This window comes from Larus michahellis, chromosome 12 (genome assembly GCF_964199755.1).
Source record: "Larus michahellis chromosome 12, bLarMic1.1, whole genome shotgun sequence".
Lineage (NCBI taxonomy): Eukaryota > Metazoa > Chordata > Aves > Charadriiformes > Laridae > Larus > Larus michahellis.
In genome coordinates this window covers 11,741,590-11,798,856 of record NC_133907.1, presented here as the reverse complement: position 1 = coordinate 11,798,856, position 57,267 = coordinate 11,741,590, and the positions used below count along the sequence as shown (strand labels likewise).

The 57,267-nt window shown below is 57.2% G+C and overlaps 5 protein-coding genes across 16 annotated transcripts; 2 read left to right on the top strand and 3 right to left on the bottom strand.

The window, feature by feature from the left end:
• Window positions 1–5,724: 5,724 nt before the first annotated feature.
• BLCAP (BLCAP apoptosis inducing factor) lies at window positions 5,725–12,404 on the bottom strand. 3 transcript variants are annotated; one of them, XM_074605308.1, is made up of 2 exons: window positions 12,266–12,404; window positions 5,725–6,211 (listed from the first exon to the last, which is right to left on the bottom strand). In XM_074605308.1, exon 2 carries the CDS (start codon window positions 6,121–6,123, stop codon window positions 5,860–5,862), a length of 264 nt encoding a protein of 87 aa, XP_074461409.1. In that variant the 5' UTR covers window positions 6,124–6,211; window positions 12,266–12,404; the 3' UTR covers window positions 5,725–5,859. The 3 variants fall into 3 exon arrangements, with proteins under 3 accessions (XP_074461409.1, XP_074461406.1, XP_074461408.1); XM_074605305.1 differs by lacking the exon at window positions 12,266–12,404 and adding an exon at window positions 12,121–12,259; XM_074605307.1 differs by lacking the exon at window positions 12,266–12,404 and adding an exon at window positions 8,870–9,008.
• Window positions 12,405–16,048: 3,644 nt separating this feature from the next.
• Window positions 16,049–21,492, bottom strand: PIGT (phosphatidylinositol glycan anchor biosynthesis class T). The gene is made up of 12 exons (XM_074604763.1): window positions 21,243–21,492; window positions 20,729–20,906; window positions 19,781–19,908; window positions 19,193–19,293; window positions 18,949–19,035; window positions 18,599–18,686; window positions 18,420–18,517; window positions 17,956–18,121; window positions 17,656–17,856; window positions 16,943–17,108; window positions 16,725–16,808; window positions 16,049–16,589 (listed from the first exon to the last, which is right to left on the bottom strand). Exons 1-12 carry the CDS (start codon window positions 21,490–21,492, stop codon window positions 16,337–16,339), a joined length of 1,800 nt encoding a protein of 599 aa, XP_074460864.1. The 3' UTR covers window positions 16,049–16,336.
• A 1,337-nt stretch (window positions 21,493–22,829) lies between these two features.
• Window positions 22,830–30,526, bottom strand: LOC141750138 (uncharacterized). Its single transcript, XM_074604764.1, has 4 exons — window positions 29,742–30,526; window positions 24,822–24,977; window positions 24,207–24,350; window positions 22,830–23,423 (listed from the first exon to the last, which is right to left on the bottom strand). The coding sequence occupies exons 1-4, from the start codon at window positions 30,340–30,342 to the stop codon at window positions 23,215–23,217; spliced, it is 1,110 nt and encodes a 369-aa protein (XP_074460865.1). The 5' UTR covers window positions 30,343–30,526; the 3' UTR covers window positions 22,830–23,214.
• LOC141750139 (uncharacterized) lies at window positions 26,000–39,848 on the top strand. 7 transcript variants are annotated; one of them, XM_074604771.1, is made up of 9 exons: window positions 29,186–29,557; window positions 30,386–30,586; window positions 35,784–36,108; window positions 36,552–36,756; window positions 37,267–37,510; window positions 38,523–38,705; window positions 38,976–39,041; window positions 39,171–39,256; window positions 39,430–39,848. In XM_074604771.1, exons 6-9 carry the CDS (start codon window positions 38,670–38,672, stop codon window positions 39,731–39,733), a joined length of 492 nt encoding a protein of 163 aa, XP_074460872.1. In that variant the 5' UTR covers window positions 29,186–29,557; window positions 30,386–30,586; window positions 35,784–36,108; window positions 36,552–36,756; window positions 37,267–37,510; window positions 38,523–38,669; the 3' UTR covers window positions 39,734–39,848. The 7 variants fall into 7 exon arrangements, with proteins under 7 accessions (XP_074460867.1, XP_074460868.1, XP_074460872.1 ...); XM_074604769.1 differs by having other exon boundaries at window positions 38,172–38,705; XM_074604767.1 differs by having other exon boundaries at window positions 29,183–29,557; window positions 37,267–38,705.
• A 3,759-nt stretch (window positions 39,849–43,607) lies between these two features.
• On the top strand, window positions 43,608–55,662 carry LOC141750390 (uncharacterized). 4 transcript variants are annotated; one of them, XR_012589655.1, is made up of 15 exons: window positions 43,608–43,855; window positions 44,309–44,365; window positions 44,836–44,912; window positions 45,483–45,648; window positions 47,132–47,238; window positions 47,738–47,869; window positions 48,796–48,940; window positions 49,194–49,340; window positions 49,895–50,125; window positions 50,361–50,554; window positions 51,414–51,541; window positions 51,612–51,908; window positions 53,751–53,903; window positions 54,331–54,444; window positions 54,861–55,662. XR_012589655.1 is itself a non-coding variant. In XM_074605391.1 (15 exons), exons 1-15 carry the CDS (start codon window positions 43,757–43,759, stop codon window positions 54,873–54,875), a joined length of 1,935 nt encoding a protein of 644 aa, XP_074461492.1. In that variant the 5' UTR covers window positions 43,608–43,756; the 3' UTR covers window positions 54,876–55,662. The 4 variants fall into 4 exon arrangements, 2 of the variants coding, with proteins under 2 accessions (XP_074461492.1, XP_074461491.1); XR_012589654.1 differs by having other exon boundaries at window positions 53,748–53,903; XM_074605391.1 differs by having other exon boundaries at window positions 51,739–51,908.
• The last annotated feature ends 1,605 nt before the right edge of the window (window positions 55,663–57,267 follow it).

The window sequence follows — 57,267 nt, the reverse complement described above, 5'->3', positions numbered from 1 at the left end:
TGGCCCTGGTGTGCACATCGATCCGGGCAAAGCCATGGCCAGTGGAGCCACCCCAAGCCCAGCAGGAGACCTGACTGCCAACCCCTGTCGGTGGGCTGGGGGGGACAGGACGGGGGAGAGCCCTCCCTCCAGCAGAATCTGCTTCATCAGCAACTAGCAGAAGCAGGCCTGCTTCATTAGGATAATTAGTGGGTGCTGATTGGGATCCCTCACTCGGTGATTAAGTAATTGATATATAGCACAGCATTGTGGGGAGCAGACCCTCTAGAAGAAGGGTGGCTGCCATTGATGCTGCTCCTTCACCATGGTCTAGGGTGGCTTTAGTGCCCTGAGCACCCTGATGTGGCTTCTCCCTCCTCCTCGGGCCGGTAAGTGACTCAGTCTTATCACCTTCAATGTTTAATGCTTTATGTTTTGTTTCTCTTTAAAGCAATTAAGCGATTGAGGGATTACCTCTCATCGGCAAGTCCCTTGGTCCGTGTGCGATGTGTGGGCTGGGAGCGTGTTGGGAGGCGAGCTGGGGCTGAGGTGCCTCCAGCCCTCGGCTTTGCCCTTCGGCATCGCCGCTCAGCAGAGGGGTGGCCACAGGGAGGATGTGAGGAGGAGGGAGGGGGAGGCAGGGTGCTGTGGGGAGGCAGGGTGCTGCAGTCCAGCCCAAGCCCTGGGACAGCACGGGTGTCTGCAGTGGGTTGTGCCCAGGGGATGAGGGGGATGGCTTCGGTACATCCAAACCCTTCCTATGGCACTGCTCGCTTCCTCCTCTCTCCGTCCCCTTCACTCCGTGTCCAGTCCTCAGCCTTGGTGGCAGATGAAGCATCTTAAAAAGATGGTCGGGGCAGCCGGCAGGACCTGCAGCCCAGCCTGGCCACACTCGGTGGCTGTTTTGCTGTGGAGTCACCCCCCTTGGTGACACCCCTCTTGACTCTCAGATCCTTCCTAGAGGTCAGCCCTGTGAAATAGGGTGGGAAGGGGGTGATGTTAGCCTGGAGGGCAGAGGTGTGAGATGGGAATTGCTGCCAGGATCCGCTCTTGATGCGTGTCCCCAGCCTGAGCCGGGCAGATGCTCCTGGGGATTACACCACGTGCCTCCTCTAATGGATTTAATCTTGCTGTTTGCTTCACGCTCGTGTTGCGCCCTGTAAGCCCGGGAGAGGATTTAGGGGTGGGGGCTGTGGCTGCCCACGCAGCAGGTCTGGCAAGGGATCCTGTGCTGGGCAGTTCATGCTGGCAGTGAAAATGGCAAGGAAAAGTTGTCGTTTGGCCTGAACACCGCCTTCCCTTTCCCCAAAGCTCAGCAGTAGCACCCCCAAAGTGCATCGAGTCCTGGCTCTTGACCCGTGCTCCCAGAGGATAAATGCTTATGAGTTTGCCGCGGGAGCCCTGAACTGTGCTGAGCATCCCCTGGAGCAAACCCTGGTCTGCGCTGCGGGTCTGGGGTCTCTCCCACAGCCCAGCGCCAGCAGAAGGGCTCTGGGGCAGGAGCAGGGTGGTGTTTGTTAAAGGGCTGGCTCTCTGTGGGGCTGTGCCCCAGTGCCAGCCGCTCGGGTCTCTGGCTGTGCCATTGCAGCCCCTATCGTGCCCGCTGGCAGCGAGGGGTGATGGGGAGGCTGCTGGCACGCGTCCACTCGGGAGGACAAAGCCCTGTGGGCTCTGCCACTCCGATCCCCAGCAGGTCCGGGTGGCACCTGAACCATCCATCCTCCCTTGCCCGGAGGATTTGCCTTTGCTCGGAGGAGTAGCAAAACCCTCTTGCCAAGGGTTAATCTCCAGGGTCCCAAGGGAAGGGCTAAAGTCCTTACCTGATGTGTAGCTTACTTCCCGTAGTCACTGAGGGCTAGGAAACTGCTGCGGTGCAAGGAGCAAGAGAGAGGCAGGACCAAAGGGCATGGCGCTCTGTGGCCCTGAGTGATGTTTGTGGCTTCCCTCTCTCAGGGGTTTTGGCTGGACCAGCCCCAGGGTAACAAGGGGATGAGGTTGGAAGCGCTTCCAGCCCAAACTGCTCCTCAGCAGGATCCGCCTCTCTCCTCTGTTAATAAAGCCATGCTGTGGGCTCGTCACAGGGTAAGCTGGGAGAGCATCCAGGTAGGAGGCACTAATCGCCCAGCAAGATCTAAGGACGGACAGGCAGACGCTGGGAGAGTGGGCTGGTGGCCACGGTGGTCCCAGAGAGCTGGTCCCCTACCTGCACCCTGCGCTGTGCTAGGGAGATGGACTGCCAAGCACCAGCCCCTGAGGTGAGATGCACCAACACGGATGTCAGGCAGATCTAGGGTTCAAAAAGCCACACCAGCCTGGCAGTCATGGCCAAAGGTTCCCCATGGGAAGCATTGTGGTGTCCCAGTTGCTCATACTGGGGATGCTGCCTCTCCCTGACCAGTGGCGAGGAGGGGAGCGAGAAGCCGGAGGACTGCCTGAGCTCAGCTGCATCTCTGTTCCTAGGGATCTGAGCCTGGGTTTGGTGGTGGTTTTTTTCTTTCCTGACCCTGCTGCATCACTGATCCGTTATGTGACCTAGAAAAGAAAATCATCTCTCCTTCAAATGGAAAGACAAAGGAACAGCTTAAGGCTCCTGCTCCCTGTATCTAGGGAGCATGGGGCAGATGGACGCTTTATAATGCAGCAAGGTGATGAGGCTCGCTCTGCGCCAAAGCCCTCGCGGGCAGTGTCCAGGCTTGACAGAACCTGGCACAACACAGCAGTTGTGTTTTAAACCCCACTCGCTGCTTTCAGAGTCGCTAGTGTAGCTAGCCCCCTCCCCTGGAGTGGCTGCCCACCAGTACGGTCCTTGTGCAGAGACCCCATGGCGCTTCCAGGATGCCAGAGGACAGAGACACCCCACTGCTCTTCTGGCAGAGAAACTCCTTGAGACGAGGGCCAAACCTCTCCTCTGAGCTTTCTTCCTTGTAGCCAGCAAACGTCTGCCCGAGAGCACAGGTGCCGCGCCTGGACGGGCTCAGTCCAATTTGCGGTGCACAAGCAGGGAAGCTGTGATGATGCTTTTCAAAAGCCATCGGGTTCGACCTGTTCTGCAGTCGCAGGCTGGTTTTTCACGGTCTCTTTAGAAGAGAAGGACAAGCAGGGCATTAGCATGGGATGTGAGACCTGGTTGGGTTCCTCACTCTTGCCTGAGGCTTTCTGTCTGACCATGATGAAGTGACTTTAATTTTCTATCTTTAAAATGAAGATGGTATCTCAGTGCCCTAAAGAGGGGAAGATGGTACAGTGAGAGCTTGTGCATATCAAAGGGTGCTCTTTATCTACATTTGGGGTGGGAGGGCTGCAAAAAGTAGGTTTCTTACCCATCAGTGTTGAGATCTCTCCTGTTGCTGCACTGGCAGCCTCCCTCTTTTTGAAGTACTTTCCCCCCACCCCCCCCTCCAAGTTGGGTCTCACAGAAGGGAAAGCCCACAGCTGTGGTGTGTCTTGAACTCTGTGTACAAAGCCAGGGCTTGCTCTCATCCAAAGGACTGTCTGGCTTCGTGGCGAGGATTTATTTAAATCGCTGTAGAGTGCAACTTGGCTAGTTAGCAACCAAAACGTTCTCTTAAAAGGACTGCATTAGCTTAAATAAATTTAAACTTAAAAGTTACTTAGAGCACAGACAACAGTCTTGCCATAGCTTGCAAATGAGATGCTCCCCCCTCTTGTTTCAATTTGTTCTTTATGCTGTAGCTGGTATGACAGCTACTGGGACTTCCCTCGGCCTGACAGGTGACAGAGCTGTCAGATCTATTCTTGGTGATGTGGCACACGCTTTTTTTTTTTTTTAAATGTGTAAACACTGATACGCCCTGAACCCTTTCCAACTTGGACTTGGGTCTTTAAGGCTTCGGAGCAGGGGTAGAGGAAGCTGGTTTCAGCTCCGGCAGCACAGCTCCGCGCACCCTTTAACCCTCCGAGGTGCTCCTGGGTGCCATTGAGGCTGATAGTCCTGTCTGGCTGCAGCAGGTGCCCCTCTTTTCCCCCCAGTACTAGTTGGGGTCATGGCCAAAGCTGGGGAAAGGACACAACTGAGTCCCGCCTGGACGGCTCATGGCAGCTGGGTTGCAGCCCAGGCTCTGCCCACAGCAGGGGACACGTCAGGAAGACGCAGTGTTGTGGGACGGGCTTACACCACGTAGGCACCTGGCAGATAACACTTGTACTGCCGGTGTTGGGGATTAGCAGCTTTCAGGACACAGCCCTGTGGTTTAATTTCATAAGCAGTAAGGAAAGAGGGAAATCTGTCACATAAGTGCAGAGATACAACCAGAGGCGGCCTCCTGTGTTGTGTGTACAAAGAGTCTGTTTAAGACTCTCCAGTGTGGTTGTCGGTCTGCCCACGGTCAGGTTGAACAGTTAAGGAGATGAGGCAGTACTGGGAGCTACAGGGCAAACAGGCTCTGCCTCTCGCTGGAGACTCTCCGGAGTTACTGTGCTGGGAACAGAACAATACAGACACATGATTGCTGGGCTAAGGCATCCGCAATGAGCAGCCAATGCATCATGCTGGGCAGGAGGCCATAGACCAAAGTTTATAAAGCTTTATTAAACGTTTTGAACAGCTGTGCAATGAACAAACAATACTCTGGAAGTTTCACAACCTCATAGCTTGAACTTCCTCGGGACAGCAACAGCCACTTCTGCTGCTCTCCACTACCAGGCTGAAGTAAAGACAAACAGATGGCAAAGGGGAGGGAACCCTTTAAAGTTTAGAGACAGGATTTTGCATTAACCTCTAAGGTTTCTCACAAACCAACCTCTGCCCCAGGTCAGGCTCCCCGAGAGCCACGGCTGCCCAGACTAATGTATGCAGCACAGAGCTCTGCACAGCTGTGGCATGCAAGACTGCCCCACCACCACCTCGGCTTCATGACATCCTTCTGCCAGAGGAGACGGAGACACCAGGTGCTCCTCTAGCCTCCTCTTCTCCAGTCAGTAGCACCAGCACCTTGTCACCCCTGGCCCAAAACCACCACCACTGAAACGGCTGAAGCATTTACTGCTTCACGCCATGCCTCCACCTCGGGATCCTCTCCTGCCCTGCCCACACGTGGCCTTTTGGGCTAGCATGAGTTTTACAGGGTGAGGTTCACAGTGGCTTTCAAAACCCCCCATCTTGCAGCATTATCAGTTCTTTATCCCAACAGTCAATACCTTGGTAAACCCTGGAAATCTAGGAGGAAGGGAAGAGACAGTCTCCACTACCTGTGAGGCTTTATAAAAGCAGCAGCATAACTGAGGCTTTCAGGCTATGATCTCGGAGCATAAGTAGTTCAGAAAGCACTTGGGCAGTGCACACATCTCTTTGGCAGGCTGAGCAGGAGGACATGACTCAACTGCCTCTGGCTCCAGCAGCTTTTGGCCAAGTGCATCTGTGAGCTGTCGAGCTTGCCCTTCATCAGCAAGGTGGGAAGGCTGGCTCCCCACAAGGAGAAAGATGGAGAGAATCCTGTAGGTACTCGAGCAGAATCAGCGGGCTGAGAGCCCTGAGTTAGACCACCGCGGCCTAATGCAGATGAGTGAGTGACACACAACTCCACCATCGCGCAAACAGCTGGGCAGAGGCCAGCAGCTCGGTCCTCCACCAGTTCTGAGTTAGGAGGGCTGGTGTCCGCTCCCGGTCATACGGGAAGGAGAAAAAACCCAAATGATTTCTGCTTCTAAAAAAGCAGGTGGCGCTGCCAGAGTTCACACAGTAAACAAATCGAATTTCACAGGCAGAGTGGGAGGAACTTACCACTCTAGTCCACACACAGTTACAGGAAACAGGCTGGTTTTACTCCAGTCACATGCCTAACACCCCCTCCCTCCTCCCTAGCCCACCCCCTTTTTAAAAGCAAAACAAGAGCCCTCAGCAGACTGGAAGATTATTGTTCTCTAGGTGCCCACTATGCTGGGATCGTGAGCTGATTCCGGTAACTGGGATCCTGTGCAGTGATACAAGAAGCAGTTCCCCCAGCAGCTGTAGCAGATGAGGAATAGAGCTGCTAGGAAGACCAAGGCACAAATCGTGCAAGGTTTCCGTTCCAGGAGGAAACTGAGCAGGTAGAAGCCCATGAACATCGAGTGACTGAACCACAACGCTGGGTTGAGGGGCTTGGGTATGAGCAGGACAGGTAGCAACCACTGAAGGCAGTACATGGTGGCTGGCTGGCTGGGGCCTTGTGGCAGCAGCAATCAGATGTGCTCCAGAACAGTCTCCAGAAACTCCTCCAGCAGGCAGGCTGTTCTGTAGGGAGGGGTAAAAGGTCAGATTGTCAGAGAAACACAGCAAAACCAATCAGTAGACATTCTTCTCATACAGCTTCATTTACTCCCAAGCATCGTATACTGATGTTTGAACTCCCAGTACTAAATTCCGGTGTATCTCATAGTTAGTGGAAAGTTTCTTGCTTTCTGAACCCCTCAGCTGGGGACAGGATTATCTGTTGCTGGTGTAGAAGTGTATCCCTTATGTGTTCAGTTTCTCAGGCTTTTACTCAGGTTAACAGTTGTGAGACCCTTTTCTTTAGCACAGTGCAGGAACAGAAAGGGAGAGGGGAAAACAAGCTGCCACAGCCTTCCCTACACACATATTTATCCAAAGACTCGAGCGCTGGTATCAAGAAATGTAATTGAGAGGTGAACTCTTAGGTGCTACAAAGAAGTATTAAGGAAGAATAAGTGTAAGAAGTGTCTAGGAAGTGTTAAGCGCACAAACCCATTATAAAGTCTTCCAGCAGGACAGCATAAATTTCAAGCTATACATGTAGCTACCCAGGAAAGCCCCGACAGCATCCAGACTGCAAAACAAAGGGGAGGAGAGTCTCTGCTTAAGGGATTTATAATCCTTGCCAATCAGCTAAAGTCATCTGAGATAAAGTCTGTGAACAGAACAAAGAGGGGACAGTCTCAAAATGGCAATTTTCATAAGTGCTATAAACACAGGATTTCCTCACTTGAATTATTATAAACCCCTGTGGAAACGATGAGCTTTAAAGGCTTCTCTAACCGGGGATGGCAGCGCACTACAAGTCCAGAAAACATACCACTACCCTTAGCAACCACATCAACTACGTTAAGTGTGAAGTTTTCTTCTTTCGAAGCAGTTAATCCATGAATTTCAAATGGCTTTAAAAATAATAAATGCCTTACAGGTGTTTTTACAGAGCCAGAACCATTGAAAGGGGGCAGAAGAGTGGAGTTTAGCAGTCTGGGATAGCAACAGCAGGTCAGGCTAGGAGATACCAGTATTGTTGGGAGGGAATAACTCAAGTTTTCCTTCAGTTCGTGCAGCAGGGAAACCATGAGAAGAAGGTACTCCTAGCTTATTACCCTCAAAAGGCAAAACCAGGCTAGAAAAGGGAAGAGCCTGGGGAAGCGTGCTCTTCCCTGCTGTCCTGTAGGACACCATGAGGACATGCAGCAGCCCTGAAGGAAGTAGCTGCCAGCCAGGGCACAGACAGATAGGCGGGAGGACAGCCCCAGCCTTGCAGAATGCCGTGGCCTCCCCCCACTAAGCAGAGCCTGGTCAGAACAGCTTCTTGCAGCAATCCTTTTATCTGAAAATACTCAACCTAGTGCTCCGTCAGAAGGATGAAGAGCTGAGCCGAGCCTGTTAGGATTACAACTCAGGGGGTGGGAAGGTTAGTAGGATGAAGGAGTGAGAAGGTAAACAAACAGCACATTCCACTGGCTCCTGTTGGCAGGAGAAGGGATTTCCTGGCAAGGGGAGGGAAAATGAGGGATCGCACAGAAAAGCCAAGAGAAAACCGCACATGGTTCTCTTCCAAAAAAACACTGAGGTCAGACTTGTCTTACAGCTCTGTAAGCTCGTAGGTACCAACCGGCTCCGTTGTCAGAAGCAGGAAGCACGCTGCCATCCGCTGTGTTCTTAGCAGCAAGGTCTATTTTAATATTAGTGAGAGAGAACGCAAGCCAAAATCTCCACCAGGGCAAACAGATTAAGAGTATTTGTGGAAAGTATGTTGTGCTGGTGCTCCTGCAAGAGAGTGTTCTCCAGCAGAGAGAGGGCAGCTGGGGTTGAAAGAGTAAAACTAAGCTGCAGTTAGGAAGCTGAAGAATAAGGGAGAGGTTATTTTACGTTGCTCAGTTTTATCTCTTGGCTTTAATAAGGCCGCGTATTGCTATTGAGCCTTTAGCCCCCAAACTTTAGAACTGACTACAGTTTAAGAGTATAATTACAACTTGTGACATAGCTGCATTTAACTCCAATCTGGCCTCACCACGGCAAAGACTTAAGCAATAATGTTCTAAACAGTGAGTTGATTCTAAGTGTGTAGGCATTACCTAAACACAGACCTATCTGAGAACAAGTTACCCATTTTAAAATATTGATATTTCCAGGAAGAGCCAGTTGCTCGTAGCAATCAATGCAACTACTTTGCAGAATAAAGAACCATTTAATAGCGGTTATTTTTACTATGAAGTTTCAATGTCAGTGCCCTTTAGTCTGCAGACCTCTTGGACTTTTAATAAATGCAGATGTTCCAACAGTTATTCTTGAATCTGTAGTCAGTTTGCTTGTATTTTCATGTGCGCCTTTGCTATCCATCAGTTAAAGGTTGAAAACCCTTTGTCTGCTGCATCTTACAGCGGATAATGTACCTACTATTAGAGATTTCTGCAGCTCTATCTTTCTCAAGGGACTTTTCACTAGTAAGATACATACTCTTCACCGGAGTTCCCTTTATACAGCTGGCAACGAACTGAGTTCTCTTTCCATGCTATCAATCAAAGAGAAACAGCCTCTCCTACTACCAGCTCGTTACTGAGCAGGGAACTATCACTCTCCTTGGTGCCCAGGACACCTTCTTGAAGCCGTAACAATACTCAGTTTTGCCTACATTCTCAAGCAAGGTGAAACTTGCAAATGAAAAATTCCTACCTTGTTGTCTTTGTCCCCTCCTCACGATCCAAGCTAAAGATTACCATGTCCTGAAGCAAATAAGAACCCGTCACCCAACAGCACTTCTACCAGTTCCCTGTTTCACAACCGCATCCTGCTTTTCCTTAACCAGTTGCTCTTGTTCTTCCCTGCCTGACTCATCTCTTTCCTTAGCCAGCCCGGTGTCCTGCTACCCTCAAGACTGCTCTCAAGTTCCTGCTCAAGTCATCTGACTTGGCAGCCACTCGTGTTTACCAGATGGCTCCTTTTCATCACACCACCGCTGCCTCCTCTTGCTCTTTCGCAGCTCTTAGAGCCACTTGAACTTGCTTCAGGCCCCTCGGCAGCAGAGAGCAGGCAGTGCTCCAGCTGCTCTCCCTGCAGTCAGCGCTCGGCGGCTCCGTGTGCTGCCGGAGCCTCCTCCCTGCCGGTTCCTGCAGGCAGAGGAGCAGCCTGGGGAGGTTCCCTGGGTACCTCATTAGTAAGCAAACACCAATACTTTTCCACATGCTTATTAATTGGCTTCCATCATGTTCACAGCCCTTCCTTCTGTCATCTTCCCTCCCAAGACCATTGAAAACCAGCAGGTCCTACTGGCACATGTTTGTGGGGACGATTTTCAAATTCCAGGGTGAGGGTAGCAGCACACCTTTCCCAGCCAGAAACAAAATTTGAATTACGACAAGTCAAAAGCGAGTAGCACAGCACAAATCTGTAGTGCTTTGTGATCGATCAGTTACAGAATAAATCCGTCTGAGGAGCTATCTGTTCTGGATATTCTACAAGCTAATTCAGCAATTAGGAGGGTGAGAGGTGTTTCTACACTATAGGTTTTACACATCAGTATGCCAACACAAAGTCTGTACCTTTCTCAAGAATGTCTTAATTCCTTAACAGTCCATTTACGCTGACAGGGGAGAATAATCAGCCGGCTTTCACTAAGCACTTAAATGGTAAGCTTGTTCAGGCCTTACTAAGCCAGCTATTAAGCCAGTGCTGTCCGCAAGGAACTTCCCCAGCAGATGCTACAGAAACAGTCACCCAGGCTGGCAGCTGAAAGGTCTGCAATAAAAGACTAAGTAACCTTTTTATTGGGGGGGTGGTGCTGATCTCTCCCTTTCATCTCTCCCTTTCTCAGAAGCCAAAGTTTCTTCTTGGGAATGAAAAGCAACATGGTCTAGATAAAAATCTCTGCAGTTAAACAGTGCACACAAGGTTAGAGTAAGCCTCAGGGACTTGCACTAAGTTTCTTGCTTATAAGGCTCACCTGTAGTACAGTTTGCTGAAAACTGTTTAAATCAAAAACCCTGTCACAGCCACATAACTTGAACTGAGGGGTGTGGGTGGTGCTTCATGCTGCCAGCATGTGTTCGAAACCAACTCTCAAACACCACGTAGCACTCAAAACAGCTGCTAAAAAATACAGACTATCCAAAGCACTGGCGGGGGGAAAGTGAAAGAGCTAAGGAGTAATGAGTTTGAGGAGTTCAGCTAAGAAAAGCAACAGCAGACCAGCTTTCTAGATGCCAACCCTCTCTCTTAAAAAACCCAAGAACCATAACTGTTCAAACTCTAAGACCTATTTCCAGTATCAGGGATTTAATTTCTTCAGGGATTTTTTTGGCCTTGCCACTATTTCTTCTATTTTTTAAAAGCTTTATCTGCCAGTATGACTCAGCTGGAAAAAGTGAGTCTTCAATTTTTGGCAAAGGCCTTACCCCAGTCTTTGATAAGTTCGTGCCTCTAACATTGATGTAGGCTCAGAAATGGTGCAATATAATTGCAAACAGTTTCCAAAAGAGCAGCAAATCCTTGACTGACCAAGCCTCGGGGTTATGAAGTGTTCTGATTTCTCAAGCTAGAGACAAGCCAAAGCAACTCCATGAAAAGTGGAGGCTCTCTGTGGAGCCACTCTTTTCGCCACTGCCATAACTGCCCTCTGAGCTTTGTTACTGACTGGGGATTGATTAGCCTGTATCCGCAGGTCTTGCAGTGCACTCACAGCACCAGAGTGAATAAACCTCCACCTGTGAGCAGGAAGGCAGCAGCATGATCTGTGTTTCTCTGCACACCAAATCACAGGAGCAGAATCTTAAGTCTAGTGGGAAGAGACGTCAACATCGACAGTTGTCATCTGAAGTATTGCTACTTTCATTTGTACTAATTTATTAATTGTCAGTGGTCCTCATTCCCGCCCCCTGCCTTTGTTTAACTGCCAAAGATCATGAATTCCAGGACCATTCCCTGAGTTCCCTCAAAAACATAATTATTTTTAGTTTTAATTTGTATCTCTTCTCTACCTTTTGTGCCTTCGACAGGCTTCAGAAATCTGAATACACCCTGATAAAGTCCAATTTTCTGTGTCCCAGGTAGAGAGAGGCAAAAATGCAGCATTGGCAAAGGGTTCTGGGACGTTATGACACATGGATTGGAAAGGCAAAGGATACTCCACTATGAAAGCATTGGCAAGATAACTTATAATGTTTCAGTGCAGGGGTAATGATGTATAGGAGAGTTCAGTGAGTTGTGGACTGCATTTAAGAGATCTGTTTTTTGCCTTCACTTGCGTGTTTGGGATGTAACGATGTTCGTACAACAGACCAGCTTTTAAACTCGCTCTGCAGCTGGCCGAAGGCTTCGGTGGGGTGGTGCGAAGGGTGCCTGGCTGGGCAAAGCAGTGCTGCGGAGGGATGTGTTCTCGGCTGGACAAAAGGGTGTCAGAGAGCTGCCTTGCTCTGGGGGGAAGCAGGCCTGGTTTTGCTTTTGGAAGGTGCTAGAGACGTGCCTGGCTGAGAACAGAGGCATAGAGGGGAGGGAAAAGAGTCTTGGGGGGAAGCACACAGCGTGTTATCCCCATGTCAGGCTGGCATTACCCTAAACACAGCGAGGCTCGGCTGAAACCGGCTCCGTTGTAACCTACGTCCGGGTGGCTACGACAGCACGGCGCTACCGCCCCGGGGACACCCCCCCGAGCGCTTCCTCCGCTCCCCGGAGTCAGCGAACGGTCATCGCTATCCCGCTCCGGCAGCCTGCGATCGCTTCACGGGGCCCCGGAGCCTGCCTGGGACACGGCGGCCCCCTGGGCTCCGGAGCCTGCCTGGGCTACGGTGGCCTCCCCGGGCCCCGGAGCCTCCGTGGTCCGCAGTAGCATCCCCCCGCCCCGGGCCTCGGAGCCTGCTCGGGCCCCAGAGCCTGCGTGGGCCCCAGCGGTCGCTCGCCCCGGCCCGCTCCCCTCCGCCCCCCGTACTCACGGCGCGGTGCCGCCGCTATCCCGGTGCCGCCTCCGCCGCGGGCCCGTCCGCGGCGCACCCTGAGGAGGGAAGGGAGAGGCCGCCCTCGGAACCGGCCGCGCCGCCCGGGGGACGCGCCCCCCCACAAAGCCCCCGCCTCGCTCACCGCCTGCGCCGCCGTCCCGACAGGACCCCGCCGCGGCTGCCCGCCGACCGCCTGCCCGGGGCTCGCACCGGACCGGCTCGGCCCGAGGCCGCCGCGCAGCAGCTCTGGCGCGGGGCCGCGCTCCGGAGGGGTCAGCGGGCGCCGCGCCGTCAGGCAGCGCTGCGGGCAGCCCCGCCGGACGGGCAGCGCGCATGCGCGGCGGTGGAGAAGGCCCTCCTGGCAGTGCGCATGCGGAAGTGGGGCGAGCGCCTGGTCTGGTGTATTTTCAGCGTTTTCTTGGTTTTTAAACAATTTCACGTATTTCTGTGTTGGCGGGCTTCTTGCAGGCTCATGTTGCGTGGCGTTGCACGGGGTTTGCCTGCGGGGTTCTCTGCCTATGGCGGCGGTTCCAGGCCTGCGTACCGGTGGGGGCCTGCTGTCCCCTGGGTTTTCTTGGCCTGCAGTTGGTGTAGAGTCATAGGACGGTTTGGGTTGGAAGGGACCTTAAAGAACATCCAGTTCCAACCCCCTGCCATGGGCAGGGACACCTCCCACTAGACCAGGCTGCTCAAAGCCCCATCCAGCCTGGCCTTGAACACCTCCAGGGATGGGGCAGCCACAGCTTCCCTGGGCAACCTGGGACAGTGTCTCGCTACCCTCAGGGTGAAAAATTTCTTCCTTAATCTAATGTAAATCTCCCCTGTTTCAGTTTAAAACCCTTCCCCCTCATCCTATCACTCCACTCCCTGATCCAGAGTCCCTCCCAATCTCTCCTGTAGCCCCTTTAGGGACTGGAAGGGGCTCTAACGTCTCCCTGGAGCCTTCTCTTCCCCAGGGTGAACACCCCCAATTCAGCCTGTCCTCACAGCAGAGGGGCTCCAGCCCTCGCAGCATCTCCCTGGCCTCCAACAGGTCCGTGTGCTGATATTCATGGCCCCAGAGCTGGAGGCAGCACTGCAGGGGGGTCTCCTCAGAGCAGAGCAGAGGGGCAGAATCCCCCCCCCTCGCCCTGCTGGCTATGCTGCTGGGGATGCAGTGTGGGATGCAGGTAGCTTGTGTCCTTGTGCACCATTGCACGGTGCTTGCACTCTGTGGTACACTGTGGTGGGCTAACCCTGGCTGGACGCCCGGTGACCACCAAAGCCACTCTGTCGCTGCGCTCTGCTCTGGCGCCTGGACCACCTCCTCCCCTTCCTTCTTCACTGACCCTGGTGTTTGCAGGGTGGTTTCTCTCACATACTCCTCTCTACAGCATCAGTTGTGAGTTGGGCTTTTTTTCTACTTCTTAAATATGTTATCACAGAGGCACTGTCCCTGATGGACTAAGCCTTGGCCAGCAGCGGGTCCATCTTGGCGCCGGTTGGCATGAGCTCTATCAGACATGGGAGAAGCTTCTAGCAGCTTCTCACAGAAGCCATGCGTGTAGCGCCCTCACTACCAAAAGCTTGCCAAGCAAACCCAATATGCACACTGAGTCCATGCTTTCTTGTGTCCCTTTGCATACTATTTTTAGGCTTGCTTGCGTGCTGCCTCCTTGTCGCTCATGGCAGTGCACTTTTGTTGCTGACTTAGCCCCATCCAGACCCAAGAGGCCCCACTTTTCCGTGCTGCAGGAGGGTGGGCAGCCCTGCGCACCTCTCATTACCCACTCCCTTCCTGGCGCTACAGCTCAGATGTAGTGCAGAGATGGCTCCATGGCCTCTCCCCTTAAACACTTTTATTTTTGGCAACCCTCACTGGGCTGGCAGCAAAGCCCAAGCTGCTGCGAGCACTTCAGCCCCAGCCCTTCTCTCTGCAGACATCCAACAGCAAGTTACCAAGCACAGCTCAGTCGTGCCCAGCTCCGGCTGGGTTCCCAAGGAGGCAGCCCAGGGAAGGGAGAGAAATAGCCCAGGAAAAAAACCCCAAACACTAAGATCTTGGGTTTTCCCGGCTGTTTAAAACCCACCCAGCCGTGGTTGCAGGGCCGCCTGGAAAACCACAGGGTTTTCTGCTTGGCTGGCCCATGCATTTGATGGATGTGATAAGACCGACTCCCTTGATGGCCCCGCGGGTTTGAATCCAGCCCAGGATAGTTTCCCTCCTGCTCTGCCATTTTTCTGGGCTGACCTCTTCATGGACTGTTTAAATTCCTGGTTTATGGCACCACGTGGGAATGGCCCTGAAGCCATGATGCCATCTCCAGCACCCTTTGCCCATGGCGACTGCCGGTTGGCCCTGGCAGAGGCTGCCCTCATCATCCTCAGCACAGGGACCTTTTTTCCTGCAGAAGCGATGGTTGGGTTTGCAGCAGTGCTGTTTCTTGTACTATTTTTGTCTGCTTTGGCTTGTGGTGCCAGCTGCATCCATGGGTGCTGGCCTCAGTGCTCGGAGGGCTTTATGGGATCCCACCTAATGCCTGTGGCACGCAGGCTTCACCTGGGGAGCTGGGCTGGGGGCAGCTTGGCCGTTCTGAGCTGCTCCAGCATGTGCTGATGGTTGCAGTCTGCAGGATTTATCCTGAAACAACTTGAGGTCTCCAAATTCTTTTGTAAACTGCAACATAGACCCTCGTGCCCGAGACTCCTGGCTGTGTCCCCCTGCCCCTGCGCTGCTGCGGGAGCTGTGCGCTTGCTCGGGTTTTGTTTGGTTGTAGTTCTAGCTTTCTGTAAAGAAATTCCGTTTTGCACTTGAAGCCTGGCTGGTGGAGCTGTAGCAGCAGTCCTGTGGCTGGAAGCAGCATGAGCTCCCAGCCTTGTGGTGTCCTCAGCAAGCAGGGATTGTCCCAGACTCACGTATTTGGGCAGCTCTGCCCTGCAGGCTGCATGGAGCCATCCAGTGGAGTGGATCCGTAAGGAGCTGCAGGGAGAAGGGCATCTCCAGTAGGGAAGGGAAAGGTGATCCCAGGCCAGTGGGAACAGACTGTTCTGTGGAGGACAGGAGGAAACGGGGGGTTTATGGTCTTTCTGTTCAAGCAAAAGCTTTTAAAAGACCTCTGGCTGTGCTTTGCTTTGATTCTGGGGAATATTTCTTCTAATGGTTTCCTTCTGCTTTGTTTAGCTGCTTGTAGGCAGTTGTCTGTTCCTATCACAAAAGCCACATCCGAGATGCAAAGGCCATACCCCAGAAAACGGCACTGCTGGGGGCCGAGCAGCATCACCAGCGGCCTCTCGCTGCTCTGTGAATCGCAAGGCGGTACCTTGAACTGTATGGAAAGAACCGAAGAGCACAGTGGTGTCAGTGTTCCTGCATTCCCAGCCCAGGGAGGACTGAGGCTGCTGCCCACCAGCAGAACCCGGCCAGTCACAGCCCTGTGCTTGGGGTCTGCTGAGCCTCGGGGCTCCCCGAAGCTTTGGGGACACCGTGGGTGCATGGGAGCCGTCGGGCAGACATTCAGAAATGATACCAGGGAGGCAAAAGGAGAATCTTGTGCTGCAGCAGAGGGGGGAGCTGCAGCATTTCAAAATGCTGCAAATAGAAGCTGGGAGCAAGAAAAGCTTTTTCTTGAGAAAGAAAATAAACCCTTGGCATGGCTGAGGTATGCCCAAACCCTTGGTATGCCCCAAAATTAATTTGCAAACTGTCTCAAATGTGGGGAAGCGTGGCAGGAGGGGGCCGTGAAATGTGGCAGTTGTAGAAGGCGAGATGGTAGAGCAGATAAACCCATCTCTTCACTGCAGATCACAACCCTTGCCCTTCCTGTGTCTGCATCTCTTCCCAGCTGACTTGGGTAGCACCTCGAGACTCAGCAGCTCACTGAGTCTTACGGAGTCAACTCTGCCTGTGGGGTTGTGGAAGTAAAACTAACCAGGAGCAGCACACATGTACAAAACAGCTCAAGTTTACTTCTAGAATCATTCACAGCACATAAATTACCCCTCTCCCAAACAGAAGTCTTAACCCTTTCCCAATCCCGTCGCAGTGCAGTTCAGTAGTCAAGGGGCTTAGAACCGCTTCCCATCTTAACGATGGAAGCGATCTCTCAACTTGTTGGATCCCAAAGAGAGATCCAGGCAGCAAAATGGAGCAGGCTTAAGACAAAAGGCAGCAGTGCACTGCTCCCTGGGTCTCCTCATGGAGCCCCACAGCCAGCACCAGCTGCCCTGGTTTCTCTCAGAGGGGGGGCACCCCCCTGAATTTGCGGATGATGTTGGCCAGCCGCTTGGCCAGCCCACCACGGCTCGGCTCTTCCACGTGAAACGTTCTGGTCAGCAGGTTGTAGAAGGAGCCGTAGCACACTGCCACCACAGTGCAGGTCAGGCAGATGACATTATAGGGCATGCTGAAGTCTGGCGTCGGCAAGTTCACCAGCAGCGGCTCCGTGTACAGGCGCACAAAATAGCTGGAGCCATCAGAGGAAGGAAACCTGGAGAGTGGAAGCAGGAAAGGGAGTGTCAGCCTGCATGAGATCACTGCTTCGTGCTCACTAGTCTGGATGAGAGCGGCCGGCAGCCTGTAGGCACTGTGGTACGGCCCCGCTCCCCAGCACAGGCACACTCACAGCGAGGTGAAGAGAGGGCTCTGCTCCACATCCGCGTCCTTCATCGCAATGACACTGGGCACCAGGGCACTAAGCACAGATGAACTGAGGAGACAAAGGACACGCTAGCATCAGTCCAGCCAGCAAAGAGTCAGCAAGAGTTTTTCCCATCCCGAGACCTGGGCAGCAAGTCGTACATGAGGCCCAGAAGGGGACGAGGAGCTGAAGTATGTTGTTACCTGACGTAAAAGCCATGATTGGGGTCAGGCGTGTACTCTGTCCACTTCAATAAAGCCCTCTCAAACTGGATTGTGATCTTGGTGACAGAGTTGGCTGGCAGCTGGATCAGCATTTCCAAGAGGTGTGGCCGTCTCCGGTCCTGGGCTGGCTGGTAGTGGATGTAACCTAACCCAACAGAGATGCGTCAGTGGCACTGGTGGGACCTTTGTCCAATCTCACATTGCTCAGACACCTCCCACGGGATGGGTGCTTCTGCTTCCACTATCCTGGGAGAGGTTTTCTGGGCAAGTGAAGATGCACGGGTAGCAAAAAGCATGTGTTAAAGCTAAATCGGGCTGGTCTTTAGAGCTGATGACCTATGAAAAGTCAGGTGAAAGTCAGGTGTTCACAGGAAAGGTACGAATGCAAAATAAGACCCAGTCATCAGTTTTAAATCGAGTCTCCTTTACTATAAAAATCAATTCACTTTGGTTTAGACCCTTGTTGGATTATGAAACACTGTCCATGTGCCTCTTATAAAACAGACTTAATAAAGTCTCATCTGCTGTGAGTGCTGAACTGGAGGCTAGGAAAACATTCTAAAATGTTTTGTTTCCCAGTCCTGTTTCCCAGTGATTACTGGGGCCCAAGGGAGGGACTAAACCATCTCTGGAATGAGCCACTTGTGCCAAAGAGAATCAGGTGGCATGTGCTCCCGGGAGGGCTGACTTACTTGGCTTGTTTTCCTTCCCCTTTGTGATGATAGTCAGAGTGTGCACATAGAGTCGCAGATACCACGGCACAGTCTCCAGCAGGATGACGGGGAAGGCCCGGTATGGGTGAGTGTTGTAGATGAGTGTGCTGATCTCTCCGGTCTGCAGCCCATATCCACTCACATAGCGCTGAGCATGGAGTATGGGTGTTGGCAGGTCCGCTGCAAATGAGAAAGGGACACAGGAATAGGGGTCAGTGCCAGAGGATTTTTAGGCCTGGAACCCTGACCAGTGGTGCAGGTGAAGTTCTGGTCACTCACAGCTGTCTTGGGGCCGCTTCCACTTCAGCTGCACGTTGAGGCTGCGAGATGTATTGAAGAGCGAGGGGCTCAGCAGGTCATAGACAGCATAGGTCCTCTTGTCTCCCTGGACAATAGCTTCATGTACAGATGTTGGAGGGGGTGTCACTTCCAGTAACTCCTTTTCCTGAGAAAGCAAATGGACCAGGAAAGAAGTGCCCTTTGAAATAACTGGCAGTGCTGGGCAAAGCGCCTCCAGCTGGCCCTGAGCTTTCCCACCCAACAGACAGCTCAGCACTCTTACTAACACCACCACACTCAACCCTGCAGCCCTGCTCAGAGGAAGGAAACCACCCCGCTTCTTTAGCCCCAGAGGGCTCCTGGGTGGCCCAGCCATGCAGGGGGTGGAAGTGAGGATGTTTCAGAGCCACATGAAATAGCTGAACTCAGGGAGCAGGGTGTGTTCTCTTGTCCGTGAGCATTACCTTGTTCTTAGGGGAGATGTCAACATAGACCTTGCTCTGCGATGCCAGAGGACACGCATCAGTAAGTGTACGAGAAAACATCTTAAAGAGGGACCAGTCTGCGGGAGGCAAAGTCAGTGGCAGGCTGAGTGAAGTGCTGTGGACACTCAAGGACCACAGCACACTGCCACCAAGCTTACCTTTCTTTCCTTGGCCACTGGAAAAGGTGTCAAAGACCACAGTGAGGGTCTGTCTGAGCTCCCAGGACACAGCCAGGCAGGAGGCATCCTGGACAACAGAAAGAGAGGCAGCTCTGATCACACCTTCTGGAGGGACAGAACACCAGAAGGGAGCTGGAACTCCACCAGGACTGCAAGAATCACATCAGAATGCGGGTGACACCAGAGAGCAGGATGACAACTGTATTAGACACAGTGAACCCACCGCAGAGGAGCTGGGCAAACCAGTGTGTCACCCTGCAGTGGTACAAGAAAGCTTTGGATTTTCTCTTGCGAGTGTTAAAGGAGGGAGCCCCGAGCCTCGCGCTTACCCTGCAGATGGGGCGGATGTGCACTGCCTGCGAGTGGTAGCTACTGTGGAACAAGCGCTCGGCCTTCAGCAGCACAGCAAGCCCAGCCTGCAGGGAGAAAAGCAGAAACTCAGCCCCGGGTCGGTTCTCTGCTCCCACTGAGAGAAAGGTCCTGCTGAGGCTTCTCAGTGCACACTCCCAGGTCGCTGTCAGGAACCCAGCTCCATCGGGAGTAGCCTAACAAGGCTGCAGGATTTGCCATTACCTTGGAGCCACATGGGAGCAGCTTCTTCCACGGTGTGAGGTTCTCCGTGCAGACGACCTCCCGGGGCAGGACAGCATATCGCAGGAGACGGTGATCTGTCCCTGCGCAGGGAGGCAGAGGGCCAACGGGTTGGTACTGCTACAGGTACGAGAGCAGAAGCAGACCTGTTCCATCCCACCATATACCCCACAGCCTACCCCCCTCTCAGTATCCCTGAAATGCCAAGAGCTCGATGAGGAACAGATCCCACTCTTTCAGAGTGATTTGTAAAGAATATGTACGCAGAATTTTTTCATGAGTGCTTTCAATCCTGCAGTCCTCACTGTTTCATAAAATGCTTTTCAGAGACAGACGAGGGCCTGGGAGAATCTGCCACATACTGCTTGTGGGTTTCCTCTGTTCAACTGCACGTCATTCATCAGGAGAGGAAATGCTTCCAGGAGGAGGTTAACAGACTCTGTTGTACACAGCCAGATCCAGGCTGTGTACAGGCTGCAGGACCTGCCCCCGGACTTCCCACAGTGGCACAGGTCAGAACTAAAGCTAGAGGCAAGAGTGAGAGTGCGGACAAAAGCAGGCCGGGCTCACCGTTGGCTAAGCCCAGGGGTTTGAAGGATGCTGTTGGTATGACTGTGTTGGTCGAGTCAATGAAGTTGAGAGAAGCACAGAATATTCCAGAGAGGATGTTACTCAGTTCTTCCCAGGCTTTGTCAACACTGTGTGAGAACAGATACCAGAGACTACTCAGCAGCTCAAATCCTCCGAACAAGCATTAAGTCAGTAATATTCAATAAATACACTGGGATGACCACGCTGGCTTTCAGAAGCAGCAAGGAGCGTGCAGCCAGAGGCTGCTGGTCACACACTCTCCAGCTCTCTTGGTATTTTATTCTAACACATGAGATGTGGGGGACGTTCACTGCAGGGGCAGTCCCTGGGCTGGCAGGGCTTCACGCAGCCAGGAACCTGGTGATGGGTGCAGCCGGTGCGCGAGGAGAGGGGCTGGGAGAGCAGGGGGCATGGGGAAGAGGCTGTGAGACCTAAAGCAACACCTTGGTGCAGTTCTGAAGGCTGACCCAACCAGCAGACCCGGAATAGGCCAGGTGTAGGGAGGAGAAAACTCTGGGAGTCCATGCAGAGCCGCTGTGGCTCCAACAGGGGCTGTGTGTGCTATGGAAGATGGTGACAGGTATTGGGTGGGAGTCAAAGGAAGTGAGTCACAGATGAGAGGTCATGATATAACCCCTGCAGAGAGGGGTCTGTTATTACAGAGCCCATAAGGGAATTACTTGTTCCTTCAGTGAACAAGGGTTTTCCCTCAGCACCACATCCTGCCCTGCTCACTGAGTGGGGCTACATTCTGCTTTTCCTTAATGCTGCTCCTAGGGTTGCAGGCTCTTTATTCCAGTGGACATTTTCCAATCCAGGAGGCCCCCGCACACATCACAGCTGCCCCGTGTGAGAAGGGCAACAGCTCTCAGGAGCAGTGTCTGCAGAGGGGACCCAGAGGGAGAGACCCGTGGCTGGGGTACCTACTCGGTGACAGTGGGCTGGAACCAGACCCAGAGCTCGGCGCCAGCGGGTGCCTGCAGGGGCGGCTGTCCCCAGACGCGGGTGCGCCAGAAGCCCTGGGTGAGGGCGAGGTGGAGCTCCCGCACGCCCAGCGCCGCCACCAGCCGCCCCAGTGCCTTTGGGAAGAGCCTGTAGTGAGAGACTGCGGGCAGCGTTAGTCCCTGCCCTCCCCATTGCATCCCACAGGGCCCTGCCCCTGACGTCACACCAGGGCCTGGCCACGCGTGATGTCATCCCTTGGCGCTACTCCTGCTTGCGTTGTCACACGCAGCCTGCTTGCATCACCACGCCGAGCCCCTTTGTGCTGATGTCACTGCAGCCCCCATCGCCTTGCCGTGCCCTGTTCCCGCTCACCCCTGCCTCTAACGTCATTTGCCCCACTGATGTCATCACCCCCATGCAATACGTCATCACGTGGCGTCGTCACCCTCATGAAACAGCCCCACCCCCTGCCCCAGCCAATAGCGGCACGGCCTACCTGCGCCCCGCTGCAGGTCGGCGTCCCACCGCGTGCGGAACTGGAAGGTGGCGGCCACGTCGCCGTCGGGCAGCGGGCTCAGCAGCAGCTCCTCCCGCAGCGCGTCCCGCCCCGCCCGCACCGGCACAAGCGCCGGCCCCGCCGCCGCCAGCAGCAGCACCGCCGCCGCCAGCATCCCGCTGCTCCCGCCCCACAGAGCACTTCCGCTTCCGGTCGCCCGGCCAATGGCGGCCGCTTCCGGGGTTGCCATGGAGACGCGGCGCCGCTGGAGCCCCAGCGAGGCCTCGCTTCCTCCCTCACGGTGCGGGCCCGGCCCGGCGGTTTTCCTCCTCCATGGGCCGAGGAGCGGCTGCAAGGAGCAGGTCTGGACCTTGGAACCTGACCCGGCCCCGCGGGGGAAGTACCCGCCTGGCTGTGCCTGCGCCTGGCTGAGGGACAGCAGCCAGCAGCCACACACTCCAGTCTCAGGAGTGAGCGTGTCCATTTTGTGGGGTGCTCCCCCAGGGCTCTCTCCCCTGGCTTTTGAAACTGGGGAAGCTCTTGGGCGGCCTGAGCTTGGGTGGTCCGCTGCAAGGCTTTGCCGTACACAAGGACTCTGTGAGGTCTGTGCCTGTCACCGGCATGACTTCCTCTTCTCGGCTCTTCTCGCTGTTGCCCTCTCTCCTTGAAGTCTCCTTTCCGGAGGCAGGGTCTATCTCTGGGCGCAGAGCTGCCCGGAAGCACCCTGCTTCCACCGGCTGCCACCCCAGGGCCCCCCCTGCCCTGGAGGAAGCAAACTGGAGCCACAGCAAGGCAGTGCTGGGGGTGGCAGTCTGATGGATCTCACAGCACCTCCTGCTCTGGCTGGTCCTTCCAGCTGGTCTGACGAAGGGTTGGCTAACACAGGAGGGAGTGCAGTAAGGCCTGAACACCCCCTGACAAACAGCCGGCATGCAGACCGGTCCCTGGCTCCTCTTGCTTATCTCCCAGGCTCCATTCCTCCTGGGGCTGACCACGGTTGTGCTGACACAGCCGGAGCAGGGACAGCACTTTCCTGGCCTGCAGCCACTGATAGCGGCAGCCAGCCTCTGGCCGGCTTTGTGCTTGACTCCTGCAGGGAGCAAGCGTAGGAGGTTGCAAATTTTGTTGTAGGAGGTTGTCTTCATTTTGATGGCTCATCCTTTACTCCTCTAAAGCAGCTTGCAGCCAGAGCTGCTGCCATCATGCTGTGCTGGGGGAGCCACAGCTGCTGATGCTGTGTGTGCTGATGTTCTCCACTCAGCCGATTTGCATGGGAAATCCCCCTTTATGCTTGTGGCAGGTAGTTACAGGCCACCAGCAGCCATGCTGGCCCTCTCCCTCCTGGAGGCAGCACCCAAGTTGCTCAGTATGGTGATGTGCTCCACTAACAGCAGCCCTTCTCTGCTGAGGTACGTGCTGTCTGCTCCCACCCTGGGTGCAGGAATCGTCTCTATGCTGGAGCTGGGCTTTGTTTGCTCCTGCGTGGCACCCTGAGCATGCTGGCTTTACACCACACTCCCTCCTGCAGTTCCCACCTAACCCTCACCCTCAGTGCTGTTTTCTCCCAATAACACGCACACCCACTGCTTGTTTAGATCGGAGTGTTATTTCTCTGTATGCCATTGTTAAGTGCTTGTCTGGACAGGACCTTTGTCAGTGGGACATGGGGAGCTGGGATCCCAAGGAATGGCTTTCTGGGAATGGTAGGGCTGTGGGATGCTGAGCATTTTGGGGGGGTGAAGCAGGGAGTGTTAGCAGCAAAGCCTGAGGAGTTAATTTTGGGAGCCTACAATACCCCTTTCCTTCTCCTTTGGCTGCCAGGAGAACCTGCGAAGGGAGAGGAGGGGAAAACCACCTCTCTCCTCCTGCAGGGCAGCAGTCCAGGATGGGGTTTACTGAGTGCCAGCAGCTTTCCTTCCTCTGGGCTGGAAGGTCCGTACGGAGGAGGCTGGGAGTGGGGCAGAGCTAGCTGCTAGCTTCTTGCCACCTGCTCTTTGGGACTGTCCTCCTGCAGGTCCTCCTCATCCGACTGCACCACGGGGGTCTCGGCCCCCTCCTCGCTGGTGTCCAGGCTGTTCAGATCCGTGGAGACTGAGGACGTGGAGGAAATGCGTGACTTGCTCTCGGCTGCACTGGGCACTTGCAGGGTGATTTCCTCTGGGCACTGGCTGGCATCTGCCCCTGGAGGAGAGAGCGGTAAGAGAAAGAAAAAGGCTTCTGGAGGTTTATTGCTCCCTAAGCTTCATGGAAAGCCCCTCCAATGCATGTGTCTTGTTTCTAGGCAGGCTGCTCCCCATGTGACTGCCATGGTTGTTCCCCACCTCACGCCCCCGGCTTGGCTCTGGGCAGTGCTGCACATTCCTTCCCCATTTTTGGCAGTGGAGTCTTTTCTGTCTCGCGTGAAACACGGCTTGGAGCCATGCTGTGTGAGGCCATTGGCTGCAGCAGGCAAGGAGACGTTCGGCTTGGCCTCAGTGAATCACTACAGCGTGTGTGCATGGGGAGGAAGGTGCTGGCACCCTGGGCTTTCCCTGTGGGACCCAAGCCCAGCTCCCTGGGGTCTGTCTGGGAGGTGGAGAGGTCCTGCAGCCTTCCCACTCAGCACAGTGAGCTCTGCAGCGTGGAGGGACCTGGGAAATCCTAACAAGACACTGGCTGCTCCAGAGGAGCTTCAGGACAAAAGAATTTGCCCCACAGACTCTGGAAAGTGCCTGGGCTCTCCTGTCTTCTGCAGGGTAAGGTATTTACAGGGGTCTGTACCTCTGGGCTATGGAGGACCTCACATGGACCAGCCCAGGGTGAAGTCCTCCAACCTCACAGACCCCAGCATGTAATGGTTGTCTTTGTATGGGTGTGTGTGGATCTGCACGCAGGGTGGCCAGGGCTGAGGAATAAGTCCATGTGGGCACTGGGGGTGGGAAGAGCTCCCAGCCTGGCCCTCAACAAGCTGGGGACTGTACGTACCTGGCAGGGGTCCAGCAATGCTGCTCTCCTCTGTCCCACAGCCCAGAAACACATCCACGGTGTCCTGGTCTGACAGGTCCATCATGTCCATCTGCTCCAGCATGTCCACGTTCACCTCCATGGAGGAAATGCTGCCTAAGGGGGCTGCAGAGGCAGAGGCCAGTGAAAAGGCGAGTGCTAGTGCTAGGCAAAGGGCGCTGTGAGCCCTGTGCAGGCAAGACCCCGAGGAGAGAGGGCAGCCTTGCCATGGGAAACGGAATTCTACTTGCTGGTAAGAGGCCCCCAAGAAAATCATGTTCCTTAAAACATCCCTCTGGAAGGCCCTGCTGTCTCGCTGCAGTCCCTGTGCCCACCCCAAACTGCTGCCTGGAGGAGCCTGTCTGAAGCCAGTGACTATGCAGGGCGCCAGCCTGGGTACCCACGTGCAGTGACTTCAGTTAAGTGGTGTGAGTAATCCACAGCACACCCACATGCAGCGTGTGTGGTCCTGTCTCAGTGCAGGACACGCGTGTCCCCAGCCGCCTTTAGACTGAAGATGTCCTGCCAATCTCTAACGCCCGTGTCATTGTTCCCTTGAAACACCCCTATCCCCATGATGGTGCCTGCACCACTTACGCCTCCGATGCTCTATCTGCAGGTGAGACATAGGGAAGAAGAAATCCACATCATGCTGGAAAACCTCCTCAAAGAACTTCTGCCGGTCCCGTAGTTTCAGCTGCTGCTGCTGCATCTGCTCTGCATCCAGGCTCCGCTGTGCCTGCTCCATGTCGGCTGGGGAGAAAGGTGAGGAGGGTTGGACCAGGCAGGGCTGTCTGAGCCCTTCTGCCTGTCCCAGCTCACAGCAGTACGGCCGTGCTGGGGGGTTGGTGATTCCCTTCTGCTCTGCTTTACCAGCACACATTGATTTAGTCACCATGAATAGACGTTACACGCCGGAACGGCAACGTCACCAGCACTTGCTGTGCTGGAGCCTCAGATCGTGCTTCTGAGACGCAGGGCACCCAGGAGTGGGGAGCTCATATGTTGCATTCACGACTGCTGAAGTGAATTATCGAGGAGGGAAAGGGTGTTGTTATGAGATCAGCCATGGTTTGCACATGTTTAGGTTTCAGTTTTCTTGCTACAAAACAGAGGGTTGTCTGTGAACGCTAACAAGCAGGGGAAATTCCCAGTGACAAGAATTGGCGTTAGTGCTCCAGGCTTTCTGGGCTGAGGGATGCATAAGGAATAAAAGGCATCAGCAGCCCTGTCACCCCTGCACACGCGCACCCCTGCCACCACCGTCACTATAAATACAGCCGCACCCACGCTCGCAGGCTCCCCCGTTCACATCCTCTGCTTGCACAGCCAGCTTGGCTTCTGCCTGCACAAACATTTTCATTCCTGTAATTCCTCCTGCAGTTCAGCGCCGCTGCCTGTGTCCCTGGCTCGCACAGGAGGGAGTGATGGGAGCCCTCGGGCTGTTGCTGAAGGAGCTTGTTGCTGCATCCCTGGGCCTGGTACCTCCCTTTCAAGTTGGGTACCCACAACAGCAAGGACCCAATGGCACAGAGGGGCTGTGGCTGGTGGCCCCGGCTGTTCCCAGGCTGGTGTTTGACCTCAGCCATTCCAGATTTCCTCTGCTGCTTTTGGCCCAGCCAGCACCAGGAAAATGTGATTACTGGAGCAGGCAGTGCAGTAACCAAGGAAACCAAACAAACATCCTCTGCTCTGCCTAAGCATGGCCCAAACCCTCCGCTCCTCCAAGCTGGGGAGGAGGGAACGGAGCAAGCAGCATCCCCACCCTGTCTGGCAGGAGCGGGGGCGACGACAGCAGCGGGGCTGGCTGTCAGCAATATGTAGCAGCATAGGACCCAAACGGGAGAGAGGCGGTGGGCCTGGTGAGAAGTCCTGGAGATCAATGGCACATCTTCCCGAGAGCCCTTCCAGGACTCCTGTGCACCCCGTTTCTGGGTCATCTTTCAGCTAAACCCCATCGTCTGCAGGCGCCTGCCCTGGGAGGCCAGGTTGTGCCTGCAGCACAGCATGGGGATGTACTGTGACTCAGGGCCAGTCACCATGCGCTTTCTGGAAGAGGCTCTGGTCCTCTTCTGGCTGCTCAGCGTCTTCCTGCAATGCCCAGGGTGGTGATCCTGGCTACCTGAAGGGGCCTTTGCTTTGGTATGTCTGACCCAAACACTGGGTGCCTGCTCTGGTGTGGAGGCTCAGTGTGCTGTGCAGTGCCCCGGCTAACAGCTATGGCAGCGGACGCACCGTGCCAGTGAAGCTTTTCTTGCAAGGCTGCATCGCATCACTGCTGGGGTAAGGCAAAAACTTCCTGCTTCCCCTGTGCTATCTGCAAAAGAGAATGGAGGCAGGGACAAGGAGGGGGTGACCAAGGCACTGATTATGGAGCTGGCTCCCTTCAGCAGCTGGAGTCAGCCCTGTCCCATCTGTTCCAGGCAGAGATCTGCCTCCCAGCCCAGCTCTGCCGGATCCATGGCAAACCACTGTGGTTCACCACACCACGGAGAGCCGCTGGACTCAGGACAGAGGCTGCACTGGCTCCCAGATTCAGGGCGACAGACTGGCTCTCCGTGTGGCATCTTGCCACAGGGACCCCAGCGTGGAGGTAAGGAGGAGGATCTCTAAATCCCCCTGCAGTGCAAATACAAAATAAACCAAAATGCTAGTGGGCACTGCCCCAAGTGCCTTGGGCATGACTGATCTGTGCCATTAATGTTCTCACTGCCCATCTGCACGTGACCGATACTTGAAGTAAGGGTGCTTGGGAGAGTCAGGACGGGTGCTGGTGGCAGCATTCCTGTGGGCGCCAGGATTTCTTTCGCAGGAGAAATTAGCAGGACCTGTTTATGAACTTGTTTTCGAGCTCTCGCCGGAGAGTCGGGCACGAGCACTGAGATCCCATTATGTAAGGAATGCCGACAGCGGGAGACGGCAGCTGGGCTGTGCCCGGCCCTGCCTGACCCGTGACCGTGGTGAGAGTCGGGGACGGAGCCTTCCCCCCTCCCGGGGCTCTTCCGGGCTTGGGGGGAGCGAACAGCCCTGCTAGTGTAGCCGCCTCTCAGCAACGCTTGCCGGGGAAATAAAGGAGAGCAGCGTTCCCTGCCGCGGCCCTTCCCCATGTGACGGCCGGTCACACTCCCTGGCTGTCAGTCGCGGGGATTGTCTCATCCGGCTGGCATGTTCCCACTGCTGGACACGTTCGCACACACAAAGCAGCCCCTGTGCACCGTGGGGGATCTGTCGGTACCTGCTGGTGGCCTGGCTTTTATTACTATTGTCATGGTTATTACTACAGCCTGCTCAGCCAAGGGGCTGGAGGCTTATCAGCATTCAGAGCCAGGCTCTTCCCTGCTGGCTGAACCGCCCAGCGCGGCTGCGATGGCACCGAGCACCCCGCTGCCTTCAAATCCTTCCGGCTCTCATGGCTTATTAGCCAGCGCAGCTCGGAGAGGAACTGGGGCCAAACGCTGGTGCAGAGGCTGGATGGGCAGGGCAGGATCTCCCCCAGGAGGTGCAGGCAGGGATTTCCTTCTTGCCTGCTCCCAAGCAGCTGCCTGCAGGGTGGGTTGCGGGCAAGGATGCCAGCCCCACTGGTCCCTCTGCCCTGCTGGGGCACGCCAAGGAGCCAACCTTCCCATGGTGTGGGCTCATGGCCACCTCTGTGGTAGGGAAAGGCACGGGAGGGCTGGCCACGAAGCAAACTGCTACGAACTCTCCCATCCACCGCTTCGCTGAAATGAGCTGGGAGAGGAGCAACTCCTGGTGTGTGTTTAGCATGGGGCGAAGGCCAGGCAGGGCTTAAGGGTGCCGGGATCACCATTTTAGGGTGTTCTCTGACCCAGTATTGGGCTGGGAGCGGAGCACGGTTCAATTATCTGGCTGCGTTTCTGCTGGGAGGGAATGCGTTTTTCATTCCTCTTTGGCCTGTGGGATCCCAGTACAACTCCCCCTCTGTGCTGGTGAATAGGAGGGGCGTATTTGGGGGTGGGAGAAGGCTTGTTAGTGGAGGCACAAGGCCAAGAGGGGATGGGGACGGCTTTTTCTTGAGGCCATGGCTCTGCAGTACCTTGCAGAGATTTTGAGGGATTTAAAGAAGGTCCTGAAAAATAATCTGGGCGGTGGAAAGGGACAGGGGGTGATGGGAAGGTGAGCAGAGTTTAAGCGAGGGGTTCCTCCCAGGATGGGCCAGTTCCCTGGTGAATGAGACGAGCTGGGGCAGGCTGGCCCAGCCAAATTTTGCTCTTCTCCCTGCACTTTCCCAGAGCCCAATCCCCTGACTCCGCTCCTCCAGAGAGGCCCGGGGCACCCCACCGCTGCCCGGCTTGCCGGACTGCGCCTTGCCCTCCTGGTCCCTGCGCGCAGTGCTGTAAGGAGATCGAGTGGGGAAGAAGACGCAGCTCCTTGGCTGCCATAGTATCTTCCAGGAAGCCCTGCAGAGATCGCAAGCCATTCCCTATCACGCTGCCCCAGCAAAACTGCTGCGGGACAAGGGTAAATCCCAAGGGCTTTCAGCTCCTTTAGCCTTCGGAGAAGCGGCTGGAGTGGAGAGCTGGGAATGCCCCAGAGAATCGCGCAGGGTCAGGCCATGCTAAGTCAGGATGCTTGCACACGCTGGCTGCCTGAGCGTTAATTCCCTGCACGGTCTTTTCTCGATTGGCACGTCTGACCTCGTGTTGCAGCACAGCAAAAAATAGCCGTAGCCCCAGTGAGAGGAAATGCACCAGGCGAGTGCGAGGGAGGCAGTGGTTTTGGCAGAGCTGCTTGCTGGGAAAAGCTGGGGGGGGATAGAAAACTAGAGAGGGAGGACATGGCACCTCGTAACCCCTGTCTGTGCAGCGGTTTCATCGCCTGCACTTCTCCAAGCAATCTCCAAATCCCCTGCGTCTCAGCACTAAAAATATCCCTGCCGCCCAGAGCTCCTTCCCCAGCAGAGGCTGTGTCATAAGACCCTGCTATTTACGGGCCCCTGCTTCGATTCGAGCAGAAAGAAGCCAAGGACGAGAAAGCCAGGAGAGCAGCGCGGCGCCCGAGGAACAGTGTCCAAGCCCCGGGCACGGATCCATGGCAGGCTGTCCCCCCACAATCCCCCTGTCACCCCGGCCGCCGCTCACTGATGTGTTTGCTCTGCTCAGCCTCCTCTTCCTCTCAACCCCACGGGGGATCCGCTCCTCCCGGGGGCTCCGAGGGATGCCGGTGCCACTCCGCCACAAGCCTGTGGCCCAACAGGTCCCCGAGCTCAGCCACTTCCCAGCAGGTGTCCCGGGGGGTCCCGAGCATCCCCATCCCAGGCACGGAGCCTCCCGGGGAAGCCCAAAGCAGCCCGGGGAGCGCTGCCGGCGCAGCAGGTTGGTGCATCGGGGGTGTCCGGGGCTGGGGGTTCGGCGGGTGGAAGCGGGGGGGGGGGTACGGCTGCTTTGCAAGGGGTGTTCCGGGGGGGGGTGGATATGGGCAGCCCCAGCCCTGCACGCCCCCCCCCGGTGCTGATCCCCGCTCCCCTCCCTCCAAGCGCCTCCCGCCACCGGCACTTACCGGGCAGCCGCCGGTTGCGGCTCTGCGCCCCGGGACCCGACATGCGGCGGGCGGGCGGCTGCTGCTGCCACCGGGTGGGATGGGGTCGGGGCTCAGCTCGGGGCTGCCGACCCCCCTGCCGCTCGCCGCCGCCGCTCGCCCATGCTGCGCGCTGCGGGGCGGCGCTGGGCGCTGCGCGGGGCGGTGCCAGCGCGCCCAACCCCGCGGCATCGCGGCGGCGCCGCCGAACGGCTGCTGCTCTGAGCGGGGTTCCGGCCCACGGCTGCCCGCCGTTACTGGGGGCCACCGGGGCCGGCTGCGGGAGTCCTACGGCCCCTCCCCGGTCCTCAGGGAGGGTCTTTGCAGAGGGTCCCCGTGCAGGGTGGCTGGTCCCCAGGGTCTCCATGCACGGTACCCGGTCTTCACGGGGGCCATAGAGAGTCCCCAAGTGGGGGGTCCCTGGTCCCCAAGGAGGGGTCTCTGCAGAGGGTCCCCCCCCATCCACAGCAGCCCCAGGCAGAGCTGCGTGCCCCACAGCGCCGGGCTGCTGGTGGTCTGCCACCTGTGGAGGGGGTGGGCAGGGCTGGGGTCTCTGTGCCTGGGCAGGGAGCACAGTTACCATTCGTCCTTGCTTTTTTCCCCGTTTTTCTTCTTTAAACACCCAGATCACGCAGGAGAGACGACAGCACACTGCGTGGATGGGCCGTGGGCTCCCTCCCCAGCTCGCCCCTGGCCTCCTCAGACCCTCAGCCCCCAGCAGATGCCAATGTGGGATGTTTTCTCCCACGTTCAGCCCTGCACACCAGGGCTGCTCCTTGCCAGAGAAGTGGACTTGGCCGCCCGCCTCCTTCCTGTATCTCAGCAGGGTGAGTCAGTGCCTCGCCGTGCCCAGCGCCAGCTCTGCCCGCAGCATGGTCACCGCCGAGCCGGGACGCGGGGGGGGGCATCCACTCTGCCCTTTTCTCTGGCTGAAAGGGAGTTTCCAGTGTCTGTGGCATGTCCCGTTCCCAATGCGTTTGTCTCACTGTCTGGATGACTAAAGATAACTGGGTATTGTTTGTGTCCCAGCTCTGTTTTGGCTACTGTTGCTTTGCTGTCCCCCCTTGTCTCCTGGGAGCTCCTGCTGCCAAAAACTGGTTTTGTCCTGGGGACCCGGTGCCCGCACCCTGTGCATTTGCCCATAGGTACTGGCATCAGCTCACACACGTGGCAGTGGTTCCGGGGGATGAGCTTTGCTCATGTGAAAGTTTATCCTTATCCAAAAAACACCCTCAACCCTCCCTGACAGTTTCCACCTGAGCGTGGTATGCCGGCACTGTGGTTTGGCCCTGGAGAGCTGGGGGGGGCGCCAGGCTGGTGTAGCAGGAGGCGGGGCTCGGTCTCTGAGGAGAGACCGAGCAGGAGTAAATCTCTGCTGGGTACCTGCGGGCTCCGGTTCACGCACAGCTCCGTGGGGTCTGGCATGGCCTCCGGGCAGCATCACCCGTTCGCCACTGTCCCTGCTGACCCCCTGCCCTGCCCTGCCGGCGGGGAGGCGAGGAAACAGGGCCGGGGAATTAGCTCAGGTCTCTGCTATGTGACATGTCTGTGTCAATTGGCACCAGTTACTACCACAAGGCGTGGAGGCTGTTTCTGTGCATGAGTCCCCCGAGCACCCCGAGTTCCCTGGGGCTCGCTGCAGCCCGAGTCCCCGCCGTGGGAACGGTGTGTGTGGGTGCCACCCGTGCAGAGTGACACGCTCCCAGGCCCCCCGCTGCAGCGGCCCCTCCATCTTGCCTTCCTGGGAGGGGGCTGGAAGGGCAGTGATATCATCGGCACGGAGCCTGACTCATCCAGGCTCTTCAGCACAAGCCGTGCCGCTCAGCGGGGCACCCATTTTATTCCAATTAAACGAACGCAGGCAAGCCAGCTCCACATAATGATTTTTTTTTTTTTTCGCTCATGGCCAAGCGTGCCTGCCCCTGGCCAAAAGGTGAGAAGGGACAGAGGTGACACTGAAGACGGTGGAGAGCCTCCACTTCTGGTAGGGAGCCCTAAGATTAAGCCTTGCCAAATATCTGCAGGGTCTCCCTCAGCTGTTCCCAGCCTCCCTTGTGCCTCCAGCACAGGCTGATGGCACTGTCTTGTGTCAACAGCCCTTGCCCTAACCGCAAATGCCCAGGTCCTTGGGTGGTGTCCCCTGGAGATCCGGGTCACAAGCTCAGGTAGGAATGATGCCTCTTCTCCTCTCCATGACACAGAGCTCAGCTCCTGCCAAAAGTCCCCAGGGGAGCCAGCATCAAAGCACACCCGTCAGCGGGAGGAAATGTAACGTGACTTGTTCCCCCAGCCCTTCCCGCTCAGGTTTATTAGAGATTTGGGAGGTGAGTCAGGGAGCTGTGGGCTGTGGATGGAGCTGGGGAGGAGCTGGCTGCTCAGGGAAAGGTGAACCAGTGCCAGGCAGGTGAATCACTTGCTGGTGAAAAATAGATCTTATTCTCTAGGAGGCGTGCGTGGACGGGGCTGAGAGTGAGCTGCAGCTTGACTCCATCAGTAAATTGTGGAGTCAAGAGAAAACCAGGACAAGGCTGCTTTCCCAGTAAATGAGGCGATAGATTGCAGGGGAGCAGCCCGCAGCTGGCAAGGCTCCAGTGACCCGCAGTCCTGCGGCTCCCTTAAAAGGGGCGATTTTTAGCCTGGGACAGCGGGGAGACAGAAAAGCCATAAACACCCTCGAAGGAATGTGGCTGCTGAGCAATGAGCATCTCGGCAGGGACGGGGAGGGAGGCAAGGCGGGGGGAGCCGGGCAGTGCCGAGGTGCCGCCTGGCCGGTGTTCACAGCACCGCTCCATGCCAGGAGCCGGCTGACTCCTTGGCCATGTCCTGCCCGGAGGCAGGGGAGCCCAGTCCTGGCTCTAGTGGTCCCTGTGTGGTGCCAGGGGGAGGCTCCTGACAAGCCCTGGGGGTGTCGCATCCCTGCATCCTCAGGCTCCACACCATGCAGACATCCCCAATGGCCAGCTGCTGGCATGGGAGCTGGTAGAGCTAGGAGGTCATGTGTGGGCAGCAGGACACCCAGCCCCAGCCCTTGGCGAAGAAGGGGTACTCCTGGAGCACCTCTGCAGCCACCTGGGCAGAGCGAGGAGAGCTCCTGCATCAGGCTAGGGTGGGAGCAGCCCCCTGCCATCTGCTCTTGCCTGCTTGCCCCACAGTTTGGGCAGCTGGCTCCTTCCCAGTCATGCTGGTAACCATGCTCAGACACTGGGCGTTTGCCCCTGGTAAACCCACCAGCCCCGCTGGACCCCACAGCTCCTTTTTATCGTTCTGCATCAAGGGAGATGACCAAGGCCATGCAGCATGTCAGTGGCAGAGCTGGGTTCACCCACTCCAGCCCTCCCTGGCCAGTGACCCCCTTTGCTGAAGGGACTGGGCCAGCCTGGCTTTGAGAACCAGCACCATCAGGAGGCCAGGAGCCGCTTAGGGCTGGCTGGTACCGCTCTGCAAGGACATTTGCAGAGCCCATGGAGTTGCTTTGGGTAACAAGAGCTGCGGGTGGGTAAAGGACAGTTGCTTCTGTTGGTGACCACCACGTACCCTGCATGTTTGGGCAAGGTGGGCAGGGGGTCCCCTGCTCCCCCAGTGTCCTCTTTTCTCCGTAGGACAGTACCTTATGCACCTGCCTGTCCTGGTCCCCGAGGCAGACCTGTAGGCAGGCAAAGCCGGGGTGCGGGCTCCTCCAGATGCCCTGCACCAGACAGGGGCTGAGGTGCGGCTCCGCGCTTGCTGTGCACCCCAGGAAATCCTCCACCTGTAGCTCCTCCACCCTCTTCTGCCGGCCCCCGGGCAGCGCTGTCAGGGAGCCTTGCTGGAAGTGGGGCAGTGTGAAGGCCGTGCTCGCCATCGGCAGCAGCAGGGACCAGAACTCACCAGCAAGAGATGGGGTTCGGCGCTGCCAGTACGCGACCACAGGGCAGAGCGGCCGGGAATAGACCAACGCATGGGATGGTCCCATGGGAGACAGCAAGATGGAGGCAGAAAGGTGGGTAGGGGCTGGTGTGGGCATCCTGGGGATGTCCCTTCTGTTGGCAGGTGGCTTCTCCTTGCCCTTCCCATGTGGGGAAACAGCCCTGGGAGGTGGCTCCAGAGGGGCAGCGCCAGCTGAAGGCTGAGGTGAGGGGCTGGGGGGCTCCGAGGGGCTGGGGGGGTGATGCCTGGCTGCTGAGCAGGTCACAGGCAGCATGACTGGGGCAGCCGCAGCATCCTGCAGCTGGCCCTTTCCCTGCCCAGCTCGTTCATACCCACTGCCAAACCGGGGGCAGGCAGTCCGTAATACACCTGTGCCTGCGTAATGCAGGCTGTGGGCAATGGTGTGGCTGGGAGAGCCCCCACCCAGCTCTGTCCCCCCCGTGGTCTCATCCCCTGAAGGTACAATAGGGCTGGCTGGGGACCAGTGCCCTGGCAGGGCCACCGCTGTCCCCAGCCCTCTGGCCTGCCTGCTGAGTGATGTCCAGCCCACAGTGTGCTGGCAGCTCCTGGTTCTGTGATAGTTTTGCGGGGAATCTTCAGGGTCTGAGGTGCCCCAGCCCCTTCCACAGGCAGCCGCGGTGCCCAGAGGCTGCCACAACCCAGTGCTGCCCCATCGGCAATGCCCGCCACGCTGTCAGAATCCCTTGCATGCCCCGGCTGGAACTCGCCTGTGGTTGCCACTGGCAGAGGGTGGCTGCCATGGCATTGCCAGAGATGGGCTGCTCGGGGCTGTCCTCGGCCAGGAGGGCTTTCCTCTCCATCAGCTCCCGCTTCTTTGGGGGCAGGCTGAGCCGTCCTGCGAGGGGTCTGCTCTCGCTGCCGTCGGGCAGCCCCGTGTCCTGGGGCATTGCGTGGGTTGTGGGCAGGTCCCAGCAATGCTGCTTCACCTGTCCCACCCCGAGAGCAGCATCATCTAGGAGAGTACCGAGCAGAGGGTTAGAGGGGATGGGGAACACCAGGTGCTGGCAGGGATCCTGGGCTGGCAGCATCATTCTCTGCGTCCTGAGAGCATTAGGCACGATGGCATTGGAGGGAAGTGCCCTTGGGACTGGCTTGTCCCTGCAGCCTTTAAGGGTTGCAGATGCTGTGGGGCTGCTGTGGCACCTCTGAGCCAGGCTGGTGCCCATCCATGGACGAAGGGGAGCAGGGCCAGGCTGGGCTGGCTCCTGTCCCCATCTCACTGTGACATCTTGGGGGCACTGTGGGGTATGTGGGGAGGGGTAATGAGGGATAAGAAAAGACGCTTCTAGGGGTCGGGGTTGATGTGACCCATGGTCAGGTCAGGTAGGAGGCAGAACAGATGCAAGGACAAGGGGTTGAACCCCCTTGTACAGGGGTACGGCGAGAGGAGGGGAGGGGAAGGGAGGGAAGGTGAGGTGATAGAAGGTGAGGCAAGGGAGGGAGGTGAAGCCATGGTGTGTCAGAGAGGCCTGGGCTGTTGCAGGGGTTTGCCTGGTGCTACGATACCCGTCTGGCTTTCTGAGCTTCAGCTGCAGTTCCCACCACCCCCACGGGTTTCGCCTCCTGTCTCTTTGCGAAGAGCTCCCGGCCCCGGCTGCCCTGCGGGTGCTCCCCACACTGGGGAGATCCCACCGGCTCTATTTACTGCCACAGCGGCTACAAACACAATGAGAGTTAATGCTGGAGCCCCTGACACGCAGGATGCTTTTTTCTGCCATAATCATGCTTTTTTTCCCCCCATCAGCTTTAAAACTCAGGTGGCTTTAACGGAAAAGCAGCGTGAGCCAGCTCTGAGCAGGGCTGTGCCATGGCCCTGCTCTGCAGCTCCGTCCTGGCTGTGCAGAGTCAGCCCTCAAACGGGGTCTGCAACTTCCCTGCTTGTCCGTGGGGGTCTCTGAAGGGAGAGATTCCTTCCCTGTGGAACGGGAGCTTTGCATCCTTGGCCCCAGCGAAGCCTGGAGCAGGGACAAATTGGTGCAAAGCCATGCGCCCAAGCCTGCTGCAGAGGTGGTGGCATTGCCTCTCCCTCCCGCTCGCCCCGGCACGGTTCTGCCAAGCTCTGGGCTTCCCCCAAATGCATGTTATTCCCTTCTGCAGGATGGACACCCCATTGCCTCCCAACTCAGTGAGCAAGGAGCTGAGCCACGTGCTCCCCGCACCCTGCCCCGCAACCGGGACCCCTCACCAGCATGGCCAGACCCTTCCCACCTGGGCAAGGGGTCGGTGCAGCCCTTACCTCCTCGCCAGGCTGAGCCAGAGGGTGCGGGAGCTCGTCCCGTCTCCTGCGCTGTGCCACAGGCACTGAGCACTGTTGGAGAAGGTCACCCCACAGGGTAGCATGGGAGGCTGCTTGCACAGGCGCTCCCGCTCTCCCTGCCGCCTTTCGAAGCAGCCGCAGGAGAGGAGGGGGGAGCCCGGCCAGGTACGCGCTGCAGCCCCTCGTCCTGGGAAACCTGAACCCATGGGGTGGGAAGAGGGCTGGAGCTGGAGGTGGCTGGGAACACAGGACTGGTGGGTTGCAGCCTTCCCCAAGGTGACTCCACCGATGCTGCTATGTGGGGATCCAGCAGAACAGAGGGTGGCACTGGGAAATTGCCCATGCAGCTGGTGCCGTGCAAGCGCTGGGCATCCCGATGTGGCTTCAGCCCCATGGCCATCCCAGAAGCCCAGGGTCCCGAGACCCCCCTGGGCCCTGCTCAGCCACAGGGGAGGTGAGAGGAGGAGGAGAGCCAAAAACACCACTTCCAACCCCTGACATTTAAGGCACATGCTCTGCCTCTGGTTTGTGGTTAAGCACGGCTGGGTGAAAACGCCTTCCCTGACTTGGCAAAGTGCTGCTCACAGTCATCTCGGTACCGCGAGCAGGGGACGGCAGCGAGGATGTACACCGAGACGGTGATGTGGGACAGACTGTCAGACTGCGGGCACGCACCGGTGAGGTCCTACAGCCTCAGCTCAAAGGCATCGAGGGATCACTGGCATGGTGCTGAGAAGAAGACAGGGCTGTGAGAGATGCCCAGGGCCAGAAGCACTGCAGAGGAGAAGGGGAGCTGATGACGTACCATGCAAGGTAGGGACAACCTCCTGCTTCTGCTGTGCTGCTTCTTGCCAGCCTTTTAGTCCTGCCCCAGGGCCAGCTTGGTTTTCCTCCTCTCCAAGAGCAGCAGGAAGGTGATGCCATTGGGAGCATCCTTTTCTCCCCTTCCCCAGGGACGCTGGTGGCAGGATCAGGGTGGTCGACTCCCAGGGATGCAGCCGGCAGTGCTTCCCCCTCTGCCTCTGCAGCAAATGCACTCCCTGGCCTTTCCTGCCACCACCCCGAGAGCCACTGGCTGCTGCTGTGAGTCACCATGGGCACATCCCAGGGCTCAGGGAGCCGGGGCAAGCGGGGAAGGAGGGGGAGCTTCCAGTAGGGAAATGCCGGTGGGGATGGGGGGATGCTGCTGTGTGCATGAAGTCTGTGTGCAAACGCACACAGGGATGTCTGAGTTCAACCCTCCTGAGCGGTTTTAGATCATTCTTAAAGCAGGCAGTCCTTGCCACGTGCTCATGGCAGCACATCTTGTCCTTTCCTCGGCAGCCTTCGGTGTGTGTTGGGCACATTGGGCACAGCCATGTCCTACTGCCGCCTGCATCCAGAGGTTGGATGGGGATGAATTCCACCCCCCACAGCCGTGTGTGAGCTGGAGGAAGTTGGGAGAGTGTGGGATGGCTCTCTGGCTGCTCGTGGGACGATGGAAGAGTGAAGGAGATGGTCCTCGCCCCGTGGAGCTGGCCCTATGCCCCGGCCCTTCTGCAGCTTGGAGCTGCTCTGAGAGGAGGTGGTGAGGAGTGGACGGGGGGCTGGCAGGTCCCCTCTGCCCACCCCAGTGTCCTGGGCTGCCCCGTGTCCCCATCCCTGGGCCCCACAAGGGGGTGTCGGGAGCTGAGGAGAAGGGGAAGCCGGAGCTGCCCCCTTGGGACTGCAGGGCTGGGGGTTGCACTCGGGAGGGGGAACCGCACTCCCAGGTGAGCCTTGAGCTGTGTCACCCTCCCAGGCACATCTCTGAAGGGGAAACTGGGATTGTAACTGCGCAGCTGTGGGAATTTGTGACCAAAGAATGCCCTGGCATGGAGGGCAAGGCGGCCCAGCAGCAGAAGGGGCTGCGCTGGCCGGCAGCAGGGATGGCAGAAGCAGCAGGAATCCCTGCAAGGGAGGGGGTTTTCCCTCGGGGAGGAGAGCAGAGGCAGCCCCAGCACTGTCCTGCAGCCATCTCGGGCTGGGGGTGCTCAGGAGCCCCATTTGGGCAGCAGAGCTGGGCTGGGGGATGGACCCATGGCCGGGTTGAGGTGCCCCATGCCACCACTGAGGGATGGGTGCTGGGACAAGTGGGGATAAGGGATCTGCTGGTGACACATCTCTGGGGAATCCATGAAGAACTAGTGATGGTGGCAGGACTCTGCCTAGCACCGTGTTCATTCATTTTATTTTATTTTTAAGCACAGAAGGGTGTTGAATTTGCCTTGAGGGGTAACAAAAATTCCCCAACATTCCCCATGGATCTGCAGCCCATGAAGGCATCATCCTCATCCCCACTGTGCAGCTGTCACTGGAAATCCTGTTGCCATGGCCCGTGTTCCAGCTGCAAGAGCCAGCCCCCGGCGACGGGCACAAGGAATCCCCTGTGCCCTGTGCCCGACACTTACCTTCTGCCCGGCTCCTTCTGCCTTGAACCCGCAGCCCAGCCCTTCCTGCCTGATCCCGACCTTTGAACCCACAGCCCTTCTGTCATGCGCCTGGTGCCTTGAAACCACGCCCGAGCCTTTCCCGCCTGATCCCAGCCTATCAACCCACAGCCCTTCTGCCACGTGCCTGCTGCCTTGAGACAACGCCCCAGCTTTTCCCGCCAGATCCCAACATTTGAACCCACAGCCCTTCTGCCCTTCCTTCCTTCCTGAGCCCATCACTGTTGTCTCTCTACCTGCTGCCATACCACTGGCATCATGAAGGTGCTGAAGAAGATGCTTGTGCTGGCAGAGGTACGTCCCTGCTCCCCGGAGGTGGGCACCCAGCAGTGGTCGGGGGCTGGGAGCTTGTCTCGCCCTCTCCCCCCACCCCTGCAAGGCCAGGGGCTGGCAGAAGCCCTTCTGGGCTGCTCATGCCCTGCTGGGATGCAGCATCCCTGCGCCGGGGGGACACGTCCCCACACACAGCCCAGGCTGCCCCGGGCTGGTGCCGCAGGGATGCTCGCCGGGAGCAGGCGGGTGCTGGCCAGAGCCTGAGCCGGTGCCTGCGCTGCCCCTTTCCAGGCTGGAGCCGTGGGAGCTGAGCCCTGCCAGCGGAGCAGCGCCGAGCCCAAAGGCCACCTGCACCGAGTAAGGAGCTTCGGGGCGCCCAGGCAGGCGCAGGGCCGGGGTCTGTGCAGGGGGGGGGCGGGGTGTGTGCCCGTGGCCCCATGGGGCAGGGAGCAGGGCCACTCACCCCTGCCCTCTCTGCACCATCAGATCCATAAGACCATGAGAATCACCAAAATGATGAAGATGCAGAAGAACAGGAGCCTCCAGCTGCAGGCACTGGGGCGTCAGCGCTGGTGGGTGCTGGTGGCCAAGGAGCTGCCCAGGTCCAGCCAGCTCCTGCTGGGGCTGTGGCCACGGCTCTCCCTGGCCGGCGAGAGGGGCAGGGGTGTGGAGAGCCCTGTCCCACGGGTCCACTCGGCTGCGCAGGGCAGGACCAATGCACTTTTCTGCTTGCCTCTTGTCTTAGGATGTTAGAACTTGTGCTGGAGGCTGTGGAGGAGACTGTGAAGATGGAGGAAGACATGGAGATCGAGCAGGTGGAGGAAAGTGAAGAGATGGAGGTGGATGTGGAGGAGGAGGAGGTGATGGATGTGGACGTGCCATCAGGAGGACAGGCACGTGCTTGCCATGCACTGGCCGCAGGGAGGGAGGGTCTCCTGCCACCGGGCTGGGGCTGGGGCTGGGGCTGGGGTGGGTGGTCCCCGCTGCAGGGACCCCGCGCACGATGCCCTCGTGCTTTGTTAGTTGTTAATATTTTTGTTAGTTGTTAATATTTTTGTTAGTTGTTAATATTTTTGTTAGTTAATATTTGTAAGAGTTGTTAATAGTTGTTAGGAGTTGTAGGTAGTTGTGTTGTTGTTAATAAAGAGTTGTATTCGTGTTTTTCATGTGTTGTGGCGGGGTGCGGGGAGCCGTGGGTGCCGGCAGAGTGGCGAGGGGGGGCGATGCTGTGCGGGCCGGGGGTGCAGGATGCGGGGAGCCGCGGGGGGCCGGGGCTGCGGGCACGGGGCTGCCCCCGGGCGCTCGGGAGCCGCGGCCCCGCCCGCCCCCTCATTACCCGCGGCTCATTAGCCCCTCATTAGCGGCGGTCCGGGCCGGGCGCTCTCCCCGCGGAGGGGGTCGGGGAGCGCTGCCGGCCAGGGGGGTTGCGGCCAGCTGCGGAGCCGGAGCCCGCTCCCGATGCCGGTGTGAGGGGACGGGGACCGGGACGCGGCCGTGGGGTTCCTGGCGGGGGGTAAGGCTGTCCGGGCGTGGGTCGGGCTATGGGGTGGCCGGGGGGGGCTGTGGGGTGCTGGGCTGCGGAGGGGCCGCTTCCCGGGGTGCGGAGGCGGGGGGCGATGCGGGGTCCCCTCTCTGTGTGGCTGTGTCGGGGCTGTGCGTGTGTGTCCGGTGGGTGTCGGCTGGCGGAGCCGAGCTGTCCGAGCCCCCCCGGGTGTCCGTGCCCTGGGCTCCGGGCCGGGGGTGCCGGTGCTGGGGTGCCCCGGCTGCCCCCGCACGGGCTCCCTGCCCCGGCGGAGCGGCGCTTTGGGGCTCTCCGCAAAGGGCGGCGGGGCTGGGCAGGGGCGAGGGACAGCATGAGGTTGGTGTGTGTCCTGCGGGGAAGGGGCAGCTCGCCGTGCCTGGGTGGCAGCGGCACGGTGGTGGCCGTGGTGTGCCCGGGTGAGCCTGGGGAGGAGGTGGGCTCTGTCCCCCGAGGAGTGGGCGCTGACGCCGACCCCGTGGGTGGCTGGCCGGGCTGCTGGCATCGGGCACCGCCTGCGCCAGCGTTTACCAAGGCTTGTGGGACTGCGTCCTCCAGCTGGGGGAAGACATGGCCACGTACGAGGAGGCGGATGGTGTGGAGCTGCAGAGCTTGCACCGAGTCTGTGGGTGAGTACGGCCCCACGCCGCGACCCCCTGCCTGTTCCACCCCGTGGGGACAGTCCCCGGAGGGGGGCGGGTTGGGGGTTTATCCGTGGTGCACGGCCAGCGTGGCTTTTTGGCCTTGCCCCTGTGGTGGGTGCTGCTGTCTGACCTCTTCTCTTCCAGCACTCCTGGATCCCACCGGTGTGTGCAGACACACACGTGCTCCCCACCTTGCTCTGATTTCATACTGATCTGCTGAGCTCCTTTCCTCGCTCCCTCCGTCTGTCTGGGGTGCCTGGCTCCAGCAGGATTTCGCATCCCTGGCCCTTAGCAATGGCTCCCACCCACTGGGCTTGTCCTGAGACCTCCTGCGCAGGCGGAGTCTCAGGGCTTCCCTTGAGCAGCTGGGTGGAGTGGGGCTGGTGGGACCTGAGCCCTTCTGCCCCCCAGGAAAGGCTCCCCTGGACGCATGGGTTCCAGCCAGTGACTCGCAGGTGTCCGGGCTGTCCCAGGGTCAGGCGCTGCAGGGAGCAGCCTGCACCCGGTCTCCAGTCGGATCCTGCTGCCCAAAGCAATGCTTCTCCCTTTCCCCCTCCCTGCTGAGACCCTTCCTGCGAGATCCTTTGTCCTTGTGGCTTGAGTTGAGCTCACCCCTGCTGTTGGTGAGTTTGTAGCGAGTGCCCCAAGATGATGGTGTTGGGAGGGCATTAACTTTCTCAGAGCTGTAATAATCCTAGATGAGCTGGGTAACGAGGGTGGTGTTGGGCGGGTTTGGGGAAAGGTCTGCTTAAAGAGCAATCGAGCAGAAGGGGCAAGGTGGGGGGCAAGTGGGAAGTCAGTAATAAAATGTTTGCGGGGATGACTGGGGGCATTTTTTTGTGCCCAGCAGTGAGTTGTGGGGAGCGCAAAGGAGTTGCAAGGGAATGTAGGGAGCAATGAAGGGAAAGCCCCGGTGCCTTGGTTCGGAGGAAAGGTGCCAGGGCAAGGCGGGGGCCGAGTGCCCGGTGGGTCAGGCTTTCCAAGGTGCTGCCAAGCAGCCCGTGGGCTGGGAGGGGAAGGCATCGCCCTCAGCGGTGGGGTGGAGGCTGTGGGATGCGCTCCTTGGTGCCAGCCCCGCTCTGCTTGCTCTGCGCAAGACTGCTCTCGGGAAACGTCTAAATTATCCCTGGCACCCTCAGAGACACCCCACTCCCACAAGGAGTCAGACAAGGAGTCAGACAGACGAAGGTGGGAGGGTTGAGGTAGGAGGCAGCTTTCAACCAGTTTTTCAACACATTTAAGGCACGCAAGTCTATGAAACGTGCAGATCAGTCCGACTGCTTTTATACTGGCTACTTTTGCGGGGCAAATCTTTGCCTAGTCCTTCTGAAATCATGACAAGGACTCATGGATGCATTTCAGGAATAAAGCTCCCAAGTTAATGGTCTTTTACGACTAGAAAGGAAGCAGCTGTTCTGGCCAAACTTGGCTTTGGTTGTATCTTTAAATCACAGCGGGCTGACAAATGGCATGACCTGGTTAGAGGAAAGAGCCTCTCCCCAGGGAAGGTTCCGGCGACTCAAGCCTTTAAGCCTAAACGTGCCCCTTACTGCAGGCACTTTGTGTGTGTTCATGCATACCTGAGAAATATATTGTAGCTGACTTATCGGTTACAAGTTGTAGGAAGTGGCCCTTGGCTACGTGACCCTCTCCTCTACCCTTTCTACCTGTTATGGCTCACCCTTGCTCTTCGATACAAACCAGAAAGGATTCTGGCAAAGTGTTGCAGTCTAACAGGAATACTGTCCTGACTTCTCCTTTCCAAAACATGATCTCCTGACTCCCTTTTCTGGGAGACAGCGTCATTCTGTGTGTCAGCATAAAGGGAATTTGTTGGTTTGTGTCACTTGGATGTAGCTTTCTGTTGTTGAAGCTGAAGGGCTAAACTAAGGCAAGAGCTGAATGAGGGGGAGGTACGAGGATTTCTCCCGTTGTCGCGGGAGTGTGGTGATAGTGCTCTCGCTGCTGTGTCCCTTGGCAGCCTTTCTCTATTCACAGGTTGTGGCATTGCAAATTTAATGCCTGGGGACAAGAAGTATTTAAAATGTTGCGTAACGGGTCCTGTATCAGTCACAACGTCCTGACTGGGTCTACTTTAGACCCAGGATGCAGCAGCAGCCGGCCCGCTCAGGCTTTCGTGCTTCCCGGGGTGACACAGGGGACGCCCGCACCGTGATGGAAGGGGAAGGATGAGCACTCTCACTAGGGAACTAATTCTCTTTTGTTTGCTTGCAAGTGCCCGACTTAAGGGCTGTAAGTTATGCAAGCTCATGACTTGAGTGGCGAATAAGTGAATTCCCAGGACAGAGGAGGCTGGGGGGCAAAGGGGGCTGAGCCCCGTTTGTCGTGTTTCCTCCTGAGCCCATGAAATAGCGCTTTATTCCCGGGGTCCCTTGCCCTGGAACTCGGAAGCTTTCCCTCCCGCCCCGGCTTCCCCGTTCCCTGCTGGCGGCCCGGGCCCTTCGCGCCGCCCGTCGGGGAGGACAAGGTCCGGGAGCTCCCCCCGGCCACGTCGGGGTTTCGCCGCGGGCCGGGCCCCCCGCTCCCGCGGCAGCCCAGGCCGAAGCCGCAGCCTCCGGCAGAGGCTCCGGCGCTGCCGCCGCCTTCCCCGGGCGACGGCCCGTCCCCGCGGCCCCGGCTCTCGCCCGCCGTCTCGGGGCCCCCCGACACGCGGCTCGCGGGGACCGTTTCCCCCCGCTCCCGCCCCCAGCGTCGGCCGGGGCCGGTAACGGTCTCCGAGCGGAGCCGGCCGGAGCGAACCGGGGCCGGAGCGGCCTCTTCCCCCGCGGCAGCCCCGCAGCCCGCAGGAAAGCGCCGCCGCAGAGCGGCCCCGAGCGAGCCCGTCCCTCCCGCCCCGCGGCTCCCGGCGGCGCCCGTCAGGCGGCGGAGCCCGGCCGGCGAGCGGGGGCATGGCGGCGCCGGGCCCGGCCTCCCTGCAGCGCCGGCTGCAGAGCTCGCAGGAGGCGCGGCACCGGCAAGCGGTGCTGGTGCGGAAGCTGCAGGCGAAGGTGAGGAGCGGGGGCGCCTGCCCGGGGGGAGCTCCCCGAGGCCGGGCCGGGGTGCCCGCGCCGTCGGCGGACGGGACTCGGCGGCGGAGCCCTCGGGGGGCGAAGGCGCGGCCCCGGCGGGGTCCTGCCCGGGCCCTGCCCTGCGCTGCCGCGGGCGGGACGGCGCCGAGCCCGGAGCTCGGGGGAGGGAGGGAGGGAGGGAGGGAGGCCCCGGGAGCCGCCCCGCCCGTCCCGTCCCGTCCCGTCCGCGGTCACCCCCGAGCCGCTCGCCGGGGCTTGGCCGGGCTCGGGGGAAGCGAAGCTTCCCGGTCCCGAAGGGACTCGGTGTTGTAGCGGCAGCGCCGTGGCGCGGGCTGAGCTCGGGCTGCGGAGAGCGAGAGAAAAGCCGGTGCCGGAGGAGCCGGGTCCGTCCCCGGCTGCAGTCGCTCATCTTCATGCCGTGTCTGCGCCCAGGTCCTGCAGTACCGGACCCGCTGCCGAGAGCTGGAGCAGCAGCTGGAAGCAGGAGCGGTGAGTGCGCAGGGCGCGAACTGAAGAGAGCGGCCGGAGCGTTCGGGAGCGAAAAAGCTCCCCGGGCCATGACAGGGGAAAGCGAGATTGTGCTCGCGGAGGGTTTCAAGAAGCGCTGCGAGTTTGCCCGCCCGTGTTCTGCCCAGTTGCCGCTCTTAGAGCAGCCAGCAGTCCCAGAAATGCAGGATTGGAGTTGTGTGCGGGAGTGCTTTATTGGCGGGGAACGTTTTGTCCTGGGTCTCGGGCGAGGGCTTTGCTGCCTGTTCTAGGGCTGTCTCTGAAATGGAATGGGTGGACAGACAGTGTTTTGGAAGGCGAGAATGCTGGCGTCGGCCAGAGAGAGCTGTCTCTGTGCTTTTCGTTCTGCTTCCCGGCTAAAGCAGATCTAGGAAAGAAAGGGTGGGAGCGTAGGAGAGCATTCCTGGGCTTCAGGTGGAAGAATTGGACTAACTATTTGCTTTCTTCTTCAGGGATGCCTCCCAGGCAGGTGGGAAGGCACAGAGGCCCTGGAGAAAGCCCTGCTTCAGGTGAAAGAGGAGCAGCAAAGGTACAAGGAAGAAGCGTTCCCTCCTACTCGGTATCCTGGATGCTCACGGCAGGGAGGGAAAACCTGTCAGTGGTAGTCTGTCTCCGCAAGGGAAGTGTTGGGGCAAGCCCTTTGGAAAGGAGAGAGGTGCACCACCTGTTCTGTGGGGCAGTAATAGTGGTGTGTGCTGAATGCTTCTGTTTGGAGCGGGGCGTTCCTGTGGGTGAGCTCCAAGGGTCCCTTTCCAGCCTAAACGCTGCCCTGGTGCAGTAGGTGAGGGACTGGGGGCAACGCTAGAGAAAGGTGATGCGTCCAGTGATGAGGCAGCACGAAGGGGAGGCCCAGCCGTGGGCATCGTCCGAGTTGAAGAGGAAGGAGAAACCCAACCTGTAGGTGGAAATGGAAGGCTTAAAGCAAGGAGAAGCAAATGAGTTGGCCATCAGCGAGAGATCTTAGTTCACCCTAGAAAGCGCTTTTCCTGCCTCTCAGTTTGAGAAGAAAGTCAGTGTTGGGGGAGCCGGGAAATCCCGGGGATGGTGCTTGTGGATAGGGGTTGTTCAGTGACCTCATGGCTGTTCCTCCCTTTCCAAGGTGCGAGGATCTGGCCGAAGCAAACAGTCTGCTGCGGGAGCACCTGGAGAAAGCGAAAGAGGTGAATTCAGCCCTCAAAGAAGATGTTGGAAAGCTGACGGTGGATTGGATGAGGGCGCGGGAGGAGCTGGAAGCGAAGGAGCGCGAATGGCGCCAGGAACGTGAGGTGAGGCTCAGCTGCGGGAATGTCAGAGGTGGTGCCAGCGTGGCATGAGAACGCATTTTGTTTCTGGCCCAGAAAACTTGCTGTGAGAAGGTTGTGGCTCTGCTGAGGATGTGTTGGTGTTGACGAGCAGAAGAGAGGGGTTGTCGCGGATGGAGCGATAGACTTCACCCCTAAGAGAGAAGCAGCAATATATTTATTGATATAAACCAATGATTTGACCAAGTCGACAGTAGATGCGACAGTTTTAAGGGGGTGCTATAGCAAGGTCCACTTGTTTTTTTCCTGCACAGAGGACGGGGTCAGAGAGAGCTGTCAGGGAGACCCTCCCGTTGAGTCAAGGTTCAGAAAGGACCCCTGGCTTTCTAAAGGCCTTCTGAGAGAGGAGTCTGGGTGCGGCTGGACCCAATCCTAGTCGCAGACTTGGTCAATGGTTTATGGCTAAAGGATTCTATGTGCACAAGCAATGCTTTCTATCACAGAATGTCAAAGTTCAGCATGCTCTAAAGCAATTTAGCGAGGATCTGTTGCAGCCAGGAATCTCTTAACCTGGAGGAGTAATCCTGAGCAGCGTCCCTGCTCACGGGGAGATCCTGGCCGCAGCCCGCTGCCGAGCAGGAGAGCTCCAAATGCCCTTGGGCTCTTGACTATTTATGGGGGGAAGATGACGACTTCCAGTCGAATTTGCACATTGACCACAGTACCAGGATTGCGGTGAGGTGGGCGCATTGCTCACGTCACCCCTTGGCTGTTGTGGTGTTATGCGTCCCCCTGAGACCCCCTGTGAGCCCCGGATGCCGCCATCGCGACGAGATGCACCCATGCTGACCTCCAGGGGTGGTTATCGCTTGGGCAGGGTTATGGGAGCCAAAGATCAAGTTGGTGCATGGGAGGGGGAGCTCAGCGTGGCAGGGGTGGGAGGTGGAGGAGTGTCTGCAAATCGTGGTGATGGAAGAGGCCCACCTGCTGTGGCCGTGCTGCTCGGTCCTAAAGGCAAATGCTTGCTGCTGCTGGACGCTGTAGGGCAGCGACACAGGAGCGCTCGTCTTTTTGATGGTTCTTAAATCTCCGTCTAGAGCCGTGAGAGCAGAGAGGTCTGTGTGTTTTGAGATTCAGAGTAGCCAAGGGAAGAAGAAGACAGGCCTCCGTCACCGCTAGCAAATGGGACAGTGGTCTTGGAGGGGCTTGTTTTTGTCTTCCTCCACCAAGAGTGTGAGACAGCTCTGCAAGGCGAGGTGCTGACTCGGGGTCAGCTTGCTTTGCTGATGTCCCCTCCCGCAGGAGAAGGGTGGATGTTGCCTTCTTTGAAGGCAGGTGGCAGGTCTGCTGGGGCTGCTTCTGCGGTGCCTCTTCAGTCCTTGGTGCCCTGTCGGAATAGTTATTCAAGGAGAGCTGGCGATGGTGGTTGTGCTCTCTGCCAGCGGAAAGACTCGTACAGTGATGGCGGAGGCTGAACTGGCATTTCTTTTTGTCTTTGCATCTTTAGCTCTATGAGAACTACTTCAGGGGTGACCGTGACCGTCTGCTCGGGCTGTGGCATCAGATGGTCACCTTCCGCCGTCATTTCCTGGAAATGAAGGCTGCCACGAACCGGTGAGTAGAAGTTGAGGCCCCATCTCTTGCAGCAAAAATGTACCTTCCCTTCACACCTCTCTGAGGTTCCTTTCTCAGAGTTGCCTTCTACACAAACAAGAGCAGCGTAGCCGTGATAGTGTCTGCTGCTGGTGTCAGCAAGCGATTTCAAACTCTGGGTTACTGTCAGCCGTTTATCTTCCTGGATTATGAACCTTCCTTAATGCGTCGAGCGTGCCTTGGTTCTTGTGTTCTTTGTGCTTTTTCTGTTACGCCGTTTTAGGCTTATTCTTCCTCCACCTTCCTGAAAAGTTTATTATGTGGCTGTTGTCGTGAGCCTCTGAGCAGTCGCTTGCCAAGGTGTGTCCTGACCCCAGAGTGTCAAGGGAATGATTTGTCCCCAGCCGAGATGTCATCTTTCCTGCCAGCTTTTCCTCTTTGCGCGATTATGTGCGTGAGAAGCGAGTCAGCTGATAGAGATGGTGGTGTGAACGTTGGCTCTTCCTTTGTTCTTCTGCAGAGATTTGTCAGAGCTGAAGGCAGAGCAAATGAGGCTTTCTGGGTCTGTAATGGCAAACTGCTCCCGTCTAAACTGCAGCGTGATGTCCTTCCAAGCCAAGGGGGAGCTGGAGAAGAAGGAGCTTCAGGACAGGTAAAGGTGTTTTAAACTTTGCTGTTACCACCATTCTCTTCTGGGGCTGCCTCTTGCGTTCATAGATGGGCTGTGTTCACATTGCAAACACGCCCGTTCTGCACAGCCTTGTTTCTGTCCCGAGTCAAACGGTTGCCTTCAACAGAAAGGACGGCAAAAATCGTCTGACTGCCAGAAGCTCCTCTGGGTAAGACCAGACTGGCAAAGAGGTGGCGTATTCCAGTGCTTTTGCTGTGAACTGGTTCTTGGTGAGCAAGCGAGAGCAGCCTAAAGAGAGCTCTGTCTCTGCTACAGCCCTTTTGCTCCCCGGGGCGGTGCTAGAGGAGTTGGCAGAAATTTGCCCAGCACCATCCTAAGCACTGTAGCACCTCTGTGCTGACAGTTCCTTGCCAGACTGAGTGCAGAAGGCCTTTGGGGCAAGAGGGGCCATTTTGCAACATGCAGCGTATTAACCTGGACCCTCCTGTGATCCCGTGATCATTGGATTGGACATTCATAGCCGTCTCCCCAGAGAGCTTGCAGGGCCTTTGATTCATTCACTGCAGAAGGCAAAAGTAATTGTGGGAGTCGTAGTCTGGACTTTCAAAGTCTGTTTTAGCCCAAGAAGAACTTGTGCAAGGCTTGTATCCAACGTATGAAAGAGGAGAGAGAGAACTAAGAGGCAGGAAGCTGTTGCGAGTACCTGAACGTTTTGGAAACGTTCTGTGATGTCTGGAAGCTTGATTTACTTTCTCAATGACGAACGTTTCATCCATGAGAAAGAGTGATGCAGCTCTAGTCAGGAAATGCCGGTGGTGTTTAGGTGTAGGTACAAAGCCGTTGGAAGTCATTCCAACTGCCATAGCTGGGACACAGTATGTGCTCCTGGTTTTGGAAAGGAGAATGTTTTTACGTTGACAAGTTGTTTGTCTTTCCCCTTCTCACAGACTGAAGGACTTAGTGGCACTTGAAGACAAACACTGCTTGTTACAGCATGAGTTGTTAGTTGCGAGAGAGGCGCTGGAGGAATCGCACCTTGAGAGGGATGTGCTGAAGGAAGAGAAGCATGAGCTTAGAGTGGCCCTGGAGAAGGTATGGTCACCTTGTGGTAGCAAGACCAGCACAGATGCTTTTTTTGTGTCAGTAGACGCCAGGGAACGTGCTGTTCTCCTCCTTGGGAAATGGTGATGAGACCACGCAGGCTCTTTGGGGTAGTTTGTCGGCACGTGCTTATTGGGAGCGCTGACCTGGGAGTATGTCAGCGAGACGCAGGGGATGTGGAGTTGCTGCTCGAAGGCAGGGATTTCCCTGCCCTTGTTGTCATGTTGTTCTTTTGTCTCTTCAGGCCGAGCAGTCGGTGGCAGAGCTGACAGGGGCTCGGAATGAGCTGAGTGCTGAACTTGCCGATCTACGTGTTGCAACAGCAAACATGAGCTGTATCAATGAAGCTCTTGCTTTGGACAAAGTGCAACTGAACAAACTTGTGCTGCAGGTGAGCAGAGTTGCCAAAGGTCTTGGCAGGTGTTTGTCTCCAGCTGCTGCTTCTTCTCAGACTTCTTGCCTTCTGAGAGTGTGACTGACTGAATATGGAAGGGTTCCTTTTTCTGTCCAAGCCCAACCTTCATAGGAAGTCTAGCAAGAGCGCCACAGATGCTGTTTCTGGCAGGGGAAGACAGGGACAATCGTAGACTCGCAGAATTGTCTAGGTTGGAAGGGACCTTTAAAGTCATTGAGTCCAAACACGAACCTAACACTGCCAAAACCCCACCAACCCATGTCCCTGAGCGCCACGTCTACCTGTCTTTGAAGACCGTGTTGCTCCCTTTCCATTCTCCTACTGTTGCTTAAATGCAGTGTCCTCCTTCTTCTTGGGAAATGGTGATGAGACCACGCAGGCTCTTTGGGGTAGTTTGTCCGCACGTGCTTATTGGGCGCGCTGAACTGGGAGTATGTCAGCGAGACGCAGGGGATGTGGATTTGCTGCTCTCCTCTTCTTCAGAGTAAGTCTTGCTGTATTTAATTTCCTCTGTGCTTCTGTGATTGCAGCTGGAGGAAGAGAATGACGCTCTCTTGTGTAAAGTGGATGAGATGGAGAGAGCAAAGATCTCTGCCCAGGAGAAGCTGAGCTTGTGTAGAAGAACAACCAAAGAGCTCTGTGCAGAGAAAGCCCACCTGGAGCAGCTGCTGAAGAAAGCAGAGGAGCAACAAGAGGAGCTGCGGGTAGAGCTGGGGGTCCTGGCAGAGGAGAAGGAAGAAGCCCAAGAGAAACTCCTTGAGGTGAGACCAAAGACCTGGTGCTTCTGGGTGGGCATGTGGCTGCTTGGCTGGGTGAAGCTGTGCGTGTTGGCCTCCTTTTTGGCTTCTGGTAAGTTGCAGAGAGAGGACTGCATCCATGACTCTACTGTTCTCCCAGGTGGCAAAAGCAGCAAACTGTGTAGCTCTGGAGCCTTTGTCTGGGGCACAAGCCAGGGCTGCACGCAAGGACTCTCACTGCATTTTGTCTGGCTTTCAGGTTTCCCGCCAGCAAGAGTCGTCTCGCAGTGGCCTGGAGCAGTTGCGCCAGGAGTCCTCTCGCCAAGGGCACGCACTGGCCGAGGTGTGCGCAGAGAAGGAATTGCTGGTGCGGGAGAAGGCTGCCCTGGAGGTGCGACTGGCAGCCATGGAGCGGGAGAGACAAGGCCTTTCGGAGCAGCTGGCAGAGGCCAGGTAAGGGCAGGGAGGAGACCCTGGGCAGGACGTTCTTTAATGTCTGTAATGGTAAAGGTGACAATGGTTACATGGGGATTGATTGCATCCTCTGTGCTTTTCACATGTTTTCGCTTCCATGGACAGAAAACGGAAGAATTTCAAGCAAAAAAACCAAAGTCTACCTTGATTTGAAGGTTATTTTTCTGACAGCTGAAGGTGGCAAAGCTCTCCTGAGCGTTGAGCTCATGTTTATGCCCCCTTACGTGTTCCTCTGTGACGTCCACAGCCAGCCGAGTGGGCTCTCAATGGAGCCATGATTAAACCACACATAATTAAACTAAGCTAACTCGTGTTAGTATGGTGCAGGAGCTAGAGCTGGTGACACCAGCAGCAGGGAAACCTCTCTTGAATTGTCGCCAGCCTTCAGGGGTTCCTGCCCATCACTGATGTCTGTTAAAATGGACATAGTTACTTTGGCCTGCCAGAGACTGGTGTAATCGGGACTGTGTGCTTGTTCTCCTCCTTGAAGATACACCCTCCGTTGTCCATCCAAGTTTTGCTTGCTGGCACAGGCTTGGTGGGCGCAGCTACCCGTGTGTCGTGGATCAGACCCCAGCAAGTGAAGATTTGGCTATTGCAGTCCAATTTGGCTGGGCTTTCTGTGCCCTGCCAGGTGACACGGGAAGCCTGGCCATTCCCTCGCAGGGGCCCGCATTGCTATTTTAAAGGGCAGAAATAGGCTCTCTGTGCAGGAGTTTCCACGCGAGCCTTTTTCCGTAGGCAGGGGTAGGGATCTTGCACCACTTCTTCCTGGAACAACTCCCTGTTGGGTGTCAGGAGCAAGCAGCTCCTTTCTCTCTGTATTCACGCTTTGCAGGTCAAGGAAGGAGACCGTGGAATGCAGCCTGTTGGAGGCTCAGCAGCACTTGTCTGAGCTGGAGATCACCAGGAGTCATCTTGAAACCCAGCTTCACGCGGTGGCGCAGGCCAAGGAGGTGATCCAAGGTGAGAGCCTCCCGTTTCTGGTGACCCCGTGCCCGGGGAAGGTGGTATGAAAGCAGCTCTGTGTCCGCAGTGCTTCTGAGGAGTGAAGGAGCTGGAGACAGACCCCTCCTCCACGGAAACTCAAAGGGCGTAAGGTCAGTAAAGTCAGAGCCGCTGTTTGTGCAGCCTCTGACTCTTGCCATTTGTCGTGTTTGCAGGGGAAGTGAAGTGCCTTCAGTGGGAGCTGGAAGCAGAGAGGTCTCTCCTGAAGCAGGAACGGCAAAACATGGCGCAAGAGCTCCTGCAGAAAGAAGAGCAGCATACCGACACCCTCAAAGTTCGGGAGGCCGACCACCAAGGGGAGATAAACAAGCTCCTGCAAGACGTGGTAGGAAACACTATGCTTCTGAATCCTTCAAGCAAGCTTTGTGGGCTGGCTTTAGGAGAAGAACAGGCTGAGCGTGTGAAATGGCAGCAGTGGTCTGTCCCGGGCGACACGGTGCCAGGCCAGGCAGCAGAGCCAGTGGCTCGTCCTTGAAGGAGCGTGGAGACCCCCAGGACTCTGGTGGGACAGTAAATGCAGGCACGGGTTGCGTGTGGGCGTAAGAGGAGTTCAACAGAAGGTTGGGTGGTCCCCAGCCAAAGCATGGCAGCAAAGGGCTGGGATCTTAGCAGCCTCCCGCCCGCCATGGAGTAGACTCCTAACGCTGCTGCCAGCTGCAGGCGGGGGAACTTTGTTCCTTCCTTTCTGTCCTTTGGCGGCTGACAGAGGTATTGGAGCAGACGGAACAGGCCCCTTGTTCCTGGTACTGGCGTTCGCGGCCTGTCTTGTGAGGAGGGCACGAGGGTCTGGTCCCTTTCTGACCCTGCAGTCCGTCTGCACCTTTTCCTTGATGAAAAGGGAGCCGAGCTGTGACAATGGAGGCTGTGAGCCTACGCTGTTCTGAGGAGCTTGGCTGAGACTTCATCAAATGACTGAATGGTTTGGGTTGGAAGAGACCTTAAAGATCTTCTAGTTCCTACCCCCATGCCAGTGGGACACCTCCCACTAGACCAGGTTGCTCCAAGCCCCGTCCAACCTGGCCTTGAGCACCTCCAGGGATGGGCCAGCCACAGCTTCTCTGGGCAACCTGGGCCAGGGGCTCACCGCTCGCACAGCAAAGAATTTCTTCCTAATATCTCATCTCAGTCTCCCTTCTTTCAGTCTAAAACCGTTCCCCCTGAGCCCCTTTAGGGACTGGAAGGGGCTCTAAGGTCTCCCCGGGGCCTTCTCTTCTCCAGGCCGAACCCCCAACTCTCTCAGCCTGTCCTCACAGCAGAGGGGCTCCAGCCCTCGCAGCATCTCTGTGGCGTCCTCTGTCCCCGCTCCGACAGGTCCGTGTGCTGATATTCATGGCCCCAGAGCTGGAGGCAGCACTGCAGGGGTTCTCCCCAGAGCGGAGCAGAGGGGCAGAATCCCCTCCCTCGCTCTGCTGGCCACGCTACTGGGGATGCAGCCCAGGATACGGGGGGCTTTCTGGGCTGCAAGTGCACGTTGCCGGCTCTCATGGACCATCACCCCCAAGTCCTTCTGCTCGGGGCTCTCTCAATCCATTCTCTGCCCAGCCTGTGTTTGTGCCTGGGCCAAGAAGAAAACGTTTGCTAGTAATTCACCATTCAGCTGCTCAAACGCTTTCTGTCAAGCCCAGAAGTAATGAAAGAACTGCGCAGCTTGCCGTTAAAATTAATGCGAGTCCAAGAGCTGTGCGTGGGTGATTGGTTCTCTCCTATCTAGGCAAGATTAAGCAATGTGTGGCGTCTGGGATTTGGCATGGAAAGGAAAGGGCACAGTTGACCAAGCGAATGTACTAAACGTAGCAGAATTTTGTAAGGATGGCTGAACAGCAGCGACGCTGATGGTGCTTAGAGGATGCTTTCAGAGATGGAGACTTCTGAGGTCCAGCTTTCCCAGGGTATTAGAGAGAATGGAAATGGTACCGTTGGCTGGTGAGGTTGAAGGCTTCATTGCGCTTTCAGGGTGTTCTTTTGGCGCAGGGATTTCTCCGAGGTGATGTGGAGGAGGGCCCCTGGGAAGGGAGAGTGTTGTTTTGGGCTGTGGACCGGGAGGAGGAGGAGAAGGGACGTAGCACTGTCCTTTCCTCCATGGTCGCTCTCCGCGATGTGTTGACTCTGGCCCTTCTCTCCTTTCTGTGGCACCACTCCCATCATCTGCTCTCTGAATGCCCAGCAGGCGATTGCAGAAGGGCAGCGGCTGTCCTGGCTCTCGGAGAAGAGACTCCTGTCGCAGCGGCTGGAACGTCTGCAGCGAGCAGTTGCAAGGCTGGACCGGGAGAAGACGGAGCTGAAGCAATACAGTGCTGAGCTCAGGAGGACTCTGGAGGAGGTAGACCAGGCTTTCGCTGCCTCTGCGCAGCATCACGGTCCTCTGGAAGACACCGCATTTCCAGAGGCAGCACTGTGGAGTCCTCGTGTAACTTTCCTTCCCTCTCCCACTGTGCCCTGTGGCCACACGCTTTTGTCTTTTCTCTCTCTTCTGGCACCCCGTTGCCTTCGCAAATGCACGTTCACTGCGGTACCACCCTTCTTGCCCCAGTGTCCCCGTACACACCCATTGGACACTCTTGTGTCAGGAACTCTTTCCTCCTGCTCGCTCTCTTCCGTGGGCTACTTGGAGTGCTTTTTGGCCCCAGCGTTCTGTGGTGCAATTCACAGTCCCTGAGCAGCCATCTCCTTGCCGTGATGCCCAGAGGTCCTTTTGCTCCTTGTTTGGTGGCAGGCTTCTGTGACCCTTTCTCCTATCCAACGTGCAGGTGGAACGTGAACGGAGGCGACTGAGGAGATATTGCAGAGGTCGTGCGCTGCCAGATGCAGGCGGATTTTCTGTCTCCGAGTCTGACCAGCACGAGATGCTGGCGTCTCAGCAGGTGAGACCAGGATCTTACTTGGTGGGAGGAGACTCTGGCCAGATGGAGGAACGATGGCAGCAGCCCCCCAGTATAGACCGGCTGAGGAGCAGGAAAGCTCTCATCCAAAGCCGCTGTGGCTGTGCTGGTGGGCACAGCTCTGCACGATGCTGTGGCCCGAGTTTTGTTTGGCCATGGGGAAGGGAGACGGGCAGGCAGTGGGAATACCCAGTCAGACGCGTCCCTTGGCCATGGCCAGACAGCATCGTTCCCCGAGGTCTGGTCTCTGTGGTGCCTGTGGGTCAGGCAGGGTGGGAGAGGGATTGGAGGAAACTCAGAAAACGGAATGGATGGGAAATAGAGAATAGTCTAAGGACGTTCCCCTTGAGCCTTGCTCGTCTTGTTGAGCTTTCCCATTTTCCCTTTTCACGCGCCAGCTGTCACGTTTTTAAGGCAGATGAGAACAGAAGAGTTCCTCAGTGCCTTGTGTCACCAGTAACTCTCCTGCTGAGGAAAAAGCCGCGGAGCAGCTGCAGCGTCGCAGGGTTCCCGTCTTGGGCCCTTCCCTGGACTGTGTTTGTTTTCCTGTGGGCAGGGGGGGTGCATTTGTTCTGTTTAGATTTTGCAGCATGTGCTAGTGATAGTGGGGTTTTACGTTTTTGTACTAAAAAACGTTTTGTACTATTTCTGAAGGAAAAAAGGGAGAGGGGTTTTTATGTTTTTGTACTAAAAACTGTTTTGTACTATTTCTGAAGGAAAAAAGGGAGAGGGGTTTTTATGTTTTTGTAATAAAAGCCATTTTGTACTGTTTCTGAAGGAAAAAGGGAGAGGGGTTTTTACCTTTTTGTAATAAAATCATTTTGTACTGTTTCTGAAGGAAAAAGAGAGTGCTTGGTACATTCATGGGTCAGGAAAAGGTTAGAGTAGGGATGTCAAAAGAATATGGTTAAAAAGTTACAGGAGCGCTTTGTATAGAATTGTAGTAGAACTTTGATGGAACCTGAGCTGAACTCCTGAAATTAAACCTTAATTGGCCTAATTAGGGGGATCTCCCAAACCGTTCCAAACTTGGACTTGAATGCACGTGTGTGATGAGGGCTGGTAAGGGAACTGTAGCTCACTCATGGGCTGTATCTTATCACTGTGAACCTGGGACTGTCGGAAACGTGTGGTGTGCTGGCTGTTGTTAAACGCCCGGCACCCGATTCTGCAGAACTGAAATAAAGCCAAATATCTCGACTCAGTGTGTTGATTGGTTTTTGCCCAGCGGGTGAAGAACCCTGATTTAGGGCCATCTCCTCCCGCCCTGGTTTTTCCCATTCCCCGCCTGCAGCTCTCTTTGGGTGAGCCCTGGCACTGGCCGCTCGAACCTGCTCCGCTGCACCGTTCTGGGCCTCCACAATAGACCTGCCTCCCCGCTGCGCAGCGAGGAGACCCAAAGGCCATGTGGCAGAGCGGTCCCCAGGGGGAGACGCCACTGTCCATCCCCGGAGGGGCGAGAACAAGGGTTTTGTGCAGGGCTGCTTGCTCTGAGGAGAAAGAGCCCTGGAGAAAGGATCTCAACACAAGGACCGCCAGAACCCAGGCTCAACAGAGCTGGGCCAGTCCCTCTGATAGCCCGGCCACAAAGCTTCCCAAAGGAGACAAAAGCTGGGTCTTCGTCTGACCCAGGCTGTGGGAGGGAGGAAGAGGAGGGAAATCATTGCAGGGAAGATGCCCGGACAGACACAGTATGGCCTGGCCTGAAGGAAGGAAGGCACAAGGCACCCCCTGGGAGCAAACGTTTTATTGTCCGCCTGGTGGAGCTGCGCGGGGGCTCCTTGCCCCAGGAGCCGCACACCTCCTCAGGACCAAACGCTGCCCAAAGCTCCCCAACGTGCTCGCCACAATCTCTCGAGCCACCAGTCCCAATTCCTCCCATCGCTCCGCAGGAGAAGTGTCCAAAGGCTCTGCCTCGCTGGCACTGGCAAACAACCTCCCGCCGACCCCATGGGGAGCCCTCCTGAAGACGTGGAGGGGCTGATCCAGCGCCTTCCCCCATCCAGCACTTCCCGGACCACGGTCTCAGCCTCCTCTTTAAGCTCCTGCTCTTCGGCCAGCGTAGCCCGCAGCAGCGTAGGCTGGATGCTGTTGGGCACGTATTCTCCGGCACGCTTCTGAGACTAAACTGAGGAGCAGCTTGGCATGAGGGGATGGTCAGGCATGAGGGGATGGTGAGGAAGAGCCGCTTAAGACAGGACTGAAGTGTAATGTGTTGGGATTCTTAACTTTGGGGGGTAGGTATGTATTAAGCTGCCCCCCCTTTAAGGGGGCTCGTCCCCATGCCCACTGCGTTCCCGTTGCCATGGCCCGTGTTCCATCTGTAACTGCCAGTCCCTGGCGACGGGCACAACGCATCCCCTCTGCCCTGTGCCCGACAGCCCTTCTCTCCTGCTCCCCACACAGCCCTGCTCTCCTGCTCCTCACAGCTCCTACCCTCCACCCAGCCCTTCCCTTCCCATCCCACCTGCTCCATTACCTTTCCCCTAGCGTTGTGATAATGAAGGCGACGAAGACCAAGAGGCTTGCGCTGGCAGAGGTACGTCCCTGCTCCCCGGAGGTGGGCACCCAGCAGTGGTCGGGGGGCCGAGACCTTGTCTTGCCCTCTCCCCCCACCCCTGCAAGGCCAAGGGCTGGCAGAAGCCCTTCTGGGCTGCTCATGCCCTGCTGGGATGCAGCATCCCTGCGCCGGGGGGACACGTCCCCACACACAGCCCAGGCAGCCCCGGGCTGGTGCCGCAGGGATGCTCGCCGGGAGCAGGCGGGTGCTGGCCGGAGCCTGAGCCGGTGCCTGCGCTGCCCCTT

Bases quoted from the DNA above. Each gene is read 5' to 3' on its own strand.
- BLCAP (XM_074605308.1), bottom strand. From the start codon at position 6,123: ATGTACTGCCTTCAGTGGTTGCTACCTGTCCTGCTCATACCCAAGCCC.
- PIGT (XM_074604763.1), bottom strand. From the start codon at position 21,492: ATGGCAACCCCGGAAGCGGCCGCCATTGGCCGGGCGACCGGAAGCGGA. The intron at 20,907-21,242 runs GTAGGCCGTGCC...CGCTGCCCGCAG, and splicing joins CGACCTGCAGCGGGGCGCAG to TCTCTCACTACAGGCTCTTC. The intron at 16,590-16,724 runs GTGAGTGTGCCT...TCCACTCTCCAG, and splicing joins AGCCCTCTCTTCACCTCGCT to GTTTCCTTCCTCTGATGGCT.
- LOC141750139 (XM_074604766.1), top strand. From the start codon at position 26,685: ATGGCAAACCACTGTGGTTCACCACACCACGGAGAGCCGCTGGACTCA. The intron at 26,818-29,196 runs GTAAGGAGGAGG...CGATTCGAGCAG, and splicing joins ACAGGGACCCCAGCGTGGAG to AAAGAAGCCAAGGACGAGAA. The intron at 29,558-30,385 runs GTTGGTGCATCG...TTAAACACCCAG, and splicing joins GAGCGCTGCCGGCGCAGCAG to ATCACGCAGGAGAGACGACA.
- LOC141750138 (XM_074604764.1), bottom strand. From the start codon at position 30,342: ATGGTAACTGTGCTCCCTGCCCAGGCACAGAGACCCCAGCCCTGCCCA. The intron at 24,351-24,821 runs GTAAGTGGTGCA...CTGCCTCTGCAG, and splicing joins GCAGATAGAGCATCGGAGGC to CCCCCTTAGGCAGCATTTCC. The intron at 23,424-24,206 runs GTACGTACAGTC...TCTCTCCTCCAG, and splicing joins CATTGCTGGACCCCTGCCAG to GGGCAGATGCCAGCCAGTGC.
- LOC141750390 (XM_074605390.1), top strand. From the start codon at position 43,757: ATGGCGGCGCCGGGCCCGGCCTCCCTGCAGCGCCGGCTGCAGAGCTCG. The intron at 47,870-48,795 runs GTAAAGGTGTTT...CCCTTCTCACAG, and splicing joins AAGAAGGAGCTTCAGGACAG to ACTGAAGGACTTAGTGGCAC. The intron at 50,126-50,360 runs GTGAGACCAAAG...TCTGGCTTTCAG, and splicing joins CCCAAGAGAAACTCCTTGAG to GTTTCCCGCCAGCAAGAGTC.